Here is a 71,145-nt window from a genome sequence, read left to right as displayed (position 1 = left end):
GCTCCAAATTGATCTCTGCCTAGAGCCAAGATCACAATCCAATAGTGTTTAGTAGTGTGAGGCTGGATCATATTTACGGTGCCGTGTTTGTGTGTGGACACATGTGGTTGCCGTTGCTGCTGTGCGGTGCTCTTTCCCTGTCTCATTTCATTCCCCGCCCTTGCTTGTGCTGTTGCGCATATCCGCACGATATATACTCTGCTCCCCCCTCCCAAAATAAAAAACTTTTAAAGCTTAAAATTTATCCGAAAACAAATAATATTCTACATTAACATGGAACACTGTCTCCTGATATGGAAGCTAATTATGAGTACATACAAAGGATAGCTATCAAATTCAAGATATCCTCGGGGAAAGGAAATGAGATGAAAGTGTATGCATCTTTTTGTTGGCATCTTTAATCTATCTGAAAATTTCTACTGATCAAGAAAGGGACGAGAAGTGGAATCTCCTATAATTAAAAAGAATAAAAGTAAAATAATTTTTTAGTGTGACTTTTTTTTTTAAGTCGCCCTTCCCTCCCTTGCGATACCACGGCTCCGATAGGAAGGCGTCCTACGCCGAGAAGGAAGGTGGGATCACGGGTCGTCGTTCCCTTCCTTGCGCCTCCGCGGTTCCGTGCGAAGATAAGGAAGGTGGGATCGCAATCACTGGCGAGGCAATCACGTACCATCACAATCGATGGGACCTGCCCCCTGCCCCATGACGCGCAATGGGACCTGCCCCCTGCTCCGTGACGCGCGACGCCGTCCCGTTCTGCCCGTCTCAATGTCACCAATGCAGACCTGGCGCCCTCCACGGCCTCTCCCCCGCCGAGCCGACGCCCCGCCCCGCCCCGCCCCTGGCCGGCTCTACGCAGCCGCCGCAGATGGGACTAGGCCGAGGTCACGGCCCTGCCCCTGCCTGTCACGCCGGCGTCGCCGCCCCATCCCTGTCCCTTCACGCGCGTCGGCGCCGCTAGAGGTTGGATGGCTGGGACGTGCCAGCAGCGGTTGCACGGAGAATGGGGTCAAAAGGGAGGAGTATGTGGTCACCAAGGCAGTCGTGGAAGGGTACCTACCGCCGCCCGTCATCGCGGGGATCTCGCCGCCCCCACCGAGGACACATCGCTGGCCGAATTTAAGGACGCCGCCGCTGCAGCGGTGACAGCGGTAGCGGAGAACAAGGCCGCGGCACCGGCGAAGGCGTCGGCCATGGTGAGTTCTGCCTTCACCCGCCTCGATTCCTCTTCCCTCAAATTCTTCTAATCTCCTCGATTATTCCTGTCTCAATCTGATTGGGTGCCAGTTTGTGGCAAGCTACTCAAATTCGTACGTATCGACTATTTTGTTCTTGTCACAAAGTTTGTGCAATAATTTTGTGCTGCTTCCTATCTGTGAAAGAAAAGGGGAGAACGCTGTGTGGAATAGGTTTGTTTAGGCTTGGAACATGTTCGAGAGAAAAAAGGGGTTGTTTTTGTTCCTGCAGGAAGTTTCTGTTCAGGCTCGCCCTGTGAAAATTGCTTGCTTAAGAAAAGGAGAACGCTGAACAAGTGTAAAAAAAATGCTTCAGCATAAACTTTGCAATTGGACTCTTTAGGCACATACCTCAGTATGATTATGTTTTAGTTGCAACACTTATTCCTAATCTCCTGTCATGTTCACTATTCTTTAGGCACATGTCATTGCGTGCTTCCTCCCTTCTCGTCATGGTTGTCGCTGCCACTAAGGTACGTCCATGCCTTATGCGTGTATTTTGCTATGGATTGTTGCTGCATGCATACAAGGCCTCACACATGTGGACACTTGTGAAGGCTATGAGCCTATGACAATTTTTTATCTATGTTTGATTTTTATTAAGAAAATGAATGGCTTCAGAAGTTATGGAACTTGCAGTCGACCAAGAATATAAGAACGAATAAACAGACTTCAAATATTTGAGAAAATATGAATACATTATCTGTGCTATTTTTAATGATTTCTCAACCATGTAAAGGAGGAGCAGTGGGAAGAGCTTAGGCGAGATATTGGATGATTCCGGCTGTGGTCGAGAAGAAGGCGAGTTTGGCGTGGACACCTGTTGCTCGCTGGTTGATGGTAAAGGTCCTTCCTTGAGTGATCAGTTAGTTAAAGTTTGACATTGTTTTGTCTATTCAGATGATTCAACGGTCGCTGCCACTCGTTCACAAGGCAATAGGAGATAGGCTTCACTGTATTTTTGTTGATGATTTGCTCATTTGACAAAGGTAAATACTGCATGGTAATTATTAGTTCTGTGAATGTGTCATTTTCCACCTGCAGTAATCCAAATGTTTTGTGAATGTATCGCTTATCTTATTTCACCCTTGGAGTATCCTGTACACATGTCATTCTTGTGGCACAAATTTTTGTATTCGTCACCTATGCTGGGCACTTCGACTCATGCCTGATATTTTGGCTTGTGTCGTAGTACACAGGTATACTACATAACTTGTATCTGTATTTTCATTCCGTGCCTCCTCTGAACCTTTCAATGCTGATGCTGGCTGTATAAATGGTTTGCTCTGTGCTTTTTGGCAGACACTTGAAGAACATGTGAAAGTGAAGCTCGCACAATTTTGTCATGTTCTAGTAAAAATGTTGCCTGCTCAAGAGTTTTTTAAAATAAATCAAGTCTGCATCATGCAACGGCAATGCTGACTTTGATTTTATTTGGCAGATACCAAATATCATTAATCTCCATGATGTCAGAACATTTGGCACATCCCTTTGTTGCTCAGAGTATGTCATATGAAATTATTTGTATGCATGATTGTCAAATTCTCATTTGACATGGTTAACCTGAAATCTTTTCTCTTTATAGGACCAGAAGCCCATGAAGCTATTTTGAAAGTGCTAGACCTTCAGTGGTATGTAGCCCTGGATAACGAGCCGGCTAGGCTCGTTTGGGCTCGGCTCGTTCTGGCTCGTTAAGATAACGAGCTAGCTCGGCTCGGCTCGTTATCCTAACGAGCCAGAAAACCAGCTCGGCTCGGCTCGTTAAAAGCTCGAGCTGGCTCGTTAAGCTCGCGAGCCAGGTATAAAAAATACACAAAATATAATATTTGCATTTATCTAAAGTTTGAGAATAATAATAATACAAAAGAAATGTATCTAGACCAGTTACCAGTCAATTTATAGGGTCTAGACCAGTTACTAGTCAATTGTAAAGTGCAAGACATGAAGTAATACAAAAACTAATACAAGTTTTGATACTTTTTTTTCCTGGAAGCTTGGCTCGTTTAGCTCGTGAGCGGCTCGCGAGCTGGCTCGAGTTGGCTCGTTATAGCTAACGAGCTAAAATCTTGGCTCGGCTCGGCTCGTTATCATAACGAGCCGAGCCGAGCCGAGTCGAGCCAGCCACGAGCCGAGCGAGCTAACGAGCTTCGAGTTTTTCGTCCAGCCTTAGTGGTATGCCACCGGACCAAAGTATTAATTATAAGCTCTTCCAGTTGGCTTCATTTTTAGGAATACTTACATGTATTATTTCTTCATACGTGCAGCGTGGTCAAAGTTCTCGAAAACCCCAATTGTCTCAATGGACTGAAAAAGCCTGCAGAATCTCCGGTTGGTTTGTTGATCATTTTAACTGCTGTTTCCAATACTGAATCGACTCTCTTAGCTTATATATAACAACCAGTGCTTGATATTATGGCATGAAAATCCTTTTCAGATTAGGATTGCTATGGTTGGAAAGTATACTGGCTGTTTCCAATACCGAATCGACTTTCTTAGCTTATATATAACAACAAGTGCTTGATATTATGGCATGAAAATCATTTTCAGGTTGGGATTGCTATGGTTGGAAAGTATACTGGCCTGTCATATTCCTACCTATCTGTTATCAAGGTGCCATTACTATTTTGTCTCATAACAAAGATACAGTTTTGAACCAAACTGGTGGGCCTTATCTGTTTCTTCATCTTCTGTCAAGCTCTTTTGCATGCGTTGGTTGCTTTGGACAGGAAACTTGTGGTGGACTGGGTTCCTTCCTGTGATCTTTAAGATTCTATGGCAGAAGAGGTCAGTTTTATTTATGCCTTATCAATTCTTCTTTTCTATATCTTAGAGAATTAACTGACTAATTGGGATACCGTCACATTTGCAGATTCATGATGCCTATAAAAAAAGCATGGGAGTCGCTAAAGGTAAGCATAGAATGCCCTCATGTGACATGCCACTAGCCCACAATATATAAATCTGAACGAATTTTTATTTGCACCTCAGGGTGCATATGGTGTGTTGGTGCCAGGTGGGTTTGGAGACAGAGAAGTCCAAGAGAAAATTCTTGCTACAAAATATGCGCGAGAATTCCATATCTTGCTATTTGCTTGGGTATGCAAATCACAGTGATTGAGTTTGCACGTTCTATCGTGAAGTTGCACGGTGCTAACAGCACAGAGTTATCTTTGTATTCCGAAAGGAAACAATAAACAAATGTCACTTTAACGTCGATATTTAATTTACAGTATTGCTTTTTTATTGTGCGATCCGTGTGTTTTTAATACAAAAGTTTTACTGTCGCACAGAGACGCTACCTAGTATAATATAAGGGATTTGCAATAGCGTGTCGGCTTGTCGCCTGTCGGGCATACATTCCTTGGTTTATCAATGCACATGTCTCTCGTCCTCGTGACTTTGTACTTGGCACAGATGAGATGACAGGAATAATGCAGCCGTTGACGACAGAGTTCCAGTCGTCGCAAGACTATTCACAATCATTATTGGACAGATAGACATCGCGCGCAGAGAGACTAAATGGATATAAATGAGTTGCAACATGTAAATCAACATTGATTATATCCAGAACAATCAAACGTCAAGACTAGAAGAGACGAAATATATTTCAATTCGGGCTTATCGTAAGTGTGTGAAAGTGAGAGGACTCCATTGCATGGCTCGATCGCGCTAAATCATTGAGCTGGTGATGTTACTAATAAATATCTAGTCATCCATGCATCCACAGACACTTTATTAGAGACGAAAGGCAGACCCGCTCAACGCGATTTGCAGTATATAAAGTGATAAAACCTGCAGGAGCCGGCAAAAGACCACCCCGCCGGCCTTTAATTTCACACAAGAGTAATAAAACTACTAGAACGATCGAGTTGCAGGCTTGCAGGCCATGCACTGAAGCTGCAGCCTGCAGGATGTTTTTTCAGTTTGGGAATTCAGACACACACACGCGCACGCTGATGACTAAACAAGGTGCAGGCCAAGGTGCAGGCCAAGGTGCAGGCCAACCACAGGATGAAGGATGATATGAGCGTCAGACTAAACAAATCGGGCATGCTAACCATTGGATGGATCCATGTCCATGAGCTAAGCTAGCTAATCGATCGATCCAGCAAATTAATTAATTAATTAAAATTCCCGGCATGTCGTCTCTGAGCTACTCGGTCTGGCCGGACAACAGGCAACACAGTGGCCTGCATTGCACACTGCATGCAGCATGTCTGACAAGTGAACCCAGCAGCCGGAACACCACCTGGTTTAGAGTATTGGTCCCATGCCAAGAGAGGGCAGAGCCGCATCCCTTTCTTTTCTGACAGTGGGTTGGGCTTGGGCTTGGGCCTGAGGGCAAGAGGCCAGCACGAGCTCGGTCAGCGTTGCGACAAGACATATACAAGGATCTCTCTCATCACCCAGTCAATTGATCCTTACTGTGTTGTGTTCCACAAAAAAAAAAGTGATCCTTACTGTTCACTATAGAGAACCATCAAAAACACTGTTCATTCGTTTTAGCTACTACAGGAGTATTTTTCAACGAACGAACAATGTTTTCCTCTCAAAACAAATCAGTATAAGCATTAGCATAAACCAAATTTCAGTGAAACGTAATCGTTGAGCATTGAATGAAGTGAGAGCTACTTTTTCGTCAGGAAAAAATAGAAAAAAACTTGACACCACTGCTCATACCTAATCTTACTCTGCTGTAGACTGTCTGTCACGGCCATTGTTTTGCTGGTAAGCAAGAGAGGATCGTGTTAGGTTGATCTCCTCCCGACTTAGTCCAACGACCAAGTCGGGGCCTTGATCCGCGCCTTAATCAGGGGCGCCCAACCGAGCCATGGTTGGTGGGCCCTCGTCGCACAGCGCCATATAAAAGGAGGTGGGGGCGGGGCACTAGGTACAAGGTTCACCACGCCGCCAGACACACCACCTACAACCCTAATCCGATCTAGAGAGGGGGTGTTGCCAGCGACGGGAAGACTCACCGCTGCCGTTGCATAAACCCTGACGTCCTCGCCGCCCTTGGACTATGACGTCTACACCGCCGCCGAACGTCATTGCCACCTCTTCATCGACTCCTCGCACCACCAACACAGTCGCCATGGAGAGCTCCTCCGCCAAGCCCACCAATGGTCAGCTACCTCTGCACCCCTCTCTCTCTCTCTCTCTCTCTCTCTCTCTCTCTCTCTCTCTCTCTCTCTCATCTCTCCTCTCTCTCTCTCTCTCTAGTTGTCTCTCTAGGATGTTTATCCCGAATAGAAGCATGTACACCCACTAATCTACACCTAGGAGCATCCTAGGATTCTAACAATGGCATCAGTTGCCTAACTTAGCGTGTAGATCTAGATTTTTGGGTAGAAATCCAAGAGAAATTAGAAGGAGATGAATCGAAAGAAACGAATCGAGTAGAATCGTCCTAACCCTAACCCTAGAAGGCGAACGAACGGAGAAGGAGAGGACCTATCTGGTTTCTTCACCACCGTTGACACCACCGCGCGCGGGAAGAAGGACCCGCCGCCACCTCGTCGGCACGCGGGAAGACGATCGAGTCACGCTCGTCACCGTGCACGCAAACCCCGACCGAGGGCGCCACTACAAGCCCGCTCGATGGCGGCGCGTTCACCCTCGGGCAAACGCGTGTGCCAGCGAGGGGGCCTGCGGCGGCACCGGCCTTCTCTTCTCCGGCAGCCTCGGGTCGCCGCTGCTGCGTCGTTGCGCTGAGAGAAAAGGGGAGGAGAAGAAATGAGACCTAGGGTTTGGGGGGAGGAAGCCGGCCGCGGTTTTGATCGGGCGAGGACTCCATGGAGCCATCCAATCTAGATGGACGGCTCCGGGCGGTCGAGCCGGCTTTTGGCCCAGGCGGGGAATAGCTTTCCTGGCCTAGGCCTAGGTTGTGGCCTGGGCGCAGAGAGTAGAGGCGCGCGTGAGCGCCTGATGGGCCACGGGCCTCACTTTCCAGGCTGGGACGAATGAACAGTTGACAACAGTTTTAAGTTTTTTCTATTTTTTTAGTAGCATTTTGACAATATGTTTTAATCTAGTTTTTTATCTCTATAAATTTGCACCAACGTGTTCAATTTTAGAGAGTAGATAAGTACTCAAAAATGTTTCTTGAAAAAATAGAGTATTTTTCATGTTTCCGCTACTATGTTAATATTTTATCCCTTAATTAAATTGGAACCAACGGGAAAATTTAATTAGAGGAGTAGTCATATTTGTTTAAGTTAAATTATGGTATTGTTATTTTCTGACCAACGTTGATGATAACAATATTATAAGTTTATTCATGAGTTGTTTTCCATGCATTAATTTCATTTCTGCCCAACGGTGATATAGAATTAATATAGAAGAATGTTGTATTTATGATATTGCTATTTTCTAACCAAAGTTGATGATAGCAATATTATAAATTTTTATTTATGAGTTATATGCATTAGTTCTATTTCTGTCCAACGGTGATGTAGAGTTAATGTAGAAGCACATTGTATGTTTTAATTTTGACCAACGTTAAATTAAGGCATGCAATTATTATGTCAAATGTTTCTAACTTTCTCTGACATTGTTTTCAGGATACAACCCAATGATGTTTATCTCGTCCATTCCTCCTCTCAATGGAAACAACTATAATGTATGGCGAGAGAAGCTTGAGATAGCACTTGCGTTGTCCGATAATGACCTAGCACTTACCTCTCCTTGTCCCACTAAACCAGTGGACCCGGTGAGGGAAGCAAATGAGATTGATGCAGCTTTCGCTACTCGACAGCGTGACCATGCAGAAGTGAGAATGAAGTACGATCTTGATCGTGCGAAGTGGGATAGTTCAAACCGCAAGTGTTTGATAGTGATAAAGGGCTCCATTGAGGATCCAATAAGGGGTTCGATCTCAGAATGTACCACCATCACTAAGTATCTTAAGAAAGTGGAGAGTCAGTTCACTGGCTCTTCAAAGGCTTATGCAAGCACTCTTATTAAGAAGTTAGTCAATGAGAAATACTCTGGTGGAGAGATTAGAGAGCACATATTGAAGATGAGCAACACGGCATCCAAGTTCAAGACAATAGACTTGGGGCTCAAGGATGAGTTCCTAATTCATTTGGTTTTTGCATCTTTGCCCAAAGAGTATGAGATTTTTGTTGTTAATTACAACTTATAGCTAGATAAGTGGAACATTGAGAAGCTCATTGACATATGTATGTAAGAAGAGGAGAGGCTTAAGAGCTCACATGGTGACTCTGTCAACCATGTGAAGGAAAATAAAAAGAAGAACTTTAACAACAAGAATGCTAAACCACAAGGGAAACCTCAGTGGGACAATAGCTCCTCTTCTAAGTCACAAGGAAAGGCCCCTCAGAAAGATCACCATCAGAAATCTAACTATGTTCAAGTGGACAAGGATACCTGCAGATGGTGCCACAAGACTGGACACTGCCAGAAAGATTGTCCAGAGTTCCTGAAGCACCTGATCAAAAAAGGTGAGGACATTATTACATTTATAGATAAGTTCTTGTATTTAAGTTATGCAAAATCTACTTGGTGGATTGATTCAGGTGCAACTATTCATATTGCAAATTCATTACAGGAATTCCATACAAGGAGGACCCTACAAAGAGGAGAAAGACACATTAAGGTGGCAAATGGAGTCAAAGCTGAAGTAGAAGCCATTGGAGAACTCCCATTAGAATTAAATGATGGCTTTGTACTTAAGTTTTTTGATGTCCTTTATGTGCCCTCTTTGCATAGAAACTTAATAAGTGTCTCATGTTTAGACAATGATGGATATGATTGTCATTTTGGTAATGGCCAATGTAAGATTGTGTTTAATAATAAGTGTGTTGGTCTTGCCTTCTAACAATACAAGCTTTATTTGTTATCATTTTGGGAGAAAGTGAATGTTGTGAGCACTAATAATGAGAATGCCTCCTCGTCTATGAATATAAGTAATAAGCGGAAGAGAATTCATGATGCATCATCGAAATTATGACACTATCATTTAGGCCATATTTTGAGGGGGGGAATAGAACAATTGATTAAGAAATCAATTCTTCCACCATTAGAATTTTTACACTTAGAACAATGTATTGATTGCATTAAAGGAAAGTATGTTAAGTAAATAAAGAAAGACGCCAAACGAAGCGCAGGAATTTTAGAAATAATCCACACAGATATATGTGGTCCATTTCCTGTGAAAAGTGTGGATGGTTATGATTCATTTATAACATTCATAGATGATTATTCTCGTTATGGCTATATTTATCCAATTAAGGAAAGATCAGAAGCATTGGATAAATTTAAGATATTTAAGGCTGAAGTAGAAAATCAGCACAATTTTGAGATTAAGGTAGTAAGATCTGACCATGGGGGGAGTACTACGGTCGACATACCCCATATAGCCAAGTTTCTGGACCTTTTACAAAGTTCTTACAGGAAAATAGCATAGTTGCCCAGTACTCAACACCGGGTGAGCCTCAACAGAATTGAGTAGCTGAAAGACGCAACCATACATTAATGGATATGGTGAGAAGTACGATAAGTTACTCCACTTTACCGATAAGTTTGTGGATGGAGGCATTAAAAACCGCTATTCATATTCTCAATCGAGTACCAAGCAAGTCGGTGCCCAAAACACCATATGAGTTATGGATAGAAAGGGAACCCTCAATCACTTACGTGTGTGGGTCTGTCCAGCTAAGGCTAAAGTATTTAACCCAAACATTAGGAAGCTAGACTTCAAGACAGTCAGCTGCCATTTTATTGGCTATCTAGATAAGTCAAAAGGTTATCATTTCTACTGTCCTGATAGACATACGTAGTTTGTAGAAATAAGACACGCTGTGTTCTTAGAGGATGATATGGTCAGGGGGAGCATGGTAGCATGAGAAATTAACTTTGAGGAGAAGCGGGTACACGTGCCCACTCTAATGGTTCAAGAGCCTTTTTTTCTCGCTACCTATTACTGATGCACCAACAATACAGGGAACTATAGTGACAACACCTGTTGTTATTTCACCCGTGACAACAATAAATGAACATGAGGAATCTATCCTTTAGGATCCTATAGAACCCATTGTCGCACATGAGGAAGAGCAACAACATCCCCATATAGAACAAGCATCAACTAATGAGGCCCCCAGAAGGTCTCAAAGAGCTAGAAAACTAGCCATTCCTGATGACTACGAAGTCTATGAATGTGAAGAATTTCAAATGGAGGGTGATCCCACCTCATTTGAAGAAGCCATGAGAAGTGCTCAATCGTCGAAGTGGCTTGATGCCATGCAAGATGAAATGAGATCAATGAGTACCAACGATGTTTGTGACTTAGAAAAAATTCCTAAAAGAGCCAAGACAGTAGGCTGTAAATGGGTCTACAAAACTAAATATGACTCCAAAGGAAATGTGGAAAGATTTAAAGCGCAACTTGTGGCGAAAGGTTTCACGCAAAGAGAAAAAATATATTACAATGAGACATTTTCTCCAGTTTCATGTAAGGGTTCTTTTAGAATCATAATGGCCTTAGTGGCACATTACGATTTAGAATTACATCAGATAGATGTGAAGACGGCCTTCCTTAACGGGGATTTAGACGAGAATGTCTACATGGCACAACCAAAAGATTTTATCATGAAAAGAAAAGAACATATGGGATGCCACATGAAGAAATCCATTTATGGCTTAAAACAAGCCTCTAGACAGTGGTATTTAAAGTTTGATGGAACGATAAGAAAGTTTGGGTTTAAAGAGAATGTAGAGGACAATTGCATTTATACAAAGTTCAAGAATGGGAAATTCATTTTCCTAATCCTGTATGTGGATGACATCTTATTCACTAGTAGTGTTGTTAATCCAATACTGGAGATGAAGAAGTTCTTATCCTCAAATTTTGATATGAAAGATCTCGGTAAAGCTCTATTTATTTTAGGAATAGAGATTCACCGAGATAGAAGAAAGGGGGTTTTAAAGAAATACAATATGCATGTGTGTAAGCCTTCACCTGCTCCTATAGTCAAGGGCGATAGTTTTGGGGAATTCCAATGTCCTAGGAACCAATAGGAGATCGATCGAATGAAAGCGGTTCCATATGCTTCAGCTGTAGGAAGCTTGTAGTATGTTCAAATATGTACACACCCTAACTTAGCTTTTATTATCGGGATACTTGGCAGATATTAGAGTAATCCAGGAATAGAACACTGGAGAATGGTAAAGAAAGCTTTGCGTTATTTGCAAGGCACAAAAGGTCTCATGCTAACGTATAGAAGATCTGATTCCCTACATATAGAGGGGTATTCAGACTCATATTTTGTGGGAGATGTAGATGATAGAAAATCCACATCAGGCTATGTATTCACTCTCGCAGGGGGAGCTATATCATGGAAAAGCTCCAAGCAAACCGTCACTACATCATCCACGATGTATGCCGAGTTTGTAGCATGTTATGAAGCCACGGGGCAGGTGAACTGGCTAAAGAAATTTATGCTCGGGTTGAAAGTGGTCGATGACATTCATAGGCCACTCAAGTTGTACTACGATAATGAGCCAGGAGTATGTTATCCTCACAACAATAAGTTAAGTGGTGCTGCCAAACACATTGACATAAAGTTTTATGTTGTGAAAGACAAAGTCTAGGATCATTCTATTAGTCTCAAGCATATAAGTACAAAAAAAATGCTTGTGGATCCGCTTACAAAAGGCTTACCACCCAATGTGTTCAGAGAACACTTAGCCGGCATGGGTTTACGAGAAAGTCTATGATTCCTGGACAATAAGGGTCTAGTTGATAATCTGTTTCAAAACAGAGAGGTGTATTGTAGCTGTTAATCCAATGGTACTAACTGTTGTGATAAGGCGCGCTCTATGCACTAATCTGTGATGGAACGGGAAAAGATAAAGTATTTTAAGTTCAAGTTGAAAAGTGAGATCAAGGGGGGAAATGTTAGGTTGATCTCCTCCCGACTCGGTCGTTGGACCGAGTCGGGGCCTTGATCCGCGTCCTGATCGGGGGCGCCCAACCGAGCCATGGTTGGTGGCCCCCATCGTACAACGCCATATAAAAGGAGGTGGGGGGCTAGGCACTGGGTACGAGGTTCACCGCGCCGCCAGACACCCCACCTACAACCCTAATCCGATCTAGAGAGGGGGCGCTACCAGCGACGGGAAGACTCACCGCCGTCGTTGCATCAACCCCAACGTCCTCGCCACCCTTGGATCGTGACGTCTACACCACCGCCGGACGTCACTGCCACCTCTTCATCGACTCCTTGCGCCACCGACATAGTCGCCATGGCGAGCTCCTCCGGCAAGCCTACCGATGGTCAGCTACCTCTGCACCCCTCTCTCTCTCTCTCTCTCTCTCTAGTTGTCTCTCTAGGATGTTTATCCCGAATAGAAGCATGTACACCCACTGATCTACACCTAGGAGCATCATAGGATTCTAACAGATCGATCGCATCGTTTGTTTACTCGTCGCATGATACTCACACATATCTAGATAATATATATACGTGAGCCAGTGCGTGTCAAGTTCTTGTGTGCCGTAACAACTCGTGTCGTGTCTGAATCTGTACAAGCCTTCCCAAATATGTGTTTCCCAACAACCCAGCAGGATGAGTAGGGTTTAAAGATACCTCTCTTCAAAAGGATGGTGAACAGAAAGGTGGAAAACAAACCAATACTGTTTGTGTTTCTGCTCCCCCCAAAATCATGAGTAGGGTTGACACATCTAGAAAGGATGAAGCCAAGATGAAAGCAATGTGGAGGATCTCAATGACAAAGTGCACATCCCAGATTCATTTGAGGATTCTGATGCTGAGAGTGATACCCTTAGTGAAAAGATTAGAAGACTTGAAGGCTGTGGAGATTTGGGTCAAGGAGGCTCTAAGACTCAAGGTGATGGTGAATCCCACCAGCTATGGCATATGGAGCATATATCTGATATAGCCACAGTGAATCAGATCATACAAGGGAAGAGCATGGAGAAAGCTTCTGATGATATCTCTAAAACAGGGATGCTGTCACAAGATAACCAGGCTGATGGTATTGATGAGGAGAATGGAATGGTCAACACTCAAGAAAGTACAATCACTATTACTGAACACACAAGTCAGAATGATATTCAAAACAAAACCCAAGACATTGACAAGATAGTGGGATCTCAGGAAGCAACCCAGTTGGAGTATGTGAAGCCGCAAGATGATAATGGCCCACAAGAGAGAAGAAGAAGTTAGAGATTGAGGAAAGATATTCACTTAACAACTCAAGAGAGGAATGAAATCATGGCTCAGAAGCGCTGCATGGAAGGTAATTCAGTTCACCCAACTTCCCTAACTAATTTAGATAATAACAGTATGTGTTCTCTTGCAAAAAATATGGGTGTAGTGATAGAAGATGATGATTTTAAAACTTTTGAAACAACATAGTAATAAAAACCCTATACCGGTTATTGAACTGACTGAATCTGATGAGTTTGGTGATACATTATTGATTGAATGGCAAAAAGATGAATCCTCTAAGTCAGAGGATTTCATCAAATCTTTATCTGTTAAAAAGAGAAATGGAAATAGGAAGAAGGTTAAGTTTACCCCGAGAGGGAAGAAGCAAGACCAAGAAGATCTTGGCTTGCAAATCCTGGATTCAGTAGGTATCAAGGTACCTCTGAATGCCAGGAAAAGAAAAAAAAACAAAAGAAAAAATGACATTACAAGGTTTAGTTTGGAATTGTAGGGGACTCAGAAAGAAAGGGGTCTCTACATTTTAAAAAAAATCTTATTCTTGAATATCAATTTCATTTTGTGGGTTTACAAGAGACTATGATACAAGATTGTGAGGATAAATTGTTGAGAAAGTTTGATCCTAATAAAGACTATATTTGGACGTGGATTCCCTCAAGAGGAAAATTGGGGGGCATTTTAGTAGGAGTTAAACTTGAGTTGTATGATGTCGGTTCCTTTAGACAAGGTGATTATATGCTGCAACTTAATTTGTGGGATAAAAAAATAAAGTTAAATGGAATCTATTGATAGTGTATGGGGCTGCACAAGAGGAAAATAAGATTGCTTTCTTATCTGAACTATCTAGATTCTGTGCTGCAAACTCTGAACCTTTGTTGATTGGAGGAGATTTTAACATTATCAGATTTCTTAATGAGAAAAACACTATGGATGGTATACATAAGCATACTGATATTTTCAATTCTTTGATTCGCTTCTATGAGCTGAGAGAAATAGTTATGTCTGGGGGTATGTTTAAATGGTCCAATAATCAAGAATATCCCGTGCGAGAGAAACTTGATAGGATTTTGGTAACAAAAGAATGGGAGGACATCTTTCCACAAGCTTTGGTCAAAAAATTGCCCAGAGAAATCTCTGATCATAATCCACTGATTTTATCTTCTGGAATATGTGACAAAATGCCTTTTATCCAATTCAAATTTGATTTAAACTGGTTGAAAAATCCAGATTTCTATGCAAATGTAGAAAGGATATGGCTCAAACCCTGTAGAGCTAAGTCATCACTGGATAAGATTCAACAGAAAATTAAATTGATCAAACAGTATTTTAAAGGTTGGGGGTTCAATCTGCAGGGAGAAATGCGAAAAAAGGAAAGAAATTCAAAACGAGCTAACTGAGTTGGAAAAGGATGAAGAAACCACTGGTTTGTCTGCTGATCAATTAGAAAGAAAAACATGGCTACTTTGTGAAAATTTTAGATTATTGGACCAGGAGGAAACCTACTGGTTCGAAAGGAGCCATGAAACATGGTTGCTTAAGGGTGACCATAATACAACATATTTTCATAGATGTGCAAATGGTAGAAAAAGAAAGAACAATATCATAACTCTGGAAGATGGTGATCAGACAATTGAAGGAGATCAAAATTTATTAGAACACGCTACCAAATATTATACTGAGCTTTTTGGGCCTGGACAGGAATATAACATCCAACCTGATCCTGATTTGTGGGAAAACGCTAGTATGGTTGATGATGCTGATAACAACCTGTTGTGCAGGCCTTTTTCTGAGACAGAGGTAGAAAATGCACTTTTTCAGATAGAAAAAAATAAAGCCCCTGGACCTGATAAAATGCCAATTGAATTTTACCAGAGCTGTTGGAAAATTGTTAAGGATGATATCATGGGTCTTTTTAATGATTTTTATGATGAAAAAGTAAATATTAGTAGGATTAATTATGGAATTATAACACTGCTGCCTAAGATCAAGGAGGCTAGTAAGATTCAACAATACAGACCCATTTGTCTTCTGAACTGTATATACAAGTTAATCACTAAGACATTGACAATTAGGCTGGAGGCTGTTGTTGATAAAATAATTCATAACAATCAGACAGCATTCATGAAAGGAAGAAATACTATTACTGGAATTCTCTGTCTGCATGAGATTTTGCATGAAACCAAAAAAAGAAAAGAGGTGGGAATCATTTTGAAACTTGATTTTGAAAAAGCGTATGACAAGGTCAATTGGAAACTCCTTTTAGATTGTTTGGAAAAAAGAGGGTTTAGGATGAAATGGTGCAACTGGATTAAGCAAGTGGTTACTGGTGGAACAGTAAGTGTGAAACTCTATAAGTATATCAAGAGTTTTAAGGGGGTAAGGCAGGGTGACCCTCTTTCACCCATTTTGTTCAACATAGTTGCTGATTGTCCGACTAGAATGATAATCGAAGCTCAACAAAATGGTTTGTTTACTGGGTTGATTTCACACATTATTCCTCATGGGGTAGCTGTTCTGCAATATGCAGATGTCACAATTGTTTGCTTAAAACATGACTTGACCGGAGCTGTTAACATGAAATTTTTGTTATACATGTATGAAATGTTAGCTGGTCTCAAGATAAATTTTAATAAGAGTGAAATTATAATGATCAATGATGAAGAAAATTTGGGACAAATATATGCTGAGTTATTTAACTGTCGGATATTGTTAGATAATTAGGCATTTTCATGGTCAATTTAATACAGAAATAAAACATCAGCAGGTTCGTGACGACATATATGTGCATGTGTATATCTCTAACAAACGCTACAGCATGCAAATATGATATACTGATCGATACAGTAAGTACACAAAGTACTGTAATCACATAGATAAGAGTGTACCCAGCGGAGATTCCTATGTCAAGGGCATCGGGAGGCTCCATTCGCGCAAGACATAGTGCGTTGCTCGAAGTCGTGGACCACAGGTGATGCAGGAAGATGTTAGCAGTGCAGTCCCACGAACAGTCACTAGGAAGAAGACGGGTTCCGCGAGCGATCACTAGGAAGATGACGTCGGACGAGCAGTCGCGTAATCGCTCCCCAAAAACCTAATTGCCGCACATCCCGTGCAAGGTTCGTAGGCGGACGAGGGTTCCGGAAGCACCTGCTCTTCCGCCACTCCGTGCGTACAGAGGTACGGGACGGGAAAAGCCAAAGGGCGGCTGAGATCTGGTCTCTCGGAAGCGAAGGAAGGGGGAGAAGACTGACGAAGGACTTTCTGTTTTATGCCCAGCGGAGGGAAGGAAAGAGCCAGCGGAGGAATTCAGGAGTCGGAGACACAGAGAGACGGTAACTGGCGCAATCAAATCGCCTCCACCATCAAGGAGAGAAACTCCCATAATTATGTGGACTAAGTGGCAAAACCTGGCCACGTCCGCCTGCTCGCTCGGCGCCCGCCTGCCTCGCCACGGCCCAGCCCGGCCCGGTCGACGGCGACGCGCGTGCGTGTGTGGCACTCCTTTGTCCTTTTTTTAGCTTCTCAATTAAGATGGATAATTTTCAACCAAATAAGCTGAGTAAACGTTCAGTCAAAATCCCATACAGTATTAAACCATACAACGTTTAATGTTATGTACCATAGAGTTTCATTTGATTTATTAAATATTATACAGGCCAAGCCCATAATATATCTAACAATCCCTACCAAACTCTAGGGTTTGTAACAAAGTAGTCTCAGAACCACATTTCTTTTATATATCTATGTTTCGATGGAGACTGTTAAGTTAAACATCTATCTAGAGCAATAGTTTCACTCAGTCATAACCGAACAATGGACTAAGCCTTGAATTGACAGTTTATGTGAGGTGAATGTCACTAAAGTCCTTAGCTGATACTAGGCTGTAAAAGGCATCCCCTCTATATGAAGCATATGCGTCATACTCTAGTGCCTTTCATGAGTATTTAGAGATCATCCAAATTTTATAGACTGTGACTAGCAGTCTGACTCATATAGGTGTGTTCCTCAAAAGATGTTATATAGGACAACATCTTTGCTTTAGCAAGCCACTTAGAACACATTAAGGTAAAACCAACCTGCCTTATAGAAAGGAAAGATATGCATCAGAAATGAGTCTTACTAAGGATCTTTCCTCATAATTTACTACTAGCTTGTTTCACCATCCTACTTCACGGGATCTCCGATCACATAAAACAGGTTATCACTATAGTATATTTCATGTGGGTCTCAAACCCATCTCTCTCGATGCACTTTCTATCACATTGCGTGACAGACCCTTAGTGAACTGATCTGCCAGATTGTTAAACGTGTGTGCATAGTTTAACGCTATTACTCTGGAGTTTCTCCATTTTCTAATAGATTTTAGTCATCTTTTAACATGCCATGTAGACTTCATGCTATCCTTAGAACTATTAACCTTCGTAATCACAATTTGGTTATCGCAGTTTATAGAAATAGCCGGTATAGGTTTTTCAACAACCAGTAAATCCATAAGGAGATCACAAAGCCACTCTACCTCAGAGCCAGCAGTGTCTAATGCTGTGAGTTCTGTTTTCATTATAGACTTTGTTAAGATAGTCTGCTTGCAAGACTTTCAGAAAACAACACCACCTCCAAGCAAAAACACATATCCACTTATGGCATAAAGCTCATCAACATCAGAGATCCAGTTGGCATCACAATAACCTTCCAGCACCTTTGGATGTCCGGTATAACAAATACCATAGCTCATAGTGCCCTTTAGATAGCGCATCACTCTCTCAAGAGCACGCCAGTGATCATCTCCCGGGTTTGACACAAACCGGCTCAGCTTGCACATAGCAAATAAGATGTCAGGCCTTGTTGCACTAGCAAGATACATGAGTGAACCAATGATCTGGGAATATCTCAATTGATCCCTTGCTATTCTCTGATTTTTCCTCAATAGCACACTTGGGTCATAAGGTGTAGGAGCAGGTTCACAGTCACTAAACCCAAAGCGACTCAGCACCTTTTCCATATAGTGGGATTGTAACAGAGTTACCCCACCATCACCTTCTCTCAGAAGCTTGATATTAAGAATAACATCAGCCTCTCCCAAATCATTCATTTCAAAATTATTAGATAAAAATTCCTTCACCTCCTCAATCACTTTGAGGCTGGATCCAAAGATCAGTATGTCATCAATATATAAGCACAAAATAACTCCTTCACCCCCACCATACCGATAGTACACATATTTATCAGCTTCATTCACAACAAAACCAGTAGATGTTAGAGTTCTGTCGAACTTCTCATGCCACTACTTAGGAGCTTGTTTTAGGCCATATAATGACTTCAATAATTTACACACCTTGCCTTCTTGACCATTTGCTACAAATCCATCCGGCTAATCCATATAGATCTCCTCCTCTAACTTTCCATTTAGGAAAACTGTCTTAACGTCCATTTGATGAATGATAAGACCATAGGAGGCTGCCAGGAAAAGCAAAACTGGAATTGTAGTTAATCGGGCAACTGGTGAATAAGTATCAAAGAAATCATCACCTTCCTTTTGAGTATAACCCTTGGCCACAAGTCTTACCTTGTACCTCTTGATAGTACCATCAGGCCTAAGCTTTTTCCTGAACACCCATTTGCAACCTATAGGCTTACACCCATAGGGACGATAAACTATTTCCTAAGTTTTATTAGACATAATAGAATCCATCTCACTCCATACTGCTTTCTTTCATAAGTCAGCATCAGGAGAGGAATATGCCTCTTCAATAGTCGTTGGTGTGTCATCCACAAGGTACATGATATAGTCATCACCAAAAGACTTTGTAGTCCTTTGTCTCTTACTTTTTCTAGTGATTATAGTGTCATCCTTCTCAGGATTTTGCATATAGGGTTCCTCAATTTGTTCTATCGGAGTAAAATTTTCATGCTCATGGGGAATTATAAATTCATGACCAGTCGTGCTAGGTGCATTTTTTATGAAAAATTCATTCTCAAAAAATGTAGCATCTCTAGATTCCATAATTGTATCAACAGCCATCTCAGGAACACTAGAATTTATAATTAAAAATCTATAACCCACGTTGTGAATAGCATAACAAAAAAAACACAATCAACAGTCTTTGATCCAAGCTTTCGCTTTTGTTTATTAGCATATTCACCTTTGTCAAATAACCCCAAGTTCGCAGGTAAGAGAGATTTAATCTCTTCTTCTCCGATTCCTTGAATGATATAATTTATTTGTTCTTTGTGGGCACCCTATTCAGGACATGACACGCTGTCAATATAGCCTCACCCCACCATTCCTTAGATAGTCCCGCAGTCTCTAACATGGGATTAACCAAATCAGTTAAAGTGTGGTTCTTTCTCTCTGTAATCCCATTGGACTGTGATGAGTATGGTGGCGTCCTCTCAAGAATAATTCCATGCACCGCGCAAAACTCAGAAAATTCATTTGAGAAATATTTTCCCCCGCGATCGGACCGTAAACGTTTGATTTTCTTCTCAAGTTGATTTTCTACCTCAGCTTTATAGACTTTAAAATAATGCAATGCTTCGTCTTAGATTTCAATAAATACACGTAGCAAAATCTAGTACAATCATCTATAAATGTCATGAAGTATCATTTACCGTCTTTAGTCAATTTGCCATTCATTTCGCATAAATCAGAATGAACGAAAGTTTCTCGCCTCAGCAGCCTTGTGAGGCTTGTGTGGTTGCTTCGATTGCACACACACCTGGCACTTAGAATCCCTGACTAAGTTAAATTTTGGGATTAAATTCAGATTTGCAAGCCGCATGAGACAGCCAAAATTAATGTGACAAAATCGTGAATGTCATATTTCGACTCATCCGAAACATTAACATTGTTCACTACTTTATTACACACATCATCAAGCAAAGATAAGCGGAACAAGTCTCCGCAATCATAACCTTTTCCAACAAATATTCCATGTCTCGACACAATACACTTATTGGACTCAAGCACAATTTTAAAGCCATCGCGACACATTTGAGAACCGCTAACAAGATTCTTCTTGATGGAGGGGACATGCTGCATGTTCTTTAATAGCACCGTCTTTCCCGAAGTAAACTTTGGAACGACTGTACCAGCACCAAGAACATGCGCATGCGAACCGTTTCCCATCAGCAAGGCTCTAGTCCTGCCGGCCTAATAGAAAGTAAACAAAGAAATATCAGCACACACATAAATATTAGCACCGCTATCCATCCACTACTCAGGTGAAAGACAAACTGAAGGAACAAAAGGTAAAGAATTACCATACCCAGATGCTCCTCCTCCAGTCTCGCTAATCACCACGTTTGTTGATTTCTTTTCTTGCTTATATTTGTGGTCTGGGCACGCACTTGCCCAATGCTCATCACTCCCGCAAATAAAGCAACATCCACCTTTCTTGTTGTTTTTCTTCTTAAACTGAGCAGTTTGCTTAGGCTTTGTATTGTTGTTCTCTTGCATGTTCTTCTTTTTATTACGGGATGCAAATGAGTTTTTCTTTTGCACCATATTGGCAGCGGAAGACTCAACTCCTTTTTCATGGTTGTCTTTTGCTCTCGCCCTCTCCTCAACATCAAGAGATCTAATAAGTTCAGCCACGCTAAACTCTTGTCTCTTGTGTTTTAGAGAAGTAGCAAAATCCCTCCAAAAAGGTGGTAGCTTAGCGATTATACCGCCGGCCACAAACTTGTCGGGTAACAGACATGGAAAATGTTCTAGTTCCTTTGCTAGCGCCTGTATCTCATGAGCCTGTTCCACTACAGAACGGTTTTTAACCATTTTATAGTCATATAGTTGCTCCATAAGGTATAGCTCACTACCACCATCAGAAACTCTAAACTTTGCCTCAAGAGCATCACATAACTCTTTGCCTGATGTGCAAGATATATAGTTTTTCTCATACTTACTATGAAGTACACTAATCACAGTGCCTCAAAACAGGTTATCGGCAACCAAGAACTTTTGCTCCTCAGGAGTAAATTGTTCAGGCTTCCCATGTGCGGCGTGATAGCCGTTCATAGCAGTCAACCATAATACCATCTTGACACGCCATATCATGAAATTCTTGCCATCAAAATTATTTGGCTTTAAAGCAGCAGCAAAACCACTAACAGAAAATTACCTAATATTAGGTTTTTAGATTGTTAGATAATTAGGCATTTTCATGGTCAATTTAATCCAGAAATAAAAAATCAGTAGATTCGTGATGACATATATGTGCATGTGTATATCTCTAACAAACGCTATAGCATGCAAATATGATATATTGATCGATACAGTAAGTACGCAAAGTACTATAATCACAGAGATAAGAGTGTACCCAGCGGAGGTTCCCATGCCAAGGGCATCAGAGGCTCCATTCGCATCAGACATAGTGCATTGCTCGAACCACAGTTGATGCAGGAAGATGTTTGCAGTGCAGTCCCACGAACAGTGACCAGGAAGAAGACGGGTTCTGCGAGCGTTCACCAGGAAGAAGACGTCGGACGAGCAGTCGTGGAATCGCTCCCCAAAAACCTAATCGCCGCACACCCCGTGCAAGGTTCGCAGGCGGACGAGGGTTCCGGAGGCACCTGCTCTCCCGCCACTCCGTGCACGCAGAGGTACGGGACGGGGAAAGCCAAAGAGCGGCTGAGATCTGGCGAAGGAAGGGGGAGAAGACTGACGAAGGACTTTCTGTTTTATGCCCAGCGGAGGGAGGAAAAGAGCCAGTGGAGGAATTCAGGAGTCGGAGACACGGAGAGACGGTAACTGGCGCAATCAAATCGCTTCCACCATCAAGGAGAGAAATTCCCATAATTATGTGGACTAAGTGGCAAAACCTGGCTACGCCCGCTCGCTCGCTCGCCTGCCTGCCTGCCTCAGGCCTCACGGCTCACGGCCACGGCCACGGCTTCTCAATTAAGATGGATAATTTCCAACCAAATAAGCTGAGTAAACGTTCAGTCAAAATCCCATACAGTATTAAACCATACAACGCTTAATGTTACGTACCATAGAGTTTTATTTGATTTATTAAATATTATACGGGTCAAGCCCATAATATATCCAACAGATTGGACTCTTCCCTATCACCTGGTTGTCCTAGTAAGCCCAAGTAGATTGCATGTAATTTATTGGTGCCCCTTATATTGATAAAAGCAGTAAAAGGTTAGATGTTTGGAAAAGAAATTGTATGTCCATAGCTGGAAGGTCGACATTGATTGGGGCGAGTCTTAATAATTCTTCTATATACCATATGTCCATTTATCTGTTACCTAAAACCACGGTGAGCAAGTTAGACAAGATCAGGAGATCCTTTTTCTGGCAAGGAGGGGGAACAAAGAAGAAATATCATCTGCTCAAATGGGAAAAAGTTTGTAGGAGTAAGAAGAAAGGAGGATTAGGTATCAAAAATTTGAGAAAAATGAACATTAGCTTATTGTGTAAATGGTGGTGGAGATTGGAAAGAGAGAAAGGCTTATGGCAAGACATTGTCAGATACAAATATTTAAGAAATAACTCCATTCACTCTGTGTCCCACAAATTGACTGACTCACCGGTTTGGTATGACTTACTCAAAGTCAAGGATTACTACTTGTTTGGAAGAAGCATATGTACAAAACATGGGTGTCATACTAGATTTTGGAAATACGCTTGGGTATATCAGGAACCTTTATACTTAGTGGCACCGGTTCTTTTTGAGCTTTGTGAATGTAAAGATATAACAGTTAAGAATGCTAGGAGTGATGGTATACCAATAACTTTTAAAAGATGGTTACCAGCAGACTTAAGAGCCAGCTGGGAACAAATTTGGAGGGATGTGCTAAACTTTCCTCTTGAAAGTACTCCTGATAAGGATAGTGTGGTCTCTGGAAAAGAACAACATTTTTTCTGTCAAATCTACTTACAATGCTCTGACAAGAAGTGATGCTGGTAGATATCATAGAATGATTTGTAAGGGCAAGATTCCTACAAAGATCAAAATTTTTATGTGGTTAATGAGTAATGATGCAATACTTACCAAAGATAATCTTCTTAAAAGAAAATGGAAGGGAGACCCTACTTGTTACTTCTGTGATATGCATGAAAGTATTTCGCATCTATTTTTTCAGTGCCATGTGACCAAGACCATATGGGCTGTAGTGGCTAACTGCTTTGGAGCTGATACTATTCCCAGAAATTTAGATCAATGTCGGCGGTGGGTTGAGAAATGGTTACCCTTTGGAAAAAACTATCATGCATTTGGTATATCGGCTATCTGTTGGGCCATATGGAAGGCGAGAAATAGAGCTTGTTTTGACAAAGTTGTGATCAAAAGTCCCCTAGATATTTTCTGTCATATTTGTGCACTGATGAAATATCGGGCAGGCTTGTACGCCGAATCAGACAAGGAACAGCTCGTCGAGGGAATCAATACGATGCCGAGGGTGGCGAAAGGGATCCTGAAGCGTCAGAGGGAGGAGGCGGAAGCAGCAGGGCAACTTCAAGATGGGGAGGATGATCAAGACAATGCATCAGGTTGAATGGTCTGCCAACAGCAAGTCGTCGCGCCCGTGGTTGTGAAGCAGAGTACCTTGGTGGCCAAAGCGAGCACTTTCGCTAACACGGGAATACTGATGCTACCCAGAGCAACATCAGAACCAAATGACATTTTTCTCGCCAAGGCAAAAGGATCAATCCATGGCACTCAACACAATAGACCAAGATTACCAGAACATGCATGTGTCAAACTCGGAGCTCCCCCCTGGACTGCAAGTCTGCAACCTGCCCAGTTCAGAGTTCACCCCTGAATGTACAAAATGCCATCAGTCCAGCTCCAGCATCACCTGCACGGGATCATTTCTTCTCTGACTCCAGTGAGTCCGAGCTACTGCGACCGCGAGGAAGAGGTGTGCAGCCCCTGCTGGATCAGACCGAAGGGAAAAACTTGTTGAGGTTGAAGGGCAGCGAGTAGAACTCCTCGCTGCGGCTGTCCGTCTTGAAGCTCCGGAACTTGTCCCACCAGTGGTAGCCCCTGTCCCTCCTCACGCCGCTGTCGCGCACCTGGATCGTGTTGTCCAGGAAGAAGGCCACCAGCACCGCCACGAACGGCTTCGACGAGAAGGGCACGTTGATCATGTCGTTGAACTGCCGGGGGCATCCAAAAGTCAATGGTGAGTGAAAAACCGTTACGGGTGTCAGCTGCAATATGGAGAGGAATGACATGCAGAGCTAGCTCCAATTCACGTACCCATCGGGCGCCGGTGTGCACCGGGCCGTAGCCCGCCACGGACGTGTACTCGTTGAAATATTGGGGGACTGACAGGCCCATGAACAAGGAGAACCCCATGATGAACTTGGTCCTGAAGCTGTTCAGGTTGCAGAACTGAAGGAAGCTCAGACCACAAGCACCTGCAGGCCCAAGAAATCCATACATTGGAGACTCAGGTGACCAGAGGACTCCGTCCGCTGAAAGATGAGATATCAGGAGGACGTACCAATGTATGCAAAGAAAATGCAATACAGGGCAGCGAATATGGGCAGTGGGATTGAAGCAAAGATCGCCCCAAATTTCCCTGGTTTAGCAAAATGGATACGGTTAGGCTAAAAATTGCAGATCCCATAAAATTAAAAAGGCATGATCAACATTATCCAAATCATGTTAAACACTAAACCAAACCTATAACTAGTGTTGACAGTCAAATTACAAATTTACAGCCAGTCAGCCATGATACTCAAATTCAGGAACAGAGAAGGTACTGTGAGGAGCGTCAGTCTGTGCCTTACTAGTGGTTCCTTTTTTGTTCAACATTGAAAATATACCCAAAGTCAGAATACATTACCAAGGATAGAGAAGAAAATCATGAAGCCTGCAGATATCTGGACTACTCTCCGGCTGCCAACATGTGTCAAAGCAAGTAAACCGGCATTTTCACTGCAAATATCAAAACATATGATTAGAGATAAGCAGTACCCCAAGCAATCAGTCCTGGTTTCGCTAGATTGCTACATTACACTTACACTGACACTGCAGTTCCATTAGCTGTCCCAAAAAATGCACCCAGTAAAGTACCGATACCCTGCAGAATTTCAAACAATGAGACCAGGTTATGGCCATGAAAAAAAGTAACAAAATGATGTTTCTGGTTGACGAAAATCAAGTCAGTTACCTGCCAACCAATGCCACGACCAAGAACTGAAGGAGGTATCATGGTCGCGCTTGCATATCTTGACACAGCAATGAAGGTCCCAGATGACTGAAAGGGTAGCACACTGCTTATTAGAACACTAGTAATCATGACACACTTATTTTTTCAATTTTGGGTAAAGCTACATAGGCAAACCTCTACAAGAGCAACAAATGCGGCCACCATCATTGCAAATGATTCACCAGCATCAAATGTTGGGGCCCCCCATTGGAAAGGGTATGGGACCCTAATCCTACAAAAATAATTATTGTTGGTACAGTCAGAATGGAGGTACAAAAAAATGTTAGACAGCCAGAACCAAGAACTGAAGGGGGCACCTCTATTCTGTAAGAAATTTTTACAAAACAATGCAGTTGTGACGAACTCCTTACCAGGGAGCTCCACCAATAAGTCCAGAGCGGTCAACACGGCAATGGACTTGTGTCTTTGTTCGAGCATTCTTGTATGCACCGCTAACCGTGAGAATGTATGCATACAGCCATACAATTGCAATTGTGAAAATCACAGAAAACTGGTTGAACACAGGTTTTGCGGCATGGACAGCATGAGGTAAATACTGCACACAAGACAAATACATTAGTACATGAGTTCATCTGTAATGTGTATGAGGTGCATGGAGAGCTATAACAATGGACTCTATACCTGAGAAAATATGAGCATTAGAATGATTTCTGGAAGCCCAATTTCTACACACTTAGCAACCTGAAGCCAAATGGATCTTAGAGTCAGTGAGAACAGGAACAATTAAAAAGAAACAATGTGACAACCACATCAGAATACCGAATTAGTAGCATGATAACGCTTACCCCTGGAAAACCAAGCTCATATAGCCCAAATCCAGCTAGCGAGACCAGAGGTACAGCAGACAATGGGCTTAGCAATCTGTGAAAGAGGTGAGAACTCTGTAAATGCACAAACTGAAATTCTACAAAAGTACCATGTTTAAGCAGAAGGTGAAAGTTAGAGCCAAGATCCCTACTTAACGACATTGCGCCAAAGGCCACTAAAACCAAGTATGATCTGAATTGTCGATGCAATGATGAGAGCGCCTTGTGTTCCTCGCATGGTCCGCAAGAATTTCTGCACAAGAGTGCACAACGCCTTGTGAACTGTACTGTACCAAGAACTCAAACAGAGCCACAAGAGGCTGTGACAATGGAGATACGTTACCCAGGAACTCGAACTACCTCATGAGGGTCTGCTTCATTGCTGTAACGGCCAGCCATGATGATGGAGATGGTGGGTGCGACGATGGTGTAGGATCCACCCATCACTGCAGGGAGGCGAGTCCCAAAGAATGACTGGCACAGGGTGTTGATGCCAGCAACAAACAGCAGCGTCTGAATCACCCGAGCCTTCTCCTCCTAGCAGCAGTCAGAAAGGAGGCACGTACAGCAATAGATAGTTTGAGCCTTTTTTACATCACAATTCACAAACTAGCTGGCTGCCAAATCTTGGAATTCAGAACATGGAGAGGTGATTGGTTTACTCACGTTTCCTCCTCCCATCTGGGGAACAAGAGCACTTGGTATGATGACAGACGTGCCCAGCATCACAATGTAGTGCTGGAATCCAAGGATGACGGCCTCAGCTGCATGTTTCAGATTATATAGGTCAGGTGACAGGCACCAAGTCAAAATCAGGACCACTACCGGTATCAACAACATCAATATCAGTAGTACACAGAACAGTTGCAGTCCAACATTGAAATCGAAAGGTCCCGGTCCTAGTCCCAGTCCCAGTCCCAGTCCCAGGTGAGTGAGCGAGTGAGTGAGAAAGAGACGTACGCCAGGGCGGTGGGCTTGCGATGCAGTAGGACACGCTGTGCAGCTGGTCCTTCACCTGGTGCGGCTGCAGCTCCTCCTGCTTCGGCGGCGGCGCCGCCCCTCCTCCGGCCATCCTCCTCCTCCTCTTCGCCTTCCCTTTCCCTTCTCTTCTCCGAAGAAACCAAGCCTTCCCACTCCACACTGTCCACTCCGCAGCGACTCTACTCAAAAGCAGAGCAAGAAACCGCAAAGCAGGCAGAGGCGGCCGAGAAGAAGCCTTCCAGGAGCAGCAGCGCAGTGGGTGAGGCCGGAGAGCAAGACGACCGGCGGTTCTTTGCGTGCGAAGGAGGCCAAGAACAAGGCACCTGAACAGGAAAGCAACAACCACTACAATTCGGCAGAAAGGAATGCCCGGGGGCTGCTTCCTCCTAGTTTAGTTCGTGCTCTCTTTTCCTCACTGGAAGCAGGAGGAGCGCCAAGGAATCTGCAGTCCTACACGGAAAGGAGCGTCGGCGGCCACTCTGTCGCCATGGCTGTCATCCTCTTTTACTACCGCTGCTTTGTGCTTTCCAGCAGCAATGGGATTGGAGTTGGCTTTTCCGTTGCCATTTGCCAACTACCCCACCGGAACGGAGGGAGGAAAACGCGCTCCGCGCTTCCCAAGGCCAACAAAATCTTTTGCACCCACCGGAAAGGTAACGGCAGAGGCCAGCCAGAGGGAAAAAGAGAATGCGATGTGAACTTGTGAAGAGACGGTGGACGTGCCCCCCCCCCCCCCCCCCCCCCCCCCCCCCCCCCCCTCTCTCTCTCTCTCTCTTCACACACACAGGGAGGGAGGGGAACTTTTCCTGCTGTGCTGTGCACAGCTTTTCTGCTTTGGTTGGCGCTCTGCCTGCTTTTGTGTCTGCGTTGCAGTTTTCAGATGGACGAGAGAGACGGTGTGGAGTGTGTGAACTTGTGCCATCCATCGCTTGGCTCGTGCTGCAGCTGGGCAGGGGCAGGCCGCAGCGGCAGCGGGCGCATGTGACGCGCCGTGGCCATGGATGGGCAGTGGGCACAGCCAAAAATGGGCGTGCGTGCGAGGTCGTGCCGCTGCTTGTACCTCCGCTCCTGCCCTCCCAGAACAACCGTTGCCTGCACAGCTGCACTGGGCGGCGCGTCTGGTTTGCCTGCGATGATTACTATACGTACTGTACAGGTTATGTTAGACTATTGTAATTATAATATGTATAATTATAATAGTCAGCCCTTGATTTTAGACATGTACGCCTATGCGGTTGGCTTAGAGCCACCCCGGCCTCCATATGTATACACGCACATTGCTATGGAATAAATTGATTCATTACCACAATTACACTTTTATGGTATCGGAGCAATTATTGTCGGTGGTAAAGCGACGAATAGAAATTAAATTCTTAATAATGTTGGGAGACACCAACACATTATTGAGAACTAAATTGCGATGCGGTAAAGAAAAAGTATGTGATCTAGTGGCTATGACAGGAAGCAAGACACCGTTTCCCACAATGATAGATGAAGGAGTGAATGAAGTGGGCGAGGAAATGGTGGAGAGTTTACCAGCGTCCGAGGTCATGTGCAAACCTGCACCGGAGTCGGCGTACCACTCGGAAGTAGCGTTCAGCGGGTTGAGCGTCATGGTGTTGAAGGAGTGTGCAAGGGCGTCCTGATGCCATGCACCACCGTGAGTGGGGTTCCAGGGCGCCGCTTGGTACGCCGGTGCGGGCGCCTGGAAACCTAGGGGTGCAGCTCCCCCGTAGTACGTGTCGTACGGAGGGGATGGAGCGCTGTAGAAGCCGCCATAGGCGCTGGGTGCACCGCCGAAGCCGCTGTACTGTGGAACGGCGCTGAACGCTGGCGGCGGTGGTGGGCGCCCGGACTGGTCATATGGCCACAGCTGTACAGTGCCAGCCCATGGGTGCGCGAAGGACGGATGCATGCCGGGGGGTGCACCTCCCTGTCCAGCCAGAGGGGTGCCACCAGGGAGCACCGATTGGCCCTGCTGCTGGCCGTTGCGTCCACCGCGGTCACGACGACGACCGGTGCGTTGGCCATTTGGCGCCGGGGGGCGTGCTGGAGGAGGCGCCCCCAGACGTGGAGGTGCTGGAGCCCCAGGAGCTGCAGGCCGCGGCATTGCAGCGATGAGTGCGGATGGCGGGGATGGAGGACGTGCGTCGATTTCCAGCTCCTCCAACAGTAGGTGCGTTCGTGCCTCCGCGAACGTGGGGAACTGCCTGTGCATCTTGAGGATGGACACCATGTGGTGCAACTTGCCGCCGAGGCCGCGAAGGAGCGTGAGCAGCATCTGCCGATCGCCGATGGGATCGCCGAACTCGGCAAGGGAAGCCGCCATCGACTCGAGCTGGCGGCAGTAGTCGGTGATGCTCAGGGACTCTTGGCGGAAGTTGCGGAATTTTGTCTCGAGCAGAAGCGCCCAGGACTCCTTTTGGTCGAGGAACTCGTCCTCGAGATAGCACCACGCCCCGCGAGTGGGGCCCTGCCGCATCATTAGAGATTGCTGCAGGTCGCTGGAGACGGTGCTATAGATCCAAGTCAGGACGCAGCAATCGGCTTGAACCCATGCCGGGCGCGACGGGAAAGCTTCGTCCTCAAGGACGTGACGAGTCAGGGCATATTTGCCGAGGACGGTGAGGAACATGCCGCACCACTTGGTGTAGGTGTTCGTCGCCTGATTGAGGATGACAGGGATGAGCACCTTCACGTTGACGATGGCAGTGGCTTGCGCCTAGAGGGCCTCATGGGCACACTCATACTCGTCCAGAGTGGCAGCACGGAGGCGGGCTTCCTCGGCGCGGCATGCGTCTTCGGCACGGCGGGCTTTGGCCTCAGCCGCGAGGCGCTGGTCCTCCACGGCCTTGGCGGCGGCTGCAGCGTCGTCATCGTCCACCATCGGGAGGGAAACGTGACGGTTGGGCGTTCGTGAGTCACGACCAGACCAGCGAATGAAATCACAATGAGGCCAGCGATCGGAAGCACACGCTGGATTGGAAGCAAATTGGGTCACGTCAAAACGTGAGGTTCTAGCGAGAGATCAGCGGCAGGAGAAAAAAAAGAAAAAGAACGTGATCGCCAAGTTTGATCCCTTTGGCCTTTCTGTGAAGGATTTGCAAACCAGGAACATGATCGCCAGGTGCAATAGCTCCGGTGACCTCTACCCGTTCTATGCACCCTCCACCACCACCTCTGCGTTCCTCGCTGCACCCACCTCCCTTTGGCATCACCGTCTCGGTCATCTTGGGCGTGAAGCTTTGTCCAAACTTATTACCTCCAGTGTCATTTCCTGTAATAAAAATGATGTCAACCACATATGTCGTGCGTGCCAACTTGGTCGTCATGCACGTTTGCTGTTCAGTTCATCTACCTCGCGAACTTCTCATAATTTTGATTTAATACACTGTGATTTATGGACCTCCCCAATTGTTAGTGTGTCGGGCTATAAATATTATTTGGTAATTCTTGATGATTGCTCCCACTACATTTTGGCGTTTCCGCTCTGCCTAATATCCGAGACTTTTTCCACCCTTGCCATTTTTTTCACTTTTATTCGCACCCAATTCGGCACCACCATCAAGAGCGTCCAGTGCGACAATGGTCGTGAATTTGATAATTCCCAGGCTTGCACGTTCTTTCTCTCCCACGGTGTTGCCTTACGCATGTCGTGCCCCTACACTTCTCAGCAAAATGGGAAAGCAGAACGTTCTCTTCGCACCATAAATGACATCCTGCGTTCTCTTTTGTTTCAGGCAAGTCTCCCTCTAGCTTATTGGGTTGAAGCCCTTCACACTGCGACATATCTTGTGAATCAGCTCCCCACTAAAACCATATAGTGCCCTCTTTTCCTCCCAACCCTCCTATGATCATCTTAAAGTTTTTGGGTGTGCCTGTTATCCTAACATGTCCTCCACAGCACCTCACAAACTTGCCCCTCGCTCGTCCTTATGCGTTTTCTCGGCTATTCCTCGGAACACAAAGGCTATCGGTGTCTCGAGCTCGAGTCGAACCGCATTCTTATTTCTAGACATGTCGTTTTTGACGAGTCCTTCTTTCCTTTCACCGACATGTCTACCACTCCCATGGCATCCTCCGCCTTGGATTTTCTCCTTGATGAACATGATCTAACCGCTCCTATTCCAGGAGCAAGACTTGTGCATGCAGGTACACCTCACGTCGTGCATGGGCGTGTAGAGGCACCCACGCCTCCTCCTGCGCAGATGAGCACTAGATTGGGGGACGCCTAGTCCCTCACCCGGGACCTCCACCACGTCGACCGGCGCTGCTGCCCCTGTGCACCCTACAGAGGCTGCTGCTAGCAGCGCCCCCGCCGCCTCGCCGACCGCGTCACCGGGTGCTGCTGCCCCTGTGCATCCTGCACAGGCTGTTGCCAGTAGCACCGCAGCCACCGGTCGCACGGCCGACACTCGCCCGGTCTCCATCACCCCTGTCGCCAATGTGCATCCCATGCGCACTCGCGGCAAAGACGGCATTGGACAGCCCGTGGATCGCCTCAACCTCCACGCTATGCCTATGTCGCCACTGCCTCACTCCGTTCGTGATGCATTGTCAGACCCCAATTGGCGCTCCGCTATGCAAGCTGAGTATGATGCTCTGATCGCCAATGACACCTGGAGTTTAGTACCACGGCCTCCTAGGGTCAATGTGGTAACTGGCAAGTGGATTTTTTGACACAAACTGCTCGCAGATGGGTCTCTTGATCGCTACAAGGCTCGCTGGGTCCTTCGAGGGTTTACCCAGCGCCCCGGTGTGGATTATGATGAGACTTTCAGTCTAGTTGTCAAGCCTGCGACAGTTCACGTTGTTCTCTCTTTGGCTCTCTCTCAGGACTAGCCCATTCATCAGCTAGATGTGAAGAATGCATTCTTACATGGCACCCTCACCGAGATAGTGTACTACGTACAGCCCTCTGGTTTTGTGGATTCCTCTCGTCCGGATCTTGTTTGTCGGCTCAACAAATCTCTATATGGCTTGAAGCAGGCTCCTCGTGCTTGGCATCACAGGTTCGCCTCCCATCTTTTTTCCCTTGGATTTGTTGAAACCAAGTCAGATAGTTAACTGTTCATCTATCGCCGAGGGTCAGACACTGCCTATTTGCTGCTGTATGTGGATGATATTGTTCTCACTGCCTCCTCTGCCAAGTTTCTCAAGCATGTGGTTGGGGCTCTCCAGCGTGAGTTTGCTATGACGGACATGGGCCAGCTTCACCATTTTTTGGGTATTTCTATGGCACGCTCTGTCAATGGTCTGTTTCTCTCTCAACGGCAGTACACTCAGGATATTTTGGAGCGCGCCAGGATGAGCGCATGCAAGCCATGTAGCACACCTGTTGATCTCCACTCCAAATTATCTGTAGATGGACCTCCCGTTGATGATGCTACTCAATACCGTAGCCTGGCAGGTGCTATACAGTATTTGACTTTCACCCGTCTGGACATTGCATTTGCTATTCAGCAGATTTGTCTCTATATGCATGATCCTCGAGAGCCCCACCTCGTGGCTCTCAAGCGCATCTTGCGCTACCTACAGGGCACTGTGTCCCTCGTTGTCTACACGGATGCGACTGGGCTGGATGTTCCGACACTCGTCGGTCGACCTCTGGCTACGCAGTGTTCCTCGGAGACAACCTGGTGTCGTGGTCCTCCAAGCGCCAGCACATGGTTTCCCGGTCCAGCGCCGAGGCCGAATACTGTGCTGTGGCAAATGGTGTTACTGAAGCTACTTGGTTACGTCAGTTACTCATTGAGCTTCAGCACCCGCCTCGCCGTGCCACCCTGGTCTACTGTGACAACGTCAGTGCTGTATATCTCTCCAACAATCCAGTGTAGCCTCAGCGGACGAAGCATGTTGAGATCGATCTCCATTTTGTTCGAGAGAAGGTTGCCCTCGGTCACGTTCGGGTTCTTTATGTTCCTACGACATCACAGTATGCCGACGTCTTCACCAAGGGCCTACCCACCTCGTTGTTCCAGGAGTTTCGATCCAGCCTGACCGTTAGCGATGCTCCCGATTAGACTGTGGGGGAGTGTTAGACTATTGTAATTATAGTATGTACAATTATAATAGTCAACCCTTGATTTTAGGCATGTACGCCTGTGCGGTTGGCTTAGAGCCACCTCAGCCTCCATATGTATACACGCACATTGCTATGGAATAGATTGATTCATTCCCACAATTACACTTTCAGGTTACTCCCAGGAATGGTACAGGCCTGTTCGCTTCAACCAGCTTATCGGCTAGAATCAACAGTGTTTTTCTCTCACAACAAAAACAACTTCAGCCGGCTTTAATACCAGCCGAACATGCCCGGTGTGCTACATTTGGATGTTGGTACATGTATATGTACACGAGGTGAGTAAAGAAAGAAACTATAGTGGCCATCAACTATTATTATTGTTATGTTATGCTATGATCATGAGGTGGTTGATTACTTGGTTTATCGATTAGGTGCCGCATCGACCGTACTATCACAATTTTTTTGAGCCTTCATGTTTTCTCTCATAATACAAGTTAGGAGGACGAAAAGAGAGAGAAACTATACAAGCTCTTAAAAAGATCATAAACATCTTGCCAGTAGATTTGTAAATTCTAATAATCGTTGATAATAAAGGTTAATAACATTCATACCCATTGTGAAAATGTTTTAAGATAACTCTAGGCTCCCTTTGGAACACAAAGGATTCATGAAGAAATTTTGCAGGATTATAAACCTATATGAGTTTTTCCTATGTGGCCCTTTGGAATAAAGGATTAGTCATCCTGAAATCCTACAAAATTTCTATGGAACGGCTCAATCCATAGGAATTTTGGACGAAATATAACATAGGAATTTAGGAGGAAATCGAACATGATGTCCAACCTCTTGGAAACTTTCCTTTGCGTCCATTTCTCTCTTCTAATTCCTCCTGTGGTGTATCCAAATGCTCTATTAGAGAATTTGTTGTGTTTTTAATTCCTATGGGATTGCAAGTGATACGCAACTTCACTTCTATATTGTTCCTATTCCTGTGTTCCAAAAAGGTCCTAAATTTAATTAACCACCTATGTCCATATAAAACATAACATAAAGGGACCCTCTAAATTGTACATAAATTGCTTATCTTCGTCATAATTGAAAATAATATGAAGCAAACCCTAATTCGTATATTAATTGCCTATCTCCATCAATATGAAAATAATACCCAAAAGTATCCCTATATATATTTCCCGATTAGCCATTATGGCATTGTTATTTGAGAGAGAATTGTGCAATGTGTTTAACAATGCACACCACACTATTCATGAAGCAACATGCATATCAATCTACTTATCGAACACACGTACAACTTGACCTAAGGTTTCATCTAAACATATTCCAAAAATGGACGTGCGAGGTCGTGCCGGTGCCGCTGCGTGTACCTCCTCTCCTGGCCTCCCAAAAGAACAAACCGTTGCCTGCACTGCATGCCCTGGGACTGCGCGTTGCTTTCGGTGCGACGCTGCGTGAGATGATTGTTATAGTAAGTACGGACCAGTCATATGACTCCTAGGAATGGTATATTGGTGTCATGGTACATCTGGCCGTTGTATACAAAATACAATACACGAGTTGAGCAAAGAAAGGCCCCAAGCTCTGTCTCCGGGCAAGGACGCACGGGTGAAGAGGAATAAGAAAAGAAACAAGGAAAAGCATGGGTTGAGCGAGAAATTCCAATGAGTAAATTGCATCGTAAGTCCTCAAACTTTTGGACGGTTTCCATCTGGGTTCTCTGACTAAAAATCGTAACATCTAGGTCCTGGATCTATCTTTCCCTGGCATCAACGGTCCAAAGATGGCCACAGACGCACCTGCATCCGACATGGAGCTACGCTGGAGTGCTGGACGCCGAGCCGCTGCATATTTCTCAATAACCCCCCCTCCCGGTCGGTTCACTCTCTCTCTCTCTCTCTCTCTCTGTCCGTGGTCTCTCCCCAATATCTCTCTGTGCAAGCGTCAAGCCGCCGCCGCCTCCCCCAAGCTCAGTCGCCGCATTAGGCCGGAGGTCCAGCGTCTCCCACCGGCGCCGCATTGACTGGGTTCCGCCCCGCCGCATCCAGTGCGGCGCGGCGGCACCATGGCCGATCGACGTTGACTGCAAGGGGAGGCAGCACCTGATTATGGTAAGTGTCCCCGAGCCCTATCCGTTTCATGAATGTAGTTTGTGCTACTTCAATCTAGTGTCGTAGTACTTGGACTTGATGTAAAGAATCGATTTTCACTGGATTGGTAGGGCATAGTTCTGAAAACTAGGTTTATTGTTGATTGTTTAGGGCCTGACGATCAAGAGTTCTCAGTGGAAGTACATCATGGGGATTTTTCTATGGGCAAGGTAAAAATCGTGTTTATCTAGATGAGAAGGTAGATTGGTTTGACCATATCAAAGAGGAGTACTGGTGTTTTTCTGCAATTAAAGAGATGATCATGCTACTAGATTATGGACTTGGGGATGTGAAGGTTCACTGGTTGTTGCCTGAGCTGGATTTGTCTATTGGTTTGTGAATCATAGACTTAGATGGAGAAACAAACATCATGAAGCAAGTTGCGTATAAGGTTAAGAACTTTGTGTTGTATTTTGATCAGTATGATTCACTTGCTGGCAATATGTGGGAAGACATTGTGGTCAATCCAATTGAGTCACTACCCAAGGTGTTGATCCCCAGAAAGGTGCCTGCTGGAATACATGTTGATGAGGGAACAACAAATACTGATAATGAGGGCAGTTCAGATGTGGACTTTGTTGACAGTTGTTAGGACTGTAGGATCACTAGGATCATAGATCTAGCCGGTAGAGTGATTCTATATGGGATAAAGGACGCAGTTCATCCTAATAGATGTAGAACAAGAGAGACAAAGAGGGAACGGAGAAGGTGTTGAACCTGACACCGCAGAGGGGTTGGGTTCAGTGGACGCCATCACGTTCGTTGATGTAGTCTGCGCTAGGGCAGCGACGGTCGGTGAAGACGGCGTCGGTGATGCACGGTGGCGGCCGTCGGTGAAGGCAGTGGAGTCCAGTGGCGGCACGGCTGGTGGCTTCCCTTCACAGGCTGCACGCCCTCTAGATCGGATTAGGGTTTTGGTGTCGGTGGGGAGCTCGGCTCAGGTCAACCTTGTAATAAGAGCCGCCGAGCCCCACCTCTTTTTATAGCGCAGTGTGATAGGGGCCCTCCAGCCATGGTGGGCTGGATGCCCCCGATCAGGGCATGAATCAAAGGCCCAACTAGGCCGTTGGGTCCAGTTAGGATTAGAGATCAATCTAACAATCTCCCCCATGATCTCTTTTCATCTTTTACTTTCATATTATTTACTTTTGTTCATTCCATTATAGATTAGCGCATAGAGCATGTCTCATCGTCATGGTCCATTGCCGATAGATTTAACAGCTATAACACACCACTCTGTTCTGAAATAGATATTTATCTTTGGGCCTTCTTTTGTCCAGGAATTATAGGCTTTCCCTTAAACCCATGCCGGCTACATGTTCTCTGAACATGTTGAGTCGTAAGCCTTTTGTAAGAGGATCCACGAGCATCTTTTCGGTACTAATATGCTCAAGACTTATGACTTGATCCCGGACTTTATCTTTCACAACATAATACTTTATGTCAATATGTTTGGCAGCACCACTTGACTTATTGTTGTGAGCATACTGTACTGCCAGATTATTATCGCAGTATAACTTAAGTGGTCTATAGATGACGTCAACCACCTTCAAACCAGGTATGAACTTCTTTAGCCAGTTCACCTGCCTCATTGCCTCATAAATGCTACAAACTCGGCATACATTGTGGACGATGTAGTGACAGTTTGCTTTGAGCTTTTCCATGAAATAGCTTCCCCTGCGAGAGTGAATACATATCCAGAAGTAGATTTTCTATTATCTCCCGCATAATCAGAATCTGAATATCCCACTATATGGAGTGAATCAGATCTTCTATACGTCATCATAAGACCTTTCGTTCCTTGCAAATAACACAAGACTTTCTTTACCAATTTCCAGTGTTCTGTTCTAGGATTACTCTAGAATCTGCCAAGTAACCCGGTAACAAATGCCAAGTCAGGATGCATGCATACTTGAGTATATTACAAGCTTCCGACAGCTGAAGCATATGGAACCACTTTCATTTGATCGATCTCATATTGGTTCCTGGGGCATTGAAAATCCTAATATCTATCGCCCTTGACTATAGGAGCAGGTGAGGGACTACATTTGTGCATACTGAATTTCTTTAAGATCTTTTCTATGTATGCCTTTTGTGATAGTCCTAATATCCATTTACTTCTATCTCGGTGAATCTCGATCCCTAGAACGAACAAAGCTTCACCAAGATCTTTCATATCAAATTTTGAGGACAAAAACTTCTTTGTCTCTAGTAGTAGACTGATATTACTACTAGTAAGTAAGATATCATCCACATACAGGACAAGGAAGATAAACTTCCCATTCTTAAACTTTATATAGACACAATTGTCCTCTACATTCTCTTTAAACCCAAAATTCCTTATTATCTGATCAAACTTCAAGTACCACTGTCTTGAAGCTTGTTTTAATCCATAAATGGATTTCTTTAGGCGGCATCCCATTCGTTCTTTTCCTTCCATGACAAAACCTTTCGGTTGTGCCATGTAAACATTTTCCTTCAAGTCCTCATTGAGAAATGTTGTCTTTACATCAATCTAATGTAATTCTAAATTATAATGTGCCACTAATGTCATTATGATTATGAAGGAATCCTTACATGAGACTAGAGAAAAGGTCTCATTGTAATCAATCTCTTCTCTTTGCGTAAAGCCTTTTGCCATAAGTCGTGCTTTATATCTCTCTATATTCCCTTGAGAGTCAAGTTTTGTTTTGTAGACCCATTTACAGCCTACTGTTTTGGCTCCTTTAGGAATTATTTCCAAGTCCCAAACTTTATTAGCATTCATAGATTTCATTTCATCTTCCATGACCTCAAGCCACTTTGATGAATTATCACTTCTCATGGCTTCTTCAAATGAGGTGGGATCATCATCCATTTGAAATTCCTCAGTGTTGTACACTTCATAATCAGTAGGAATAACTGATTTTCTAACTCTTTGAGACTTTCTCGGGGCCTCCATATTTGGCACATCTTCTGTTTGAGGCTGTTATTGCTCCTCCTCATTTGTGGCAATAGGTTCTACAGGGTCCTAAAGAACAGGTTTCTTATCATCATTTATTGTTGCCACAGGCGGAATAACAACTGGTGCTGGCACCACAGTATCTTTCACTATTGGTGCAGCGACAGCAGGTAGTGAGAAAAATGGCTCATGAATCATCGGAGTGGGCGCATGCACCCGCTTCTCTTCAAGGTTAATTTCTTGAGCTACCATGCTCCCCTTCATCATTTCATCCTCTAGGAAGACTGCGTGTCTTGTTTCCACAAACTTTGTATGTCTATCTGGATAGTAGAAACGAAAACCTTTTGACTTTTCTGGGTAACCAATGAAATGGTAACTCACTGTTTTGGGATCTAGCTTCCCAATGTTTGGGTTAAATACTTTAGCCTCAGCAGGACTCCCCCCACACGTAAGTGGTTTAATGAGGGTACTCTTCCTGTCCACAACTCATACGGTGTTTTGGGCACCGACTTACTTGGTACTCTATTGAGAATATGAATGGCAGTTTTTAACGCCTCCATCCACAGGCTCATCGGTAGGGCGGAGTAACTTATCATACTGCGCACCATATCCATCAGGGTACGATTGCATCTTTCAGCTACTCTATTCTGCTGAGGTTCGCCCGGTGTAGAATACTGGGCTATTATGTTATTCTCCTATAAGAACCTTGCAAAAGGTCTAGGAACTTGGCCATATGGGGTATGCCGACTGTAGTACTCCCCCCCTACGGTTGGACCTGACTATCTTAATCTTTAAATTGTGTTGGTTTTCAACTTCTGTCTTAAATATCTTAAAATTATCCAATGCTTCTGTTCTTTCTTTGATTGGATAAATGTAGCCATAACGGGAGTAATCATCTGTGAATGTTATGAATGAATCATAACCATCCACACTCTTTATAGGAAATGGACCACAAATGTCTGTGTAAATAATCTGTAGAATTCCTACGCTTCGTTTGGCATATTTTTTTAAATTTTCTTTACATACTTTCCTTTAATGCATTCTCTGCATTGTTCTAAATCTGATAGCTCTAATGGAGGAAGAATATCATTCTTAACTAGTCTTTCTATTCTCCCCCTTGAAATATGGCCTAAACGATAGTGCCATAATTTTGAAAATGCATCCACAGACGAGGATACATTCACATTGTCGCAAGCAATGTTCCCATCATCGCATACAACATTCATATCATCACGTAGTGATAACAAATAAAGCTCATTTTGTAAGATAGCAAGACCAACAAATGCATTATTAAATGTTATCTTACATTTGCCATTTCCAAAATGGCAATCATATCCATCATTGTCCAAACATGAAACGCTAATCAAGTTCCTCTATAACGAGGGAACATAAAGAACATCTCTTAGTATAAGTTTGAAACCATCAGCAAGCTCTAGAGAAAGATCGCCAACGGCTTCAACTTCTGCTCGGACTCCATTTGCAACTTACCAAGTAGATTTCGAATACTGTACATATAGGGATTCATTTATGAACGTAATAATGTTCTCATCTTTCTTTGCCATGATCATCTTTAAGTAATTAGGACAATCTTTCTTATAATGTCCCATCTTCTTACAATAGAGACACTGGTATTTCTCTACTGTGAACTTATCTGCTGAGGCTGATGCAGCATGTGACCCTTTCCCTTTGACTTTGAGGAGGAGTTAGTATTATTATTCTTTTTCTTATTATCTTTTAAATAATTGATAGAGCCACCATTGGCAGCTTTCATTCTCTCCTCCTCTTGCACACACATAGCCATGAGCCTCTTCATGTCCCACTTCTCAGGCTGTATGTTGTAGTTGATAACAAAAGTGTCAAACTCTTTTGGCAAGGAAGTAAAAATCAGATGGATAATAAACTCTTCCTTGAGAGCCAGATCCATTGGTTTTAGCTTGGATGCCAAATTGCTCATCCTTAGTATGTGCTCTTTAATGCCACCATTACCTGAGTACCTCTCTATCACCAGGTGCTTTATCAGCTGGGTAGCATATATCTTTGAAGAGCTAGTGAACTGACTCTTTATTCTTTTGAGGTACTCAGTGATGGTGTCACACTCTAGGATAGAGCCCACAATTGCAGGCTCAATCGTGTTCTTTATCACAGCCAAACATTTCTTGTTGGTAGTGACCCACTTCCTATGCTCAAGGTCATAGGACATTCTTTGGGATGCAAAATCTCTCTCTTTGTTGCCCAAGCAGCATCAACCTCGTTTGTCTCCCTCACCAGTGCCACAGGCTCTGTGGGACACTGTGTGGTGACTACCCAGTCCACCTCAGCCAAGATGAAGGCCAGGTCAATCTTTTTCTTCCACTCCGTGTAGTTATCACCTTTGAGAGTGGGGATGTCTTCGATACAACCCATCAAGTTGTATCCGCCTAAAAACACAATTTATATAGTGTAAGAACATAAATAATGACAACAATTGTATGCCTTGATTCCAACGTTGGTCAAAATTAAAACATACAACTGTTCATACATTAAATCTACATCACCATTGGGCAGAAATGAATTAATGTATGACAAAGAACTCATCATAATATTGCCATTAATCAACGTTGGTCAGAACAATAACAATACAATAATCAATTAAAACATATCCATTTTCAAAATTAAATTCTCGCGTTGGTTCAAATTTAATAATGAAAATTAAATCTTTAAATACGCAGCGGCAAAATAATCTCAATTTTGTGAATTTTACCCACAGGAAAATTCTCTTTTCTATTTTCTTTAAGCCATTTATCTATTTTCTAGGAAATAAACATTTACTAGAAAAAGAAAAAACAAAAAACTGATTCAATTCATCACTGTTCATTCAGCCCAGCTGGGAATTCGGCCTGGCCTGCCTCTCTTCCACGCGCGCTGCCCGCACCTAGGCCGCAACTTGGGCCTGGGCCGGCAAAGCCGCGTGGCCGCGCACGCCCGCCTAGGCCACAAAACGGCTCGATCGATCTCGATCGTCCGTCCAGATCCGACGGCCACGCGCGCGCTTCACTCGAAATAAAAACCCGACGCCGCGCGCCCCCGAGGAAACCCTAACCTCATTCTTTTCTGCCCTTTCTCTCTCTTCGCCACTCTCTCTTCTCTCCTCACCTCACTTCGCTCTCTTCTCAGCGTAGGCAGCATCAAGCGAGGGAAGACGAGCGTGAAGATGGCGTCGTTGCCGGTCCCCTCGCCGGCGTGCGCGCTCCCCAACGGGTGAGCACGCTGCTGTTAAGAGGTCTTGGCGGCGGTGCCCTGATTCTCTCCAAAACCCTAGATCTGACCCTGCCTATTCTCCTCCTCCTCTATCTCGGTCCCAATGATGACGGCGCCGTCGCTGGCCCTCTCACCAGCGCGCGCGCTCCCTAGCGGGTGAGCGTGCCGCCATCAAGCGGCCTAGCCACGGCACCCATTTCTCGAGCACCCACCCGTGCGCCAACGAGGCGGCAGCATGGTGCGGCGGCGAGGTAGGCCTCTTCCCCTTCCCCTTTTCTTTTCTTTGATTTTTTCTTTCTTCTTTTCTTAGATCTATCCAATTTAGGGTTGGGGATGGGATTAGGGTAGAAATTAGGGTTTGGTTAGGGTTAGGGTTTCACTATTTATCTTCCCCATGAAAGCTTTTATGGGTTTAGGGTTCGGCTCTTACATTCTTAAGGCTGAAACCCTCTTCTTTTTCACCTTTCCTTAACCCAGTTAGGGTTAATGTTCAAATGAACCCTCTGTTCTTGTTAGACCCTCACTAGATCTAACCTTCTACTTACTTTTCTAATCGGTTTACCCATTCTAGATCTAAAAACCCTAGAAATCGATGGCTCTGGTACCATTGTTAGGACTATAGGATCACTAGGATCATAGATCTAGCCGGTAGAGTGATTCTATATGGGATAAAGGACGTAGTTCATCCTAATAGATGTAGAACAAGAGAGACAGAGAGGGAACGAAGAAGGTGTTGAACTTGACACCATAGAAAGAAGGTGTTGAACTTGACACCATAGAGGGGTTGGGTTCAGTGGACGCCATCATGTTCGTTGATGTAGTCTACGCTAGGGCAGCGACGGTCGGTGGAGACAGCGTTGGTGATGCGCGATGGCGACCGTCGATGAGGGCAGTGGAGTCCGGTGGCGGCATAGCTGGTGGCTTCCCTTCATAGGCTACGCGCCCTCTAGATCGGATTAGGGTTTTGGTGTCGGTGGGGAGCTCGGCTCAGGTCAACCTCGTGATAAGAGCCGCCGGCCCTCACCTGTTTTTATAGCGTAGTGTGATAGGGGCCCTCTAGCCATGGTGGGCTAGGTGTCCCCAATCTGGGCACGAATCAAAGACCCAACTGGGCCATTGGGTCTAGTTAGAATTAGAGATCAATCTAACAACAGTGACTATGAACTTCATGATGGGGATGATGACCTATTTTCTGACAATGTTGATGATGGAGTGGTTGATGAAGGTGCAGGCAAGGGCATGGTACTCAGCAAAGGGAAGAACAGAAATGCCCAATCAGGCAAAGGGAAGGAGGGAGGAGATAGGGAATGGGATGAGCTGACCTCTGATGAAGATGAGTTGGAATTACCAGATTCTGATGAAGAGGTACATCTTGGCAAGAATTTGAAGACCTTTAGGCTAGAGGATATGCACAACCCAATTTTGAAGATAGGAATGAAGATTGCATCAGTAGAAATGCTGAGAAGTGCTATTATAGAATATAATATCAAATAAAAGAGTGGAGATAAAGATGCCAAAGAATGACCAAAGCAGAATCAAAGCCCATTGTGACACAGGTTGTCCATGGAACCTATATGCTTCTTATGACTCAAGGCTCATGTGTTTCTTGATCAAGTCTTATGTTGGGGATCATCATTGTCAGAAAAAAGGCAACTCAAGAAGTGTACTGCTGCATGGTTAGCAAAGAAGTACTTGGATAGGTTTAGGGCAGATGATAAGATGAGCCTGACCAACTTTGGAAGAACTGTTCAGTTGGAGCTAAACTTGACTCCATCTAGGATGAAGTTATGCAAAGCAAGGAGACTAGCATGGAAGATTATTTATGGAGATGAAGTGCAACAATTCAATGACCTAAGGAACTATGGTCATGAACTGAGGAAGACAAATCTTGGTAGTACCTTCTTTCTGAACTACCTTGATGGTTTCTTTAGTTCACTGTACATTTCTTTGGATGCATGCAAGAGGGGTTTCCTCACTGGTTGCAGGCCTATGATCTATCTAGATGGCTGCCACATTGAGACTAAGTTTGGGGGCCAGCTGCTAACTGCTATAGGCATAGACCCTAATGACTGTATCTTTCCTGTAGCCATGGCAGTGTGGAGGTTGAGTCCCTAGCATCATGGAAGTGGTTCCTAGAGACACTAAAACAGGATCTTGGCATACAAAACACCACACCTTGGACCGTAATGACAGATAAACAGAAATGTCTTATCACTACTGTTCAACAAGTCTTTCCTGAGTTAGAACACAAGTTCTGTGTTAGACATATGTACTCAAATTTCTAAGGCCACTTCAAAGGGAAGAACTTGACGAATCAACTATGGGCATGTGCACGAACAAGTACAGTTGTCAGGTGGAACCAGGAGATGGAGAAAATGAAAGTGCTCAACAAGGGTGCCCTTGCCTAGTTAGAGAAGATGCCACCAAACACATGGGTTAGGGCTTTCTTTAGTGAGTACCCTAAGTGTGATATCCTCTTGAACAACACTTGTGAAGTTTTGAACAGGTACATATTGGAAGCTAGAGAACTGCCTATCTTGACCATGCTGCAAAAGATCAAAGGCCAACTTATGACAAGGCACTACAACAAACAGAAAGAGGTGTCTGAGAAGTGGGGAGGCATGGTTATATGCCCGAAGATCAGGAAGTTAGCTAGGCATGCCAAGATGTCCAACACATGTTATGCATTACCAAGTGGCAGTGGAATTTTTGACGTTCAAGACAAAGAGTGGTAGTATGTTGTTGACATTGCAGGTAGACACTGTGATTGCAGAAGGTGGGATTTGACAGGCATACCCTATAGCGATGCAATTTCATGCCTTAGGCATGAAAGAATTCTAGAAGACTCAGTGCTACCAGCCTGTTACTCCTTTGAAGCATTTGAAAATGCATAGTTGCAACATTCTTCCCTGTTCTGACAAGGCTTCTTGGAAAAATGTTAGAGGTCCAGAAGTGCAGCCACCTAAATATGAGAAGAAGGTAGGAAGGCCACCTAAGGAAAGGAGGAAAGCACCACATGAAGTTCATGGTAGAAAAGGACGAAGGCTATCCAAACATGGAGTAATCATACACTGTAGTCACTGTGGTCAACCTAGGCACAACTCAGCAACATGTGTAGCAAAGAAGGCAGGAGAACCACATGTTAAGAAAGCCAAAAGGAGAACTATTGTGCATGAAGATCAACAACCTAGGCATGATGAAGAATATGTCCGGGTATGTGCAAAGAAGGCACACCATTCCCTTCTGTAGGTGAAAACTACCTTTCTTGACTAGAACCTGTGTTTTAGGAGCTCCATACTGAAGAAGCTAAAATAGAAGCATTGCTATCCTAAATGGAGAACCCTATGGTGTCACAACTATAGGATGAGGTACCATAACTTAGGAACAATCTTACAATTTTCATCTATTTTTTTGCTATACTACATAACTGATGGTTCTATTATTAATTAGGCTTCACAGACTGTGAGACAAAATCCAGTCTGCCAACCACTACCAGACTCTGCCTACATTGTTTCCAACCTCCCACCAGCAAGGCAAATTCCCCTTACAACAGCAACCAAAGCTGGCAGGGCATCAAGGAGCAAATCAGTCAACAAGAAGTCTGTGAACCCAAGTAAGAAAAAGAAAGTGAAGGCCAAGAAAGGTCAATCCAGAGAGTAGGAAAGACCATGGAATGTGTGGCTACCCTTTTGTACATCATAGCTAGTTGGCTTTTGTGGACCAAATACAGTTGCCTTTTGTGCAGCAACTGCACTTAACTTTTGTGCAGGCACTATAGTTGCCTTTTGTCCAGGTGGTATAGTTGGCTTTTGTGCAGTGATCATATAGTTATAGGTCATATGCAACTAGTATGATATAATGCAGTGTTGGTTGTGTAATGGAAGCACCTAAACTATGATGTAATGGATGCTATTTCAGTGATTATATGTCACTGATTTAATCTCAAATGTTGCTGTTGCTGTCAAATGCTATTTTCAGTTCACATTGCTGTCAATTCCATGTATTTCCAGTTCACATTGCTCTCAATTTCATGTAAACTGAGTTGCAAAATAGAGACATACATTCATTTCAATGGAGCTAGTTGGCCATGAAATAGGTCACTGCATTAACTGAAACTGAAACATTACAATTCCTATTTTTACATCACCAACATTTTGATCACACCAAGAACAACAAAGACTGCAAGAATAACAATGAAAACAATTCCAATTTCCCCTAAGACTACTAGCTTCTTCAGCTTTACATCTAAACCACCAATGGTAGCCTTCTGTGCCTCAACATCATCATTGATAGATGCCAACACATTGTTCGCGCCATCAACTGCTGCTTGCAAGCCTCCAACTTCATCAGATAGCTCAGGGACAGGTTGCTTGGTCTCCACTCCAGTGATTGCAATCACTCCCCTTTTAATGAGAATTTTCTCATACTTGTCGGCAAACAGGTACCACAGGCAAGTACCTGGCACCTGTGAGAGGGATTTGGATACCACATTACATGGCAGCTATAGGCAAACCCTACATCTATGAACTCAACTATGAACTTACATCTCTTTCATGAAGGGGGCATTCGAAGAAGATGAACCCGGGGACCTTAGATCCAGGCCTAGCGACTAGCTCTAAGATCTCCTCGCCGCACTTGGGGCATGGCACCAGCGATAGACCTGTCGGTGCAGAAAGTGACCAACAAGTAAATATTTGTAGTTTTGCCGTATGTTGTGATTGGAGGTGGCCTAGCACTCAATGACACAGGGTTTATACTGGTTTAAGCAATGTGCCCTACGTCCAGTTTGAGTCGGTCGGTGACTTTGTTCCTAAGCCTAGGTGCTCGAAGTTTGCAGTGGGGTTACAAACAAGAAAGAGAAAGATAGGGGGTACAAGAGGTCCGGTCGGCTCCGGTCGGAAGGGCCGAGAGCGACAGGAGCTCTGCTATGAGCTAAGTGTTCAAGCATGTGCTTGAGGTCCAAAACTAGCGGTTCTATGGTTGTGAGCTAGTGAACTTGATCGATCTAGTGAGTCTGGGAGCACTTGAATCGACCTGACTTAACTTTTTGTTTCCTAGAGAGAGCGCATTCCCTTTTACAGATGAAGGGGATGGCCTTACAAGTGAGAGGGAGAGAGTATGTATGCTTCTAAGCCTTGCTGCCCACACCGATGGGTATAGGATGATGGTAGGCGCCCATAATATTGTTGGATGTTAGATGCACATGGGAGGTGGTGTTGTCTTCTTTGGGTATGGCAGACGTCGGCGCCTGCCATACTGTTGATACCTGAGGCATGCAAGGGGTTTTTACCATGTTCATCCAGTATGGTAAAAGCCAGCGCCCACAACACTATTGAGGCCCAGAGGCATGTGGGGGGCATACTGTATGGGAGTTAATGCGCCCACAATACTATAGAGGAAAATGTCGGTGCCTACAACACTGTTTGTGTTAGGGAGGTTGTAGAATACTGTTTCTGTAGGTCCCTAGTATCGTGGTTTGACTTGTGCGTCCTGCCTTGCTTTCTCCATTCATTCTCTGGTCCCTTCTGAGTGGGTGTCCCTGGTCAATTGGTCCTAGTAGGTTCTCATCGCGCCAGTCGAAGATGAGTTATGAGTAGGGTTTTGGTGTATCCCCGGTCGGAGACGTGGGTTAGAGTCAGAAGTAGTGCTTTTGGCCAGGCCTTCCGATCGGAGAGGACGTCTAGAGGCGGGCTGGAGATTGAAGTGAGCCCTCCGGTTGGAGAGGTGGGCCGGAGTTAGAAAACGGGCATCGCTCCTCCTCGGCCAGACCTTCTGGTCTATGATTGGATCGCCCCTCTGGCCTGTTGTCCAGATACTTGCGCCGGCACATGAGTTGCACGTCATCAGCTTGGGCTAAGCCTTCATTGGGAAGCTGGTCCACGAGGGACCCCGAGTTTATGAACCCGACAGGAGCCCCCAAGCCCCCGGGTGATTTGGGTACAATCATCTGGGGGATTTTTGTCTTATTGGTGGGTGCGCGCGAGCGCACCCGTGGGTGTAGCCTCCGAGCCCCCGGGTGATTTGGGCAGAATCGTCTGGGGGGTTTTTGTGTTGCCGGTGGGGGAGGTTTTTTGTTTTGTTAGCGGGTGTGTGCGAGCGCACCCACGAGTGTAGCCCTCGAGCCCTCGGGCGATTCGAGTAGAATCGTCTGGGGGTGTTTGTTAGCGGGTGTGCGTGCATGTTTTTAGTCGAGATGGAATTATCAACCAAGGCATTATTGTGCAGCTGAGGCATTTTTAGATTTTTGGGATCGGGCAAGGTAGAGCTCGTGGATCCTGGCGTCGGTGCGCGCCATGGGATCGGGCGAGGTAGAGCTCGTGGATCATGGCATCGGTGCGCGTCGTGGGATCAAATGAGGCAGTTAGTTTTAGGGATCAGACGAGGCAAAGCTCGTAGGTCCTAGTGTTGGTGCACGCTGTGGAACCGGGTGAGTCAGTTAGTTAGTTTAGGGATCAGGTGAAAGGTCCTAATATGGCTAGAGGGGGGTGAATAGCCTATTTAAAAATCTACAAATCAACTAGAGCAATTTGATTAGTATGACAAATAGCGTAATGCAAACTTGCTCTAGCTCTACAAGGGTTGCAAGCCATCTATCCAACAATTCTAATTTCAATGAATACTTAGGCACACAAACTTGCTATGTAATTACTCACTAAGAGCTCTCAACATTGCTACTCTGAAGAGCTCAACTAGATGAATGTAAATAATAAAGCAAGCTCTCAATTCTAATTACATTAAAGAGCTTGTATCAACTAGTTTGCAAGAATGTAAATGAGTGAGTAGAGTGATTATACCGACGTGTAGGGGATGAACCAATCACAAAATAAATATATAGCCAATCACCGGGAGAATGCCAAAGACAAGAGACAATCGATTTTCTCCCGAGGTTCACGTGCTTGCCAACACGCTACGTCCCCATTGTGTCGACCAACACTTGGTGGTTCGGTGGCTAAGAGGTGTTTCACAAACCTTGTCCACACGATAGAACACCGCAAGAATCGACCCACAAGTGAGGTAACTCAATGACATGAGCAATTTACTAGAGTTACCTTTCGGCGCTCTACCGGGGAAGGTATAACTCCCCTCACAATCACCGAAGGTGGCCACGAACAATCACCAACTCGTGCCGATCCTTCACCACTGCTCCAACCGTCTAGGTGGTGGCAACCACCAAGAGAAACAAGCGAAATCCGCAGCGCAACACGAATACCAAGTGCCTCTAGATGCAATCACTCAAGCAATGCACTTGGATTCTCTCCCAATCTCACAATGATGATGGATCAATGATGGAGATGAGTGGGAGGGCTTTGGCTGAGCTCACAAGGTTGTTATGTCAATGAAAATGTGCAAGAGTTATCCCTTGAGCCGGCTATGGGGCTATAAATAGAGCCCCCATCAAATAGAGCCGTTGTACCCCTTCACTGGGCAAAACACGCTCTGACCGGATGCTCCGGTCATACCGACCGGACGCTGGCCCTCAGTGTCCGGTCGCCCGATGGACACCACGCGTCACTAGCTTCAAACGCTATTCGTCAGATTTCAACGGCTACGAAGCTGACCGGATGCTCTGGTCAAAACTGACCGGACGCTGAAGCCCCAGTGTCCGGTCATTTCTAGTAAGCTCCCCGAGGCATGTTTTTTCGACCGGACGCGTCCGGTCCACCTTGACCGGACGCAGACCAGCATCCGGTGCTCAACCCTACCCACTATGCCATCTGACAGCTCAACCGGACGCAGCCTTTCAGCGTTCGGTCGCTGAGTGACCCAGCGTCCGGTCAGTAGACCGACGCTAGCATCATTTTGACCAACTCCATTTCAACTCTAACTTCTTCACCCTTGCTCAAATGTGCCAACCACTAAGAATTTTGCATCCGGCGCAATAGAAAATAGACATTTCATTTTTCCAAAAGCGCCTTGTGCACATGTGTTAGCAAACACCTTGTGCATATGTGTTAGCATATTTTCACAAATATTTTCAAGGGTGTTAGCACTCCACTAGATCCTAAATGCATATGCAATGAGTTAGAGCATCTAGTGGTACTTTGATAACCGCATTCCGATACGAGTTTCACTCCTCTTAATAGTACAGCTATCTATCCTAAATGTGATCACACTCACTAAGTGTCTTGATCACTAAAACAAAATGGCTCCTACATTTTATACCTTTGCCTTGAGCCTTTGGTTTTTCTCTTTCTTCTTTTCCAAGTTTAAGCATTTGACCATCACCATGCCATCACCATTGTCATGATCTTTGCCATTGCTTCATCACTTGGAGTAGTGCTACCTATCTCATAATCATCTTGATAAACTAGGTTAGCACTTAGGGTTTCATCAATTAACCAAAACCAAACTAGAGCTTTCATCAAGTGAGCCGAGGCTCATGGATCCTGATGGGGCGAGTTTGGGGTCGCACACCTAGGCATTTTTGGTGTGCAGTCGAAGCGTAGTCAGATGGTGCGAGTTTGGGGTCGCAGACCCAGGTAGTTTTGGAGTGTAGTTGAAGTGTAGCTAGATGGGGTGAGTTCAGGGTCGCAGACCCAGGTAGTTTTTGGAGTGCAGTCGAAGCGTAGCCAGATGGGGTGAGTTCAGGGTCATAGACCCAGGTAGTTTTTGGAGTGCAGTCGAAGCATAGCCGGATGGGGTGAGTTTGGGGTCGTAGACCTAGGCGTTTTGTGTCTTGAGCCCCTCGAGCCCTGTTGGGCCTTAGTTGGGGCCGGTGCAAGTTGTGTGTGTTACCCCGTCCTCGGTTTATCACAACCGGAGGGGCTACATTTCATCACTTGTCCTGATCACTCGGGCTCGAGTGACGCGCTCGATGAGTTCGCTAGCAGGCATGATCGAGTGGAATCCAGGTTCGTCGTTCATGACGGGGTCAGCATAGCCCTCTTGTGACATTCCACTGCTCCTTTACCTACAACTCGGTAGATGCTTGGGTCGTTCCGAAGACCGACCCAGGTGGCCTAATGGCCTCTCCTCGATGGAGATTCTGTGGGCTTGGCAGAGGCTTAGGATCGAACAAGAAGGTTGAGATGACCCTGTCTGCCAGACTGGGCGAGGGGAAATGTCCGACCGGGACTCGTGCTTATTGTTCGTGATGGAGTCAGCATGTCCTACATGGGGCGTCCCTTCGCTCATTACCTATCTCTCGGCGTGTTTTTCTGAGCCATTCGATCGACTTAGGAAGCCCAATGGTCTCTCCTGGCGGAGATCCCATTTTGGGTTTTTCCAAGTCCCACCTAGGGATGCAGAGACCTTCCTACATGTGGTGACGCTTTAGTTTTCATGCCCGGTCATGTGATAGTGGTGGGCCATACCTAGGCCACGTCTCATCTTACCAGGCAGCATTCTGCCTGACCAGGCATCATTACGTCGGTCAGCGTGTGTCCCATCGATCAGCGTGTGTCCCATCATTTTCCATCTGCATTGAATGGGGGAAGGGAGAGAGTTTTTCGCTCTGATCTTTTGCCCCCATTGACTTGTCGCATTTTCTCCTTAAATAGGGGGAGGGAGAGGGCTCTCTGTCATAGTCCTTTACCTATTCTCCAACTATTATCTTTCCTCCTTCTTCCTCCTCACCGAGAGTGCTTGTATGTCGCGGCAGTTCCTGAGTGAGAGAAGGTAAGCAAGGGGGAGGACTTACAAATCCTTTCATGAATCTAGAGTGCGATGTCGAGCTATAGGCTGCCTAGGGCGGTGCTGGCCGTCTTTGCCTAAGAAGGGGTGGCTTCCATCGAAGGGGGTGGAGTGCTGGATTCATCTGCGAGGCCTTCTTTGGGATGGAGCCATGTGTGGACTTTCTCCGGTGGATCTTCATCGGGCGAGCCTTGTTGGAGGGGAGGTCGCTCAGGATCGTGCTGGTGGAGGGTTCCGTGCCTGCAGCTGCTCAGGTTGGCTAGTTCATAAAGTTTGATGAGATCTCTTCTAGTCATGGCGACCATACCTCAGTAGTGGCGTCCCTACCTAGGAGCTGCCTCAACTACATGAGAAGGTCAGGAGCTCCATGCTCTTTTGCTGAGCATCTATGGGTGCGACGCTCTTGAGGTATCTGTTGCGTTCGCCAAACTCAAGGGGATGGAGCCAAGCGGGTCCCTTGAGGTACCCGTTGCACTCGCCGAAGTCGAGGGAACAGAACCGGGCGGCGGTGGTTATGTCCAGCGGCGTTCAGGTGATGTCGTCGGGTGGCCGTAGTAGTATTTTGGAGTAGTAGTAGAAAATGTAATAGTTAAGTTCGTGGGTGAGTCCTCATGTGAATAGTTTTTTGTATCAATGAATACATCAATGCTGCTTTTGTGATAGAATCACTATATGTTCCTTGTTTTTATCCTAGCATAGCTATTGTTTTTGTCCTTTCTTTTACTCACCTACCCGTTAGTTTCGTAGGCTGTAGCTTTTTAAGAGCCTAGGCATGGCCCGCGGGGCTCGGTTGCTCGTAACCGTAGGTCATGGCTGTAACACCCCAGGTGTTTGTCACCAGTTAAGCAATGGGTTTGAGCTCAAACATGGCATACTAAGTGGTGATGAAGGTGTCAAGATCAAATCTACAAGAGTGAGCTCCAACGTAAACTGGGGCAACACACCTTTGCTTGCATATTGGCCCTTTTCAGATATACACCTAAGTAATGTTGAAGGTGCTTCTTTCATGTGCCTCACATCAATTTCCACCCACATGGATGATTGGAAAAGCTTCGTGAAGTTTGGAATAAAAAAGTCACATGAAATGATAAGTTATAATCTTTCTCGGATTGCTTTAATTAGGTGAATGAGAACATGTGAAACATGACTTGTTATTTTACATTTTCCCTGTGTGTATATGCTTATGATCATGTGTGATTGAGTGCATGTGGTTGATGTTGGTCACTAAAATACCTTAGCTACACTTAGAATGCCTATTGGAGCAATGTTCATGTGGATCACTTCTCCTAATTAAAATCCTAAGTGATGATATGCTTGGTTTGACCTAGGATTTACATGTGACCAATGTATGAAATGATTGTGGAACCTTAAGAATGCTTGTAACATGTTTAGAATGCCACTAGGAACTACTTTGGTATTCATGACTAAGGCTAGTTTGGTCTCTAAGTCATATCTATAGTGTAAATCATCATTTTCAAGTTGTATGTTTGACCTAAGTTGAACTATATCATAGAGTGTTTGCATGGTAGTGAACCCTTAAGAAAAGTTGTAGTACTTGATTAGATCAACAACTTTTATTTTTGGGTCAGGAGCTAATTCAGTTCTTAACTTGGTCATTTAGAGCTCACAAAAATCAACATTTTATTGTTTTTGGAACTTAAGAATTTTTCCAAGTCAAAGTGAGTTTACAGTTTCGATGTGCCTGACTTTGTGATGATAGAAATTGCTCACCTTTGCGAATTATACCTACATCACTTAAGAAAAGTTGGATCTGATATGTAGATCTACAACATTGGTTACTATCAATTGTGCCATAACTGAATGGTTTAGGAGATTGCGAGGCGAGAAAATGGAGGTTTAGTCGTCTTTTCTGGTGTTTTTGAGCTGGCCTAAAATTTTTGAACATGGCCAACATGTACAGAGGCTTGCCACTGTGTGGTTCCTCTGTGCCACCCTCACTCGCCAAAGCTCGCGCCGCGAGGTTGAAAAGGCCGAGCACTCGCCCTCCTCCTCCTGCTCGCTCTCTCACTCTCGGTTCTCTCTTGCTGGCCCTCTCTTCTCCCCTGCTCGCACTACTGCTGCTGCCTCATGCCAGCCATGGCCGCCAGCACACCACCGCCCGAGCCCTGTGCCTTCTCCATGCCCCTTCCTCCTCGCCGCGCCTCCCAGCCGCCGCTGTGGGCCAGCCGCTCGCTGCCGCCACTTGCTGGCCACGGCAAGCAGCCGCGCATCCACAGGCACCGTGCAGCCGGCAGCTGCGACCACCGTGCATGTGGTCGGGCCACCTCGGGCCACCTCCCGGCCATCCGAGACAACCAGCAGGTGCGTGCGGGTCCCCTTGTGCTCTGCCGCCCCTTCTCCGCCGTCGACGAGCACCCCCACGGCCAGCCCCAACTTCCTTTGCTCCAAAATCCTGCCAGGGACCTTGGGTTAAAATTCTAAGGAAAGGAGGGGCCCAAATGCATAGCCTATGACTCATATGAATAGTGCCGTTGAGGACCTTTTTGTAGGAAATCAGCTGAAATTTTGAAAATCGTAGTAAATTGTAAAAAAATCCAAAAATAGCAAATGAGGACTTTTTGGAATCCTTGTGAAATTTTCTATGCACTAGATCTATAATATGGCATGATTTAGTTTAAAGTTTTTGCTGTAAAAATCAATTTATGCAGTTAGGTTTGTAATACTAGTTGTGTCTTGTCTTTTTCATAACTATAGTTTTTTCGCTCAAATAAATGTGAAATTTTTATGGAGTGCTCATCAGGTGATTGTTGTTGTCTGGTTAAAATTTTAGGAGTTTAGGATTTATATTTTAATAGTTATAAAAATAACAAATACCCTATATTGCTTTGCTCCTACTCTGAATAGTTCTGCATGTTTGAATTAATTGACTCAGTTAAGTTATGAATCATGACTTGATGAAAATACATGAGTTGTAGTACTTTTCTTAATCTTTCCAAAAAGTTAAATATCATGATTGTTGATTAAGTAGATCTTGAGTTATACTTGCTTAAATCTCTATGGCTGTTTATGCCCAAACCCAGAGAGGGTTTCCTTGTTCTTACTGTGGGGCCTTCTTAATAGTAGAATTAGCTTTAGGTGTTTATAACAAAGATGTTTATAATTTTCTAAGCTTTCTAATAAGTCTAGAACCACATTTATTGGACATGTAGAACTCCAGTTGTAGCTGTTTGAAGTGGAATATCAGTTTCTATCCATGTTTTAGATGGAGATTCATTCATTGGATTAATTGACCTTGCTAACTATAGAATCATCTTAATAGGAGAATAAGAAAGTTGTAGGTAACTTTATAAGATTTTCAAAAATTTATGATTCATATTTGTTGGAGGTCTAGAACTCTAGTTATGCTTTTCTGAAGTTGCTATTAGTTTTCTATACCACTGCTGTTGGGCTGCATGTGCAGTTTTCTTGTGCAATTATTTTCGTGGTGGAAATGATGGTTGCTGTGGTTGTAGTGAATACCAAAGTTGTAGTTAATTTCATAATATTGCTTGTGTTTAAATTTCATGACCATAGGCCTGATAATTTAGGAGCTATAGAGTTTGTAAATTCATTGTTAGATTTTGCATGCTCTCTGTATAGATCTGAATGATTGCATTGTTTGACTTAGCTAAGCTTTGAATCATGTCTTGGAGATAATAGAATAAGTGTAGTTCTTTTCATGAGATTTCTAGATTGTTAAATATCACTCCTTTTAGTGGTTTAAATCTCCAGTTATAAGCTTGTGAAGTTGCATGGCAGAATCTGTCCAAGTCTGGACAGAGGTGCCCAATTGTGCTTGATTGACCTTGTTAGTGGAGGAATCACCTTGTGATGATAATAAACATATTTTATACAATTTAATAAGATTTCTAGAAAGTCTAGGATCACCTTATTTGGATGTCTAGATCTCTAGTTATGAATAAAACAAGTTACTGTTGTGCCGCTATCCAGATTTCTATACATGTGCTAAGTGATTGCTTTAGCTTGCTCTTGTTTAACTAAACATGTTGGTTAGTTCTTGATCGATGCAAGTGTGCAATATCTGAACTTAATTTCAATTGTGTGCCATACCTAATATGCTTACTATCCCTCTATAATAGGTTATGTGATGTTTAGTTAAATAACTCTAGGTGCCTATGTCTTGCATGATCTTATGGTTGCCTTGAATGCTATTATATGATGCATCTTATATTACCATTCTTTATATTCATGAACTTGCATCTTGCATCTCATCTAGGTATGCTAGATGAACCACGTGAAGCACGTGAGGTTGGAACCAAACCCGAAGATGGTGTATGGTGGACTTTTCCTAAAGATGGAAGGATCCCTGGAGTACATGCCTGAACAGGAGATGCTCACCAAGCGAGTGTCATCTAACAAGCACTGACCTAGTGTTGGATTCCAGGCAAGCCCCGGAGCATTGTAAATCTCCTAATGTTTTACAAAATATTACTCGAGTCCTTTATGATTGATGCATTAGGTTATAAGAGTTGATTGGAACCACTTGATGCATGGAACTACCTTGTCTAGATATATACACATTTAACCCTATGTAGGTCCAGGATCGAATATATGCTTAGCCCTACTTAGACCGGTAGAAGTTGGGTGATTTCCTGTCACCTATGAGATATAGGTGGATACCGAAGCACGGTTGGCTCTCTTTGCTATCATGGAAAAAGAACCATGGGGTAATGTAAATCGAGGCCGGACGGAGTCTATGGTAGTTTGACTCATGTGATTCCGTCTATGTCGATTAAGGACCGTACCATTGTTGGACCTTTTGACAAGATTAAACGCATGCCTATCACTTAGCTGGCTGGATAACTCGTTCCAATTGCGAAGCCGAGTAGCTCAACTCAGGCCAGGCCCCGCTCTATAAGAGTGCACACTCTGGATGGTAGTAAGAATGTGCAGGGAGCCAGACTGAGCCCAAGGGTAGGCTGGGCCTGAACATCCTGGCATTTGATGTCCCTGATTGTGCGACACTGGGCGAACCCACGAAATGTGTACTTGAGTTGTACCAAAGGTGACCTAAGGCTACCGTGGCTAGTAGACCTAGGTTTGTGTTAGGAATAAATTTCCAGCTGGTTGAAATCGATTCGAATCACCGTCTCTCCTGGATAGTGAGAAACTTGGCTAGCTCCAACATCGTAGTAATGGTAATTATGGAATATGATGGTTCGAATAGACATGGAATTACTATACTGGCTATGGTTACTATTGTATGCTCTAAAACGATATACCACATGTTTGGCACAGGATAGTTGCTAATCTAGAGATGGATAGTTATAATTAACTTGATGATAGAATTATAATTGTATAATTGAGTTAATCGCTTTTTATGCAAAATGTTGTCAAGCTACCTCCACTTATAAAGCCTTGCATACTCCTTGGAGTCAATTTTATTTCTGGTTTATGATGGGTAAGTCTAGCTGAGTACATTCGAGTACTAGGGTTTATCCCACCATGTTGCAGGTGAGGTTTTGGCCTGCTAAAGATGGTGGCTAACCGCCGGTGGGCTCGATGACTCTATGTTATCTCTCATCTATATGCTTTTATCTGAGGATGTCACTTATGCTAGCAATGTATTTAGAACCTATATTAATATAATCATTGAAAGCTATGTTGTTTTCACTAATCAGTTTTGAAACCCCAACTTGTAATATTATTTGTGAACCCATTTGCAATATTATTTTCGCTGCAACTCTGCGTATGTGATGTGTATTTGCTTAATCACGCGATCTTGGTTGTGATGTTGATTTAACGAGGTTCTACATGACACTCGGCGGACTACCAGGTTTATATAAGTGAAAGTATGCGCGTGTCAACGTGTTAGCGAGGACAACTGTACTTGATCTTGTATAAATTTGGCGGTTCTGTCACAATGCCGGGGTGCGTTCCATTATGAGTAAGAATAAAGTTATGTAGGACAATCAAAGGAAAAGGAAAACACTTCCGTTCGGGGACAAAATTGTTTACCATGCGACAGTAAAAAAGAGAGGTAATATTTTGTATTGTACCCTCATGGAGCCCCCGAGCGACCCATGCTGAAAGTGTTCAGGCTGGGGTGCTTTACAGGAGCAAGTGTTTGACTAAAAAGGCGGTAAGACCAAATTTAGGGGAAAACAACGTAGCTGTTCAATGTTCCAAGTGTTGGTAAGAATGTTGCCGTTGTCGTCCTCCAGTCGGTAGGTGCCCAGTCGGATCACTTCGGTCACTGTGTAGGGTCCTTCCCATGGTGGAGAGAGTTTGTGTTTTTCCTTCGTTGATTGGGTCCTCCAAAGTACGAGATCACCAACTTCGAGTATCCTCCCCCCTGATCTTCCTTTCGTGGTACCTATGGAGTGTTTGCTGGTAGCGAGCGGAGTGGATGACGGTCGCCTCGTGGGCCTCTTTGAGCAGATCGACTATGTCTTGCTGAGCCTCCTTGGCTTAGTCATGGTCGAAAGCCTTCACTCTTGGGGCACTGTGGTCAAGGTCGGAGGGTAGCACCGCCTCAGCTCCATAGTCCAGGAAGAAGGGTGTGAACCCTGTGGATTGGTTTGGGTCATTCTCAGGCTCCAGAGGATCACTAGGACCTCTGTAACCCATCGCCCGACGTACTTGTTGAGTCGGTCAAAGATGCGTGATTTAGGTCCTTGGAGGACCATGCCATTGGCGTGCTTGACCTGACCATTAGTTCATAGATGTTCGATCGAGATCCAGTCGATCCTGATGCCGTATCCATCACTGAAGTCTAGGAACTTTTTCTAGAGAAGTTAGTCCCATGGTCAGTGATGATACAGTTAGGAACGCCGAGCCGATAGATGATGTCGAGGAAGAATTTGACTGTCTCTTCTGAGTAGATGTTGGTGATGGGCTTGGCATCTATCCACTTGGTGAACTTGTTGACTGCTATGAGTAGGTGAGTGAAACAGCCTGGGCCCTTTTTGAGGGGTCGCGCCATGTCAAGGCCCTAGACCACGAATGGCCAGGTGATGGAGATGGTTTGGAGCTCCTGTGCCAGCAAATGGGTTTGCCAAGCATAGAACCGGCATCCTTCACACCTGTGGATGACCTCCTCTACATCTCATAGCGCGGTGGGCCAATAAAAACCTTGGCAAAAGGCTTTTCCGACCAGCGACCTTGGGGCCATGTGATGTCCGCAAATTTTGGCATAAACCTCGAGGAGGAGCTGCTTCCCCTAGTTGATGGGGATGCACTTCATGAGCACCCCTGATGGACTTTGTTTGTAGAGCTCATCACCAAGCACGATGAAGATCTTGGCGTGTCGAGTGATCCGTCGGGCTTTAGTCCTTTTGGGTGGGAGAAACTCCACATGGAGGTACGCGAGTAGCGGCACTCGCCAGTCAGTTTGATCGAGTGCCAATACGGCGATGTTGGTGGGTGATGTCATCATGGAGGTACTGGGATCGAAGCCCCTGAGCGCTGGCTTGGTGTCAGGGTCAGAGCCTCCGGGCGCCGGTTGGGTGTCAGGGTGTGTCTAGACTGAACCCTCCAGGATGTGGGCAGACGGCTCATGGATGTCATTGATGAAGACCTCGCTTGGGGATGGATCCCTCCTAACGGCCAATTTTGCAAGAAAATCAGTGGCATCGTTGTCCTTTCAGGGGATGTGATGTAGCCCGATCCCCTAGAATTTGTCCTCGAGCTTGCGCACCTCTTGGTAGTATGCTACCATGGGGGGGCTTTTGTAGGAGGACTCCTTCATGACCTGATCAATGACTAGCTCCTAGTCACCGCGAACGTAGAGTCATGTAACACCAAGCTTGATGGCGATGCATAGTCCATTGTTGAGGGCCTCGTACTCCGTGGCGTTGTTTAAGGCTAAAAAGTAGAGGCAGAGGGTGTAGCAGAGCCTACTCCCATCCTAGGAGATTAGAACCACTCTAGCCCCTATAACAACTCGGTGTTATGATCTTATGTAGCACCGCGATTTAGGCCTAAGTAAAACTTTCAAAACGAGTTTCTTGAATTTTTGATTTAAAACATACTTGAAGCGATAAGCGAATCCTATGTGTCGGGGACCTAATACCAGGGTACCTAATGAGGTGGGACTAATAACCATAGAACGTTGATGCTTCTGGTCAAACAAGAATGCTACTATGCTTCTTGCTCGAACGACGGAAGATTGGTTCCACCTCACCCGACCCCCAAGGGCTGGCTCCACCTCGCCCAGCCCCCGAGGGCTAGCTCCACCTCACCTGGCCTCCAAGGACTGGCTCCACCTCATCTAATCCCTGAGGGCTGGCTTTGCGTCGCCCGATGGCTGAGGGCCAGCTCCGCCTCGCCCAATGGCTGAGGGTCGGCTCCGCCTCGCTCGACGTCCGAGGGTGGGCTCTGCCTCGCCCGATGACTGAGGGCTGGCTCTGCCTCACCCAATGACTGCACTCTGCTCCTTCATGCTAACAAGCATAGGGTACGACAGGACATTTGAGTCAACCGCCATACCGAGGACCATGCCCTACACACCAGCGGGAAGGTACCGTCAGGATACGATGGGATAGGCGCTTTAAGCCCTATCCGACCTAACAGTACTCGAATAGTGTTGTAGGTGCCGACTTTTGTCCCACAGTGTTGTAGGTGCCGCCACCAGCGCTCGGGCATGGATACTAACATTGGCATACGACAGCCACTATGGTCTAGGAAGAGACTCACACCATCTACAGTGACAGACGTATTGTTACCACGCTGCCCGCTCCTCACAGGGCCATAGGTCAACACCCTTGTCCAACACGCCGCCCAGAGGGGCGGGATGGGACATGGCCACTTGCTGATCTAGTAAGGGCATGGTGTCGCCAGGACATGGGCACCCGGCGAACATGCCAATCCCTGACACTATCTGGCCATGTCAGCAAGGCTGGCTCAGCGAAAAAGGAGGGCTCAACACCTTCGGCGGGGCTTCTTGGCCTTTGGTTTTTCTCCTTTCTCCCATCTGTAACCCTTGCTCCACCCTTGGTCTATAAAAGGGAGGGCAGGGCCCCCACTAAAGGGATTGACTCTAAACGAACAAGTTGAACACACACGACACTTCACACACAGCTGAGCAGCGACTAAGCACTCAGCGACCTTTTTGTCCATTCCATCAGAGACTTGCGACCCATTCCTCTCTCGACTATTTGTACCCCCTACTATGAACCATTTTCGGTATTAATAACATGAGCAGCAGTAGCAAACTAGACATAGGGATGTTTAGCCCAAACCAGTATAAACCTCGTGTCCTTTAGTGCACCATCTAGGCCTAATGCGCAGTAATCATAAATTTACTAGCTGGTGTTTGTTCGAAACACCGACAATTGGTGCGCTAGGTAGGGGTCTTCGCGTGTTCCAAATCAGGCCTTGGATGGCTAACCACGCAATCAGCTGGGTCCCAGGCGCACACGTGTGTTTCGATGACCTAGACTTCATTATCACACTAGGAGGAGAGTTGGCGCTGGCCCACATGGTTGTCCAGTCTCCCCCCTCCGTCAACTTTAGCTACCAGAGGCTTGAGGGCTAGCTCGACATCTCCCTTGGACCCTAGCCATCCAGGGAGGCCCTGGGCTGCATCACCCTCTCTTTGGAATGCTCCACACGGCACGCCTCAGTGGTGTTTCTGTTCGGTCTCCACAACGCCACGGCGACCGTAAGCCACCTTGTGGCCTAGTGCACGATCCCATTTCCCGCGAATAATGAGTTTATTGGGATGACCGAAAGCATCACAGAATCCCTCCACAGCCTCCTTGTGGAGGGCCTAGGGTCAGACTCTGGTTTTGACTCTGGTAGTTGGAGCCATCATCCCTCCCAGGAATGCTTCATGGCGGAAACCTCCGAGGGACACGTCGAAAGCACCTCTAAAGAGGAGGTCACCCTAGTAGGCAACCTCAGTGATGGACCCAAAGGGGGAGCAGTGGCCGCACCTCATGTAGGGGTGGAGCAGCTAAAAGCCCGAAAGCGAGAAATAGACGAAGCTGGACAGCAGCTTGTTTGGGAGTATGAAAAGATTGACGAGGAGATCAGGCGCCATGGAGATGGAGGGCACGCACGTGCCGTGGCCAATGATGTGAATTGAAGGATCATCGCCAACGATGAAACCCTTCCCCGCTTTGCTCGTGCAAGCTAGAACATCACTGCTGCGATGGCCCTACTTCATGGCCTTCTAGAGAACATCACCGCAAGCTAGAACATCATCTCTGAGCGTGGCATCGAAGCCAACTCAGAGAAAATCTTAGCCATCACAAGGATGGGTCCGATCCAAAACATAAAGGCGATTCAATGGGTCATAGGGTGCCTCGCCGCCCTCAACCGATTCATCTCACGCCTCGGCGAATGAGGACTCCCCCTTTATCAACTCCTGAAGAAAGCCGACTGCTTTGAGAGGACAGTTGAGGCCCTAGAGACGCTTGACATGGTCAAGCTACTTCTAACAAAACCCCCGATCCTAGTTCCTCCAAGCGACGGAGAATCCCTCCTGCTATACATAGCGGACACCACACAAGTGGTCAGCGCCGCCCTAGTAGTAGAGCAGGAAGAAGAGGGGCATGCCCTCAAGGTGCAGCACCCTGTGTACTTCATCAGTGAGGTACTGTCTGACTCCAAAACCCACTACTCCCAAATCTAGAAGCTCCTATACGCCATCCTCATCACCAAAAGGAAGCTACGCCATTACTTTAAGTCACACCCTATGATAGTAGTGACGTCGTTCCCCCTCGGTGAGGTTGTCCATAGCCAGGATGCCATGGGAAGAACCATAAAGTGGGCACTTGAGCTGATGGATCAAGGCATCACGTATACCCCCCAAACGGTGATCAAGTCCTAGGTGCTGGCTGACTTCATCGTGGAGTGGACCGAGGTCTAGACACCATCGGTGGTCGACGATCAAGAATACTAGACGATATACTTCAATGGGTCACTGATGAAGAAGGGCACTAGCGTGGGGCTGGTCTTCGTATCACCCCTCGGGGTCCACATGAGCTACATGGTTCGGCTCCATTTTCCCTCATCAAATAATGTGGCCGAATACAAGGCACTCGTCAATGGCCTACGCATCGCCATTGAGCTAGGCATCCAACGCCTCAACATTTGGGATGACTCTCAGCTGGTCATTAACTAAGTCATGAAGGAGTCCAGCTGCCACGACGCCAAGATGGCTGCGTACTACCAAGAAGTTCAATGGCTAGAGGACAAGTTCGATAGCCTCATACTTAATGAAGTCCCGAGGTGCCTCAACAAGGCAGCCGACGCACTTGCGAAGGTGGCATCCGGTCGAGAGCTGGTGCCAACGGGCGTCTTTGCCAGTGACCAACACAAACCCTCAGTGCGCTACGAAGGGTCGAAATGGGCCGAGGATGGCCCGTCTAATCTGGTCCCAAGGGCTGACCCGTCGACTGCTCCATCTGACCCCAAGGTCATGGAGCTTGAAGAGGATTCGGCTACAGAGCCTGACCCTCCAGATGACTAGAGAACGCCCTACCTTGACTACCTCCTCCATGACACACTACCGATGGACAAGACAGAAGCTCAACGGCTCGCACGTCATGCCAAGTCTTTCATTCTCATAGAGGGCAAACTCTACAGACGGAGCCACACCAGGATCCTATAGCTCTGCATCCTCGGCGAACAGGGAAGACTTTTGCTGAGCCACATCCATGGTGGGGTCTACGGTCACCATGCCACACCGAGGACCTTGGTTGGAAATGCATTCCGATAGGGCTTCTACTAGCCCACTGCGGTAGCTGACGCCAGGCAAATCGTACGCACCTACGAAGGGTGTTAGTACTACACTCGGCAGACTCACCTCCCGGCCAAGGCACTCTAGATGATCCCCATCACATGGCCCTTCATGGTCTAGGGGCTCGACCTGGTTGGGCCACTCAAAAAGGCACCCAGGGGCTTCACCCACCTACTTGTCACCATAGACAAGTTTACGAAATGGATCGAAGCTCGACCGATCTCCATGATCAAATCCAAGCAAGCTATGCTATTCTTCCTCAACATCATCCATCGCTTTGGAGTACCAAACTCCATCATCATAGACAATGGCACATAGTTCACTGGCAAGAAATTCATTCGATTCTATGATGAACAACACATCCAGATCGATTGGGCGGCCATCGTGCACCCCTGGATGAATGGGCAGGTCGAGCGCACAAACGACATGCTCCTTTAGGGCCTCAAGCCCAGGATCTTCAACCGGTTGAACAAGTTCGGCACATGCTGGGTCATCGAGCTCCTAACGATGCTCTGGAGCCTAAGGACAACTCCCAGCTGGGCCACCAGCTACACACCTTTCTTCAGGGTCTACGGTTCTAAGGTCATTCTCCCAATAGGCCTCGACTATGGACCACCAAGAATCAGAGCATACGATGAGCAGGGAGCCAAGGCATCCCACCAAGACGCCATGGACCAACTAGATGAAGCCCACGACATTGCCCTCCTTTGTTTGGCCAAGTACCAGCAGGCATTGCGATGGTACCACAGCCGACGAGTGTGGAACTGAGCCTTCAACATTGGGGACCTTGTCCTCCGCCTCGTGGAAAGCTACAAGGACCGGCGCAAGCTCTCCCCACCCTAGGAGGGGCCATACGTCATCGTGGAAGTACTCCGCCTAGGCGCCTACAAGTTGAAAACCATCAACGGCGAGGTCTTCACCGACGCCTAGAACATCGAGCAGCTATGTTGTTTTTACCCTTAAATAAATGCATACTTCTTCTTATCAGTTCTTGTCTTTACAAATCCCCAATCTTTAGTGACATCCGACCCCTGCAAATTGCGAGGGGTTGGACCTCACTCAGGGGCTAGTACAAATGATACAAGTATGTTTATCTTGCAAACACTTCCTGTGTTACCTTTGCAAACATTCTCTAAGTTTTCCACTGTTCCCTTAACAAGTCCTAAGGGCTAGGATTTCGGAAACAATTTCTGAGTACAACTGGTAGGACTACGGGAAACCTATGCCCCAGCAGCTACGACCTCCTTACTCACCAGTGTGATCAGAACTTTTTCACCCGCACTCCTAGCCTTTACAACCAGAGCCATGGGATGGGTCGGAGGGCACTGAAACCTCTTCTACAAAGAGAGGAAGCTAAAAAGACTATTTGCCGCAACAAAAGATGAAAATTTGTTCACTGTTCATTCTTTGCACAAATTCACCACTTACAAGGTGATTTCATCATGAAAAGGACTAATGTACTCTTAAAATCAAAGGACTGTTCACTTGGGGGCTCCCCCACAAACTTATTTAATTACAGTCTCTGCCTAGCTTTACTATGAGTACTACTGTGGTCGTCGCACCACACTCTCCATCAGCAACATTTGGGTATGTACATGGGCTAGTTCGTCTACTGCCACCGCCATGCCACGCTCTCCATCGGCGATGTCCTACTGCTCCGTGGGATCCTCGAAGGTGCCGTCATCTACAATGATGAGCACCACGCCGGCGACTGCGGTACCCCTCCACCTGGGCGTCCAGGGACTACGCCATCATCATCAGCCATAACCCCAACAATGGCGTCTAGGCAGGGGGCACCTCCTATCGAAGGAAGGCCGCAACACATGATGGCAAAACTGACAACGTTCGACACCCTCTAGCGCTCCTCCTCCTTCAACAACAGCGACCCCTCCTTAGCATAGGTGACCCACACCATCTCATCTATGTTGGATGACCTCTAGCTCGACATCATGCTCTAGATTCATGAGCGGATCTATGAGTTCTTCTCTCCCTAGCATTACCCTCTCTTACTTAGTAACCACTGCATTCGGTGGAAAGGAAGGAGAAGAGGTGGTGGCTCAGAGGCTGGTGAGGAGGTGGGACAAGAACTCCTCTCCCCCTATTTAAAGAAGGGGCTCAACAGCTGAGGAAAGGCGAAAGGTTGGGATGAAAAACTCTCTGCCTTCCCTATTCAATGCAAATGCAAAATCAATGCTGACAGAAATCTGAGGGGATGCGCCAGAGCCGGCAGGACATGCTCTGGATGACAAGACGTTGCTTGGTCATACAGAATGTCGCCTGAGTGTGGCCCACCACTAATGCGCCTTGGGCGCAAGGACCAAGGCACACTCGCATGCAGGCAACTCTTCGCTTCCCCAGGCGGGACCGTGGAACGACCCAACGATGGAACCCCTGTCCAGGGGGGCCCAATAGGCCTCTTGGGTCGATCAGGTGGCCTAGGCAAAATAACGAACGAATGACCTCTAAAAGATAAGCACCCCTGTTTACTTACTTTGAGTGTTAATTTCTTTACCGAGCCTCCAACCCAAGCAATAGCAAAGGCATAGACATTGCTCGGGGGCTGCCGAGGGTCTCTATTTGTTTAGACACCCTCTTCGCCTGACCCCTCCTTATGTTTAAAACCGGAAGCGCAGTGTATGGGTATAAAACTTTGAATACAACTGCACGAACCACCAGACCTTACGCCTTGGTGGCTATGGTGTTTTTTGTTCACCAGCATAAATTGAACTCACAGTTCCCCACACCACAAGCCTCGGCTCTCGCCTTCCCGAGAAGGGTTTGGAGGGGTCTCCCTATAGAACATCCTTCAAGGAGAAGCTATCAGGTCGACTAAATCAATCGAGCGGCTCGAATCACCACTGAGAGACAAAAACAAAAATAGCGACTCTTATGCAGGTTACGCTGACCTCGTCGCAAACATCGGGCCCAAACCATGCATGGACACATCTGGTAGGAGCTTCCCATCGCTCATATCACCAAGGTAACATTACCAAACCCCACTTTCGTTTCAATTAAGTGATACATTAAAACCATACATCCAAGCACTGCATATGCAAATCTTTGCATCTCAACGCTTTGTGTCGCGTCATGAAGCAGCGGCCGCCTCATTCAATATGAGCGGCGACCAACCGAGGTTCAAAGGCTGGCCCGCGAAGGGCTCAAGGTCGCCTTGTGTCAAATAGAGCCAGGGGAGAAAAACAGAGATGAGCCCTAGCAGCCATGCCTGACCCTGCTCAGAAGCAGACAGGGACATCTCGACCTTTCTCATTCGATTCTAACCCCGAGCCAAACCCACAGAATCTTCATCGAGGAGAGGCCAATGGGCCACCTAAGCCTATCAAATAGCTCGGGCATCCACCGAGAGGCGGGTTAAGAAGTAGTGAAATGCCACATGAGGGCTCTACCGAGCCCGTCAGTGAATGATGGACCCAGATTTCACACGAACATACCCATTAGCGAGCTCATTGAGCGTGACACTCGACCGATCGAGGCAAGTGTCATCAACTCAGCCCCTCTGATTGTGGAAACCGAGGATGGGGTAACACATGAAAACACGGCCGACCCCTATCAGACCCTAAAGGGCTCGAGGGCTTGAGCTGGATCAAGAGACTGAGGTTCGAAGGCTGGCTCGTGAAGGGTCCAGGGCTGCCCCGCATTGAACAAGAGCCAGGGGAGAAAACATAGATGAGACTCAGCGGCCTTTGCCCAACCCACATTGAGGCGGATAGGGTCATCTCAACCTACTAGTTCAATACAGCCCCTAGCCAAGCCCATAGAAACCCCACTGAGGGGGAATATGTTGGAAGGCAGGCCAAGGAGCAACGGAATGCCACCTGAGGGCTTTGCCGACTCTGCCACAAAGCAACGGGATCAGATTCTGCCTGAACATCCCTATTAGCAAGCTCATGATGCATGTCACTCAAGCCATTGAGGCAAGGGACGTCGCCTTAACCCCTCCAGTTGCAAAAAACCGCTGATGGGGCGACAGTCACAAAACAAGCCGGCCCTTGATCAAATCCCCACCATGCGCGGGGGCTCGGGGAAGGCCAAACCAGCAATGAGACCGAACGTATGGTCATGCAGCGATCACTGAAATCCCAAGTAAGGGGTACGTGCGAGAACAAACGTAAGTTCGCTTCCCTCACTCTGGTCTCCAGTAACATCCGACCCTAGCAACCGTAAGGGGTCAGATCTCACTCGGGGGCTGATAAAGGTACGGGTACCTCCTTTCTTTTTTCAAAAAAGTCATTATAGCAGACCTCTTCCTCACACCAAGACTGGCGACAAGTTTGGGGGAACAGATTGGTAAGACCGCAAAAGGCCCACGCCCAGACGGCTACAGTAATTTTGCTCACCAGCACAATCAAAATTTCCCCTAAACACCTCGAGCCCTACGGTCTTAGCAAATGGAAGGGTCGATTGGGTAAATCTTTTTCATCGCAAAAAGGGAAGAAGGTAATATCAAACAAACAAAACAAAATTGAGAAACAAAGCCACAAATCCATTTTCAGACACAAAAAGAACTGACACTTGTTCACATATTACGGATAAATGTTTATCGAACTGATTCAACTAACTACTTCCATGGAGGGAGAACCATTTCTTTCAGCCTGTTCGCTAGGTTCCACTCAAGGGGAGTCACCGCCCTCTCCATCTCGTCCAGCTTAGCATCTTCATAGATAGGCGCAAAGCCTTGGCTCATTACCTCCAAGTTGATCTCCCGATCATAATGGGAACGGGCAACGGTGAAGGCCTGGGTGATCCCAGCATGAAAGGCGTCCTCCTCAAGTTGGCCTACCCATGCCGTGATACCCACAGCATGAGCCATGAGCGAGCTGGTTCCCTCTGGCTACACCACCCTCAGGGCATCGATGATCACCCCGACAGTGGCTTGCAGAAGGTCATGCTCATCACTCTCGGTCTGCAGGATACCTCGCACTTCGACGAGCTCCTTAACTAGCCCGGCCGAGATGCTCTCGGCGTCCAACCTTCAGCTCACCGCGGCTGCAAGATTCGCCCGGAGGGATTTGACCACCTAACGCGCCTCGTCATGCTCTCGAATGGCACGGTCGTGCTCCATGCGGGCCATGCCATGCTTTGACCAAAGTCTTTCTTTGGTTCAGCGTAGCTCGTCCTGCTCCCTACGCAACCGGGCGATCACCTCGGCGTCTCGGTCTGCCCTCTACAGCAAGGCCATGGACCTATCCTCGGCCTTTCGCCTGAGATCCCGCTCCGTCTCCAGCTCAGCTAGGACCTCGATGGCCCACTCGCTGGCCGTGGCATCCTTCTAGAGTAGTTTGTCTTGCTCTTTTCGGATCTGGCCAGCCGCCTCCTCATCTAGCTTCAACCTCGCTGACAAGTCTTAAAAAATCCCATGGATCTCCTCTACGTCCCGACGCGCCTCGACCTCCCATTGCTGGGCGGCAGCAATCTGCGCACCCACATCTCCTTGTAGCCGAGCCTCCTTGGTAAGGCGGTCCCATTCTTCCTTTTGCTCATGGAGGAACCAGGACTTTTTCCGGCTATGAGCAACGATACACTGAAAAGAAGACCGGTATCAAAAATACGAAAACACAAAAATGTGTGAAGAAAGAAGAAAACATGGGAGAAGATCAAGCAGATACCTAGCTAGTAGGAATGAGGATTTCACACAAGGGACCACTGGCCTGGTTCAAGGCATTCATCACAGCCGAGAATCCGATGTCAAGATTTTCTCGCTCCAAGCTCTTGGTAGCATCGTCAAACGAGAAAAGAGTCGATGTTGGGTCCTCGGCGGCCATACACTGGAGCGCTAGCTCCCTCCTCATGGGGGAGCAGTTGCCCCGCAACAATAAGGCTAGGGGCGACCTCCTGCAGGTCCTCTCCATCACTGCCATGATGCCTGGAGACCCTTTGACCATGTCCTCCTCCATCTGGCCTGCCTCAGGCACCGCAGCCTGGGCCGCCAGTGGCACGGATTGAGCCACCCCCTTAGACGCCACCACGGCTATGTCTGACAATGCTTGGCTCATCGGGGTTAGGGACCCTCCAGCCGTGTCCTCCTCCGCCTAGCCCATGTCGGGCGCCATCGCTTGGGCCGCTGGAGGTGCAGATTGTGCCACCCCCTTGGACACCACCATGGCCGCGTTCGGCTGCTCCTGGCTTGGCGCGGTCACGACCACCCCCGCCGGCAACACTGGACCCCTAGCTAGCGATGCCGCACCTGCCACAGAAGACACCGCCCGCTCAGCAACCATCGAGGGCGCGGGCGCCACCGGATCAGCCAATGAGGCCGCGGCATCAGCACCGCTCCTGCCCGAAACAGGGGCGATGTTGGGCAGCGCCGTCTGTCCCACCTGAAGGGCAAGGCTTTCCTTGGGCGCCAGCCCTAGAGAGTGGCCCTATCACAAGAATTAGCAAGAGGAAAAAAGGCATAAGGTCAAAACAGAAAAATAAAAAGGGGGGAAATGGGAGAGTCAGTGGCCTACTCTGATGCCTTTGGGCAGCGGGAATGTTTTGGGGATGAACCCCCAGACCCCCACCCTGAGCCATCTGGGCAGGACCGCTTTGAGCCTACCCCCTGCTCCTAGGCAGGGGGGCTTGTCTCCCTCATCTCCGAGGGCGCGGCAATGGAGCCACCCCTCTCTGTTGATGCCTTAGACGTGGTGGTAGACCCGCTCACCCCTGTTAGCTCATGGGGCACGGCATCAGAGCTGCCCCCTCCATCAGCACCACAGGGGCGGTGGGCGACCCATCTCCCCCCATCCACCGATCCTCCGGCAACACCCCAAATGGGGCAACAGACTCTCTTGCTCCCACCAGCCCTGAGGACTCGCCTCCCTCTGTGTGGAAGGGAAGGGGTCCCTGCATGGGTTGGTGGGCGACTGTCAGCATACCTTCGTCCTCTAGGACATCCCAATCCATGCCAGTGGTTACCTCATCATCATCGTCGTCGTTGTCATCATCATTGTCTGTCTGCTCTCCTTGATCACGCGCTTGCTGCTTTCGTAGTCGCTCCTTCTTCTAGAGCTCCCTCGTCCTTTTGTCCCAGGTGGCCATGATACAATTCATGGCCACCAGGATCCGGTCCTTCAGCAGTGGAGCTGGGCTATCCATGAGGACAAGACTCCTCGGCCGGTCCCATAATCCCGAGGTCAGCATCAAAGGGTCGGAAGTTTAAGTAAAGAAAAAGATACGGGAAAGGAGAACTTACGAACTCGATGAACCTCAGTTCCGGCCGCATCGAAGGATGTCCCAGCACCAGATACACAAAGTCAAGGACAATGCCGTTGGTATCCTTCAAAAGCTCCATCGCCTCCTTGATCCACTGCGCCACTTCGGTGGGAGGGAGCACTCCATCGGCGAGAGTCGTCCCTTCAAGCGATGCCCCGGGCGCCATCAGGTATAGGGGGAGCACGTAGCTCATCAGCGGTGCTACCCTCCATGTGTGGTAGGTGCCGATGACCCCTGACCCCTTCAAGCCCCTATCCTTTAAAATTTGGAGGGCGGCGAGGTGGTCCTTGATCCTCTTGTTATCTTTATCCAGGACACCCCACCTCCATGACCCCGGAGCCTATTCAAGGAGGCACCCGGTGTACACCAGCAAAGGGGCAGTCACGTTGTTCTTGATGTAGAACCACTGTGAGTGCCACCCCTTGTTGGAGCTTGACAAGCGCATCAACGGGTAGTCAAACGCCTGGTTGTTGCGCAGATGAATGCTGCACCAACCTATCGTCGTGCTCAGCTCCTGCTTCCTGACTCGCTAGTTCGATAGACTGACGGTGAAGAAGTGCCGCCATAGATCGAAGTGGGGACTAATCCCCAAGAACCCCTCACATAGGGCGATGAATGCCACGATATGCTGGATCCCATTGGGATTAAGATGCTGCAACTCCACCTAGTAGTAATCCAACAACCCCCGAAGAAACATATGGGTAGGGACGGCGAATCCTCGCTCATGGAAGAGAGCGAAGGACACAACATACCCCTCGGGCGGCGATGGCTCGTCCTCATCACCGGGAAGCAGCCACTCCAC

The 71,145-nt window shown here is 46.2% G+C and overlaps 3 protein-coding genes across 13 annotated transcripts; 1 reads left to right on the top strand and 2 right to left on the bottom strand.

Moving 5' to 3' along the window:
- The first annotated feature begins 580 nt into the window (after positions 1 to 580).
- Positions 581 to 4,486, top strand: LOC136473382 (uncharacterized). 11 transcript variants are annotated; one of them, XM_066471034.1, is made up of 11 exons: positions 581 to 1,196; positions 1,654 to 1,708; positions 1,975 to 2,036; positions 2,136 to 2,224; positions 2,677 to 2,738; positions 2,821 to 2,866; positions 3,500 to 3,563; positions 3,783 to 3,845; positions 3,931 to 4,019; positions 4,105 to 4,144; positions 4,224 to 4,486. In XM_066471034.1, the coding sequence occupies exons 5-11, from the start codon at positions 2,699 to 2,701 to the stop codon at positions 4,347 to 4,349; spliced, it is 468 nt and encodes a 155-aa protein (XP_066327131.1). In that variant the 5' UTR covers positions 581 to 1,196; positions 1,654 to 1,708; positions 1,975 to 2,036; positions 2,136 to 2,224; positions 2,677 to 2,698; the 3' UTR covers positions 4,350 to 4,486. The 11 variants fall into 11 exon arrangements, 8 of the variants coding, with proteins under 8 accessions (XP_066327131.1, XP_066327130.1, XP_066327129.1 ...); XR_010762604.1 differs by adding an exon at positions 2,538 to 2,588 and having other exon boundaries at positions 582 to 1,196; positions 1,975 to 2,434; positions 2,821 to 3,034; XM_066471032.1 differs by adding an exon at positions 2,538 to 2,588 and having other exon boundaries at positions 582 to 1,196; positions 1,975 to 2,224.
- A 19,399-nt stretch (positions 4,487 to 23,885) lies between these two features.
- Positions 23,886 to 28,087, bottom strand: LOC136473381 (nucleobase-ascorbate transporter 6-like). Its single transcript, XM_066471026.1, has 14 exons — positions 27,403 to 28,087; positions 27,109 to 27,206; positions 26,803 to 26,979; positions 26,595 to 26,695; positions 26,422 to 26,497; positions 26,258 to 26,317; positions 25,987 to 26,171; positions 25,751 to 25,847; positions 25,577 to 25,663; positions 25,428 to 25,486; positions 25,250 to 25,341; positions 24,905 to 24,982; positions 24,658 to 24,818; positions 23,886 to 24,554 (listed from the first exon to the last, which is right to left on the bottom strand). Exons 1-14 carry the CDS (start codon positions 27,512 to 27,514, stop codon positions 24,336 to 24,338), a joined length of 1,602 nt encoding a protein of 533 aa, XP_066327123.1. The 5' UTR covers positions 27,515 to 28,087; the 3' UTR covers positions 23,886 to 24,335.
- Positions 28,088 to 28,299: 212 nt separating this feature from the next.
- LOC136469795 (uncharacterized) lies at positions 28,300 to 30,058 on the bottom strand. Its single transcript, XM_066467857.1, has 2 exons — positions 28,984 to 30,058; positions 28,300 to 28,550 (listed from the first exon to the last, which is right to left on the bottom strand). The coding sequence occupies exons 1-2, from the start codon at positions 30,056 to 30,058 to the stop codon at positions 28,300 to 28,302; spliced, it is 1,326 nt and encodes a 441-aa protein (XP_066323954.1).
- Between the last annotated feature and the right edge of the window lie 41,087 nt (positions 30,059 to 71,145).

The sequence above is a fragment of the Miscanthus floridulus genome, chromosome 8 (assembly GCF_019320115.1).
Source record: "Miscanthus floridulus cultivar M001 chromosome 8, ASM1932011v1, whole genome shotgun sequence".
Taxonomy (NCBI): Eukaryota; Viridiplantae; Streptophyta; class Magnoliopsida; order Poales; family Poaceae; genus Miscanthus; species Miscanthus floridulus.
The sequence above is the reverse complement of the archived record's forward strand: the minus strand, read 5'-3'. Positions and strand labels throughout refer to the sequence as shown.

What these genes read in the sequence shown, in the direction of transcription:
- LOC136473382 (XM_066471030.1), top strand. Translation starts at nt 2,651, where the DNA reads ATGCTGACTTTGATTTTATTTGGCAGATACCAAATATCATTAATCTCC. An exon ending in CCTACCTATCTGTTATCAAG is followed by an intron (nt 3,846 to 3,930) that starts GTGCCATTACTA and finishes TCTTCTGTCAAG; the next exon opens with CTCTTTTGCATGCGTTGGTT. An exon ending in AAGCATGGGAGTCGCTAAAG is followed by an intron (nt 4,145 to 4,223) that starts GTAAGCATAGAA and finishes TTTGCACCTCAG; the next exon opens with GGTGCATATGGTGTGTTGGT.
- LOC136473381 (XM_066471026.1), bottom strand. Translation starts at nt 27,514, where the DNA reads ATGGCCGGAGGAGGGGCGGCGCCGCCGCCGAAGCAGGAGGAGCTGCAG. An exon ending in CTTTGGCGCAATGTCGTTAA is followed by an intron (nt 26,498 to 26,594) that starts GTAGGGATCTTG and finishes CCTCTTTCACAG; the next exon opens with ATTGCTAAGCCCATTGTCTG. An exon ending in TGCACACCGGCGCCCGATGG is followed by an intron (nt 24,555 to 24,657) that starts GTACGTGAATTG and finishes TGCCCCCGGCAG; the next exon opens with TTCAACGACATGATCAACGT.
- LOC136469795 (XM_066467857.1), bottom strand. Translation starts at nt 30,058, where the DNA reads ATGTTCCTCACCGTCCTCGGCAAATATGCCCTGACTCGTCACGTCCTT. An exon ending in GTACGCCGACTCCGGTGCAG is followed by an intron (nt 28,551 to 28,983) that starts GTTTGCACATGA and finishes TAATCATCGCAG; the next exon opens with GCAAACCAGACGCGCCGCCC.